This window comes from Manis javanica, chromosome 10, assembly GCF_040802235.1.
Source record: "Manis javanica isolate MJ-LG chromosome 10, MJ_LKY, whole genome shotgun sequence".
Taxonomy (NCBI): domain Eukaryota; kingdom Metazoa; phylum Chordata; class Mammalia; order Pholidota; family Manidae; genus Manis; species Manis javanica.
Window position 1 is genome coordinate 44,810,535 of NC_133165.1, and position 51,757 is coordinate 44,862,291.

Sequence of the window (51,757 nt, forward strand, 5' to 3'; positions counted from 1 at the left end):
TAAAACAATGAAGCAAAACTGAAGGAACAAAACAGCAGCAGGCTCACAGACTCCAAGAAAGACCTGGTGGTTACCAAAGGGAAGGGGTGGGGGAGGGCAGGTGGGGAGGGAGGGAGAAGGGAATTGTGGGGTGTCATGATTGGTGCACATGGTGTGTGTGGGGGTAACAGGGAAGACAGTGTAGCTCAGAGAAGACAAATAGGGATCTGTGGCATCTTACTACACTGATGGACAGTGATTGCAATGGGGTATGGGAAGGGACTCGAATGTAATAAACATTGTTTTTCTTGTGGAACCTTCATAAGAGTGTACATCAATGATACCTTAATAAAAAAGATTTCATGGAAGTGGAAGCATTACAAGAAGAATTAAAAAAAACAGTTTGATGGGTGGACTTGGCCTGAGGGCCATAGTTTGCCAACTCCTAGACTAGAATTAAAGTCACTAAATTATGGCCTATTATAAAAATCAATCTGAAAGCAGAGTAGAAATCAAGTTGGAGGTCCCTGGCTGTACCCAAATCTCCTAAGACACAGCCCTGTGTGGATGGTCCATAGCAAAAAGGGATCAGGCAGCCACATGGCTTCTTCTTGGAGCTGTTTGGGGCTGAGTAGAAATTGGCCTGTCATCCCCTGGACAGGTTCATGTACTCACCTAACCAAGACATTAGACTTTAGTGATCAGAAATTTATGACCGTTTATAGGAAAGGTCAACTATCAAGGGAGCCAACACAATTCCAAAAACAAGATACAAAGCAGACAACCCTCTGTAGAGAACTGTGAGAAATACCAGTCAATCAGAGGACAGGGCCAGAGTTACTGGCAAACCACCATTTCTCCTAATGTCCTGGTTGGCCCAGCTTGAGTCACTTGTCCTGAATCAAGAACTGGCCAGGGAAGTGAGGTTGTGTTTTTCCAAATGGCTAATAGTGTGAGATTGGATAAAGCACCCCCTAGGGGCCTGTTACTTTAGGGCACTGTAGGCCATACTGAGGAGTTTGATTTAATTATAAGAGCCTTGAGCAGCCAGAGAAGATTTTGAAATAAGGTATAACTCTAGGGGGGAAATCCCAGGGCAAAATAACTTTGAAACCAAAATCAGTCAAAGGGAGAAATAAAGTGGGAGAAACCCGTTATCTCTTACAAACAATCATCCACTTCTCTCCTGTGTCTCTCATGACCTGTCTGCAGAAGAGACCACACCCAACCTCTCCGGTCCAGATATACCCTTGCTTGCCCTTGTAATTACTAATTACCTACTGACATGGAGATGGACTACTTCTCTCCACCCTTTGGAAACACCTACTGATACGGAGATGCACTAAGGCCAGGCAAGAGATTCTGGAAATACTGCAATTTTACCCACACAGGGATAATTTTTAAATTTGACTTAATTGCAGCTAAGTCATTATTTCTGTAGATCAGGGGAATAGGTAAGAGGAATGGTTATTGTAAGATGGACAAATAATCCAAAACAGTGGCTATCCAACAGAACTTTCCGTAATGACTAGAAATGTTTCATATCTGTGTTGTCCACTGTAATAACTGCTAGCCACATGTAGTATTGAGCATTTAAAATGTGATTAGTGCAACTAAGGAAATTAATCTTAAATTTTATTTAATTTTAATTCATTTTAATTTTGGTAGCCACATGGGATTAATGACCTCTGAGGCAGACAGTACAAGTCTAGAAGTCCAGCATATGTAGCTCTAATCCCTTGGGAGCTTGTGATATAATGTTATAAGAAGTACATATTTGGTCATTCATATGTGAGTCTGGGGAAAGGAAATCCCGGGGCAAAACACCTCTAAAAACTGAAATCAGTCAAAGGGAGAAATATAGTTTAAAATATGTTTATTGCTTACAAAACTTCAGTCCAGCCCATCACTCTCTCTCCTGCTCCAGCAGCAGCAAAACTGGCCCTCCCCCTCACCTCTCAGATACAAATAAGCCCTCCTTGCCCAAGCAATAACTCACTGATTTGGAGATGAACTTCTCTCCAGTCCTGAGGAATGATACAAATGCACTAAGCTATACTTCTTTCCACCACTGAATGCCTATTGATATGCAGATGTACTAAAGCCAGGCGAGATATTCTGGAAATGTTACAATTTTACCCACACAGGTACATTTGGTCTTCAGTTTCTGAGAACACTACAGTCTTAAATGTGAAACAGGTGTTTTGTCATGTTAATGAGAGACCTTTGGACGCCCCCACCCAAGGGCAGGGCTGGAGGCTGGATCACCCAATGGCCAGCAATGTAGTCAATCATTACTATGTAGTGAAGCCCTCACAAAAACCTCTGAGATCTCTCTCTCTGTCTCTCTCTGTCTCTCTCTTTCTCTCTCTTGTACTCTGCTTTGCTGTACCTGCTTTGCTCAGTTTGATCCTGCTTCTTGGCTGGAGAGCTCTTCTATGCTTGGGGAACCAGAACACCTCCATGTGCCACTGATCCAGGCCCCAAGCTCCATGAGAATAAAAGCTCCTTTATTTGAGACCTTGCCCTACGTCTTCCTTCATCTGGCCATTAACCTGTGTGGTTAAAACTGTAATATTTCCAGAATATCTGACCTGACTTTAGTGCATCTGCATATCAACAGGCATTCCTCAGGGCCAGAGAAACTAGTCCATCTCTATATCAATGTGACCGAGGGCTTATCTGAACCTGAGAGGTTAGGGGAAGAACGGGTTTGCTTCTGCCGGAGCAAGAAAGAGAAATGGCCCTGGACCACAGTTTGTAAGCAATAAACGGGTTTTAAACTTTATATCTCCTTTTGACTGATTTCAGTTTTAGAGGTATTTTGCCCTGGGATTTCCTTTCCTGCAGTTACATATGTATCCTTTATGGTATTCTTTATTAAACTGGTAAACGTAAGTGTAACTCCGAGGGGGAAAACCCCAGGGCAAGATACCTTTGAAATCAAAATCAATCAAAAGGAGAAATAAAGTGGGAGAAACCCGTTTATCTCTTACAAGCAGTCGTACACTCCTGCTCTCCCCTGTGTCTTGCAACCTGGCTGAGGAAGAGGCTCCACCCAACCTCTCAGGTCCAGATAAGCCCTCACTTGCCCTTGTAATTACCTACTGATATGGAGATGGACTACTTCTCTCCACCCCTTGGAAGCACCTATTGATATGGAAATGCACTAAGGCCCGGAGAGAGATTCTGGAAATACTGCAATTTTACCCATAGTGTTTTCCTGAGTTCTGTGAGCCACTCTAGCAAATTAATCAAATTTAAGGGGGAGGTCATGGGAACCTCCAATCTGTAGCCAGTAGGTCAGAAACACAGGGGGCCTGCGGCATCTGGAGTTGGGGGTGGAGGGCAGTCTTGTAGGACAGAACCCTTAACCTGGGAATTGGGTGCTGTCTCCAGGCAGATACCATCAAAATTGAGTTGAGTTCTCCAACACCCTGCTGGTGTTCAAGAATTGCTAGGTCTAAATATGTGTGGGAAGACCCCCTCCCACATATTTATACACATTGGAATCATGTCCAGGTACATGAAGTTACACTACTATTACTGCTGTGTATAATAGTTACTGTTATATGTAGGGAAAAAATACACCATCTCATATGGTGTCAGAGATGTTATAGAGCTCTTGGGTTTCAGTGAGAAACCCTCAATATCCTTACAATAATGTACTTGTTTTTGTTAGGCTGGAGGAAGGAAAAACAAGGACATACAAACAGAACAGAGAGATACCATAAAAGGAGAACAGACCAGACCCCAAGATCCGTGCCTTATATGGAAAGGGGACAGCTCTTCCTGAATTCCATCCTTCTGATGTGCCAACTAAGACCCGGATGTCAGCCTCCTCCCTCTTGGAAGGAAAAAAGTTTCTAGTTGTCTATTATGTCACCTTTAGCCAATCATACCTCTCCATGCCCCCTAGGATAGCTTGCCCACTCCTCCCTCTCCTAACCCCTTAAAAGCCCCCACCTCCCTGACCGGGTGTGACTTCCCCAGCCTGTAATATCCAGACCGGGGAACATCACCTGGTCAAATAAACTGCCTGGCCCTTTGTTGCCTCTCTTCACCTGCTTATTTTGGCTAGAATTTATCTTACAGTTTTTGGTTAAGATAGAATGGGTTTCTGTCACCTACAGCTTCCCTCCTCATACAAACCCTCCTGATAGATGTTTAGGCTTCAGAAAACACAATCTACAATCTACCTGCTATGGCATGTGTAGCTGAGGTCCCAACATGCCCCATGTTTACCAGAGGGGTCCAGAAAGTTTCTTGAGTTCTGGCCTCTGATTCAGGGCCTTATTGCCTCCAGTCACTTCTCAAAAATCTTGACCTCATCCCCATCCTCTCTTGGTCTCCTATTTCACCACAGGGGATAGCCAGGCTCAACCACACCTGTCCAGTTTCTGCAGGAAAGCCCCACAGCTGCTTTCTTCAGAGGCAGAGGGTCTCTCTCCCAAACCCAAACCCAGATTATTCTGTTTCTCAGGAGTCACCCTCCAAATTGCATATAGTGCATCTCACTTAAGGAAGGTACTCTTGAATAAGGGCTGCTCATTTGAGACCAAAGTACTGAGTTTTGGGGCAACTTCTGGCTCCAGTAGGCCTCAGCTTCTCAGGAGCTGTATTGAGGGAAAGGATGGAAAGTGCAGGTGATGGTGACCAGGTACCAGCATGGTCCCTGGAGACCAGGTGATGGAGGCCAGGAGTTGGGGTGCCTGGCTGAGTGAAATGGAAGGTGCAGTTATTCTTTCTGCCACAAGAGAGAGCACTGGGGGTAACTCTGGAACCAACCAGTCAAGGAGGCAACTGGCACAGAGCGGAGGCAGTATGTCTTTCAAGTATCACCATTAGAGGGTCACTACATTGAGCAGTACAGACCCCACCTCAAGTTATTTTGGAACACACACCAGAAAGTCTCATTTTTCCAAGGAGAGGCAACAACACAGTGACTTAGCAAGACAATGTTATCGCCAAGGGAATAAGATTGCCAGATTAAGCAAACAGAAATACAGAACACCCAATTAAATCTGAATTTCATATAAAAACAAAACATCGTTAGTGTAAGTATATCCCAAATATTGCATGGGACATAATTACACAAAAAGTCATTCATTGATTATCTGAAATTCAGATTTAACTGAACATCCTCCATTTTATCTGACAAACTTACAAAGGGTTACATCTGCCTTAACAGTTTTCCAAACTAAAATGCTTGTAGCCTTGCTCTGTAATGGCACCCCTTCTAGTGTACATTAGAGCTGATACCCCAGATTCCTTTCTGGGGGTAGATATATGGCCTTGCCTACAAAATCTTCACAGAGTAGCTGATCAGAAGTGGAGTGGCTTCCAATTTCTGTGCATCCTTTTACAAGGAGATGCAGTACTGCCCAACTTAGCTGATGAAACCTGTAAAACAACCTCCTGCTCCCTCCATTCAGCCCCTTCCAAAAGCTTGGCTGACAGAAACAATGCATTTTTTCCAGTTTTAATGTGGGTTCATGCTCCCGGAGCAGATCTCCGGGGGTGAGTGTTTAGCTGTCTTGGGTTTCTACTCCCTCCCGGCTCCATTTCTCTTCTTCCTGACTGTGAGCTGAGGTGGGGGAAGGGCTTGGGTCCCACCAGATCATGGCTTCGCTACTTTACCCTTTCCTGTCAGGTCTCCTCTTTTCCCCAAATGTAAGCAGTGTGTTCTGCAGTCTCCGGGTTGCTTTCGGGATTAGTTTTATTCACTGTATTTTCTTGTTATATGTGTTTTTGGGAAGAGGTTTCTGCTTACTTCTCATGCTGCCATCTTTTTTCCCCTCCTGTTTTTTCCAGCTTTATTGATAAATATTAGCATACAAAAGAAACTGTTTTTTAAGGATTATCTGAAGAATGTCTTTTTTGCTAGGTCAGTGATAATCAACCTTTTAATGAGAAGTCCAGTTCAGAAAAAAGTAACCTGTTGACCAAATTCTGAAAAAAGAAATTATCTTTTTAATCAGGAATGCAATATCAACAACTGTGTTTAAGTATGCTTTTATTGTTTCTCCAATTGCTAAAGGGTTTCATTATTTTGGCTAAACTTTCAGAAATTATATGACATGCAAGCCCTGGTGTATCTGATGTAATGCTCCACCTTTTATCAAAGTTTGTGGTCTAGGAAAGCATTTTTGGGGCTGGTTCAGTGTTTGTCCTTAGCTGACCTTGCAATTCACTTAATTGAAAAATGTGTTTTGTCTCTTTTTGAGGCATGATGATACAGTAAAGTGCATAAAGTAAACTAATCTTAATGGTATAGCTCAATGAAATTCTATATTTGTATAAACCTTTATAGCCACCACCTTGATATAGAACTTTCCTACACTCCAGCAAGTTCCTCTGTGCTCCTTCCTGGTCAATATTTCTACCAGAGGTAACCATCATTCTGATTTCTATCACCATCAATTAGGTTTGTTTGTCCTTCAGTTATGTATAAGTATGATCCTTCTATTTGTTGAACATAATTTCTATGAGATTCATCCATGTTGTTGTGCATATCAGTAATTCTTTTTTTTATTGCTTCACAGAATTCCACTGTATGAATGTGTCACAATAATAAATTGTGGTACAAATTGTCAATTTTCCTGTTACTGGACATTTAAATTGTTTCTGAATTTTGGCTTTTGTGAATAAAGTTGCTATGGACACTACACTGTGCTCGTGCCTTTGGTACAGTCATTTCTCTTGGGCCATAATGCAGGTATACATTTAGCCTTAGTCAAGATGGCCAAACCATTTTCTGCTTACCCTCCCCACCCCACAGCAGTGTATGAGAAGTTCAGTTGCTCCACATCCTCACCAACTTTGGTGTTGTCAGCCTTTTTAATTTCAGCTATTTTGGTGGTATGCGGTGGTACCTCTTGGTTTAAATTTCCATTTCTTTCAAGTGATGTTATGCAATTTTTCATCTGCATATTGGCACTGTATATTCTCTTTTTGTGAAGAACCTGTGAAAGTCTGTGGTAGCTCATCTCCACAGTTGACCTGCAATAAACCATGCCTGCTAGTATTCATGCCCTTTGTAGACCACTCCTTCACTGAGTCTGGGCAGGGCTGTGACTCACATTAGCCAATGGAATGCTGCACAAGAGGTGCTATGCCAGCTTAAGTCCCAAGCCTTAAGAAGGCATGGCAGCTTCAGCTTTGGGCTTTCAGAAATTCTGAGCCACCCCTACAAAGTCCAGCCACTCTTCTGGAGAGACCATGTAGAATGGCTACATGGGGAGGGGAGACTTGAGATTCCATGGAGGAGGAGACAGGCTGAACCATCCCAGGTGAACACCCTGCAGTTTTTCCAGACCCAACTGCGTCTGACTGCAGCCTCATCAGAGACACCAAGCAAGACCAGCAGAAGTACTGCCCAGTGGAGCCCAGGCACAATACAAAGCCATGAGAGATAATAAGGGATTTTGTTTTAACTCACTAGGTTTTCAGGTAGCTTATTACACAGCAATAGAACACTAAAACAATCTTTGCCCCTTTTTTCAATTGTCTTTTTCTTAGTGTGTTGTAAGGATTTTTTAAAACAAGAGTTTTCCCATTGCAAATAAAATACACAGTCATTGTAATTCACTCATTTTCAAATAATACAGGATTTTCATCAGCTACTTTTCATTTTTTGGTGGCTGCCAGAGCTGTGTTAACTTTCATTCATAAAAATCAATACTCTTTCCCCAAATGTACATTACCTGTTCCATAAGCCACCCTCCTGACTGCAAAATGCCCAAATTGAATATGTATTCACAACCAGCATGTCCAAGAATACTAGTGCAGATCTAGGTCAACATTGGTGCCAATGGAGACTCAATTTTCCCATCTGAATATAAGGGACTTCCTAGAATTTGACCTCAGCACACATGGGAGACAGGTGACATAGTAGTCACCAATTCTCTGGCTGTAGAGGGCAGAATAATGACCCCTAAAGATGTTCATGCCCTAATCCCCAGAAACTGAGATGCCTTCCAAGGTAAAAAGGACTTTGCAGCTCTATTGAAGGTATGGATTTTAAGATGGGGAGATTATCCTGGGTTATCCAGGTGGGCCCAGTCTAATCACATGAATCCTTAAACTCAGAGAACTTTTCTTGGTTTTGGTTGGAGAGGAAAATGTGAAGACAGAAGTTTCAGACAGATGTAACCTTTCTGGCTCAGAAGATGGAGGAAGGAAGCCATGAGACAAGGAATAAGAGCAGCCTATCAAAGCTGAAAAGGCCAGGAAATGGCATCCCCCTTAGACACTCCAAGAAGGAACTCAGCCCTGCTGATACCCAGGGTGATGTGAGCCCAGTTGCAACCAGTGTCAAACTTTTACCTCTCAGAACTTTAAGATAATAAATTTGTGTTGTTTTAAGTCACTAACTCTATGGTAGTTTGTAATTACGTCAGCAATAGAAAACAAATACACTAGCTGACCTGAAATTTACCCTTCCACTAATCAGAGCAGAAAAGAACTGTGTATGTGTATTGCCTTTCTTACTCAGAGGCAACCCCCATATAATTATTTTATTGACTGTGGTTTGATCATGATGTTGTTGGCTGACATTGACCTGCTCATATTGGTTGTTCTGAATCTTAAAGTAAGGGCAATCTCAAGAAAGGGCATCTTGGGGTGCAAGAACTATCAGAATGACCTGGGCAGCTATTACAAACTGTACTTGCACCCCCCAGAAATTTCAATCTGTCTCCCTAAAGGAAAGTGTTCCTGCTTCCTCCCACAAGATTCATTGCTTTGGTGAGCCACTGCTACTTAGAAGAACAAGTCTTCTTCTTCAGGTCTATGGGAAATGGTTAAGAATTATTTTCTTAGAGCAGCAGTTCTAAAACGTGGTCTGGGAACTCCTGGCGTGGTCCCCAGGACCCTACCAGGGGGTCCAAAGGCCAAAGCTATTTTCATGATATCAGGTATACAGTGTAGGTTTCCAAGGGCTACTTGACACATAATATCCCAATAAGCTAGATGCAGAAGATATGAGAATCTAGCCGTATTCTATTAATCTGGACACTAGAAAGGTTTGCAAAAATGTAAAACAGTACTACTCATTGCTTGTCTTGGAAATTAGTGTTTTTTTTTAGTATTTTAAGTATTTCTCAGTTTTAATTTCAAATTCAGTAAATATTGATAGATACAATGCACATAAGCAAAACTCTTTGGATTCCTCAATAATTTAAGAGTGTTGGAGGGACTGAGACCAAAATGTTTGGGAGCTACTGAATTAGAGCAAGCAATTTGTAGGTGAGGGTCATCATGACCTACACATTTTGCTTTAACTACCTGCACACTCTGTCTCCTTTCCTATCTTTGCCTGGCCATTGCCTCATATTTTGAGTGTTTGTTGAACAAATGACTGGTTTTTTATCTTGGAGGGGAAAATGCCTACAAATGAGGAGGCTTAGAAATTCCAGGATTGTGTTAACAAGTCTGAAGTTGTTACCACCAAGTTCACCTTCATTTCTGCCACGGAGTAGCTAAAGTTAACAAGATTAACAATGGAATCCAGGCAACTGTTGAGTCCCTGATTTGTACTTCCTCCCTCCCTGATCACTTCTCATTTTCCTCACTCTTGCTGCCCAGGATTGCACCTCCCAATCAAGCATGTAGGCTTTGTCTAGGCCTCTGTTTTCTAGGGAAACAGGACTAATAGAGTTAAATTATTATTATTAGCTTATATTTTGGTAAGAACATAAACGTACATGTATCCCTGCTTTTTCCAAGTTTTCGTTATGCCACTTCACTTTTACTAAAGATGTTTTTACTCATCTTATATTTGGAGCTGTTTTCACTAAACAAAAGAAATCTGAAGAGGATTTTCACTTTTATGAAAAAAGGCCAGGAAAAAGAACAAGAGTTAAGCATTTGTTTTGCAGCAAACCCTTACAGAGGCATCGCACGCCAAGAGCAGCATGGGTGGCCCCTTCAAATCCCTTTACCCAGGAAACACTCAGTGTCAGGATGCTGCAGCTTGAGCTGTATCTGTGAGCATCTGTGCTTTATTTTGATTTATTTTGTGGATCCATCAGCTAGATTTATCCTAAAGTATTAGAAAAGCCTAAGAGAGGTTATTTTGGGGATCTGGGAATGCTCAAAAACTTTTCTGTGTAAACTAATTGCTTCTTTGCTTTACTCCATTTCAGTTTAGGAAAGGTTTCATAGGAATGCTCTACTTCTGGATGGAGGGGGAAACCTGCATGTGTGGGGGTATCTTTTACCCTAATGTCCACTCTTCCAATCAAGCATGTAGGCTTTGTCTAGGCCTCTGTTTTCTAGGGAAACAGGACTAATAGAGTTAAATTATTATTATTAGCTTATATTTTGGTAAGAACATAAACGTACATGTATCCCTGCTTTTTCCAAGTTTTCGTTATGCCACTTTCTCTGTTATGATCTGTTCCCCCAGAGTGATCTTTATGGGCCACTTAAAGGGCTCCCTTGCAAGCTGGATTTTCGAAGGTTTCAGATAGGGGAAGAGCTGGCAGGTGATCAGAGGGTAGAAGGGTTAGGCAGGAAAATAGATGACCGGGGTGGAAAGAGAAAAAGGCCAGGAAAGTCCACTAAAAAGAGCCAGAGTTGATCAATTAAAACTCAAAAGCCAGGAGTAACTTAGCCTGGAATGTTTTAATATTCTCCAGATAAAGGAGGGTAACCTCAACATAACCCATGTTTTTATAGTGTTAATCATGCAGGCCCATCTTATTGTTCAACTTTATACCTATATGCTGGTTTTTTTCCTTCCCACCCTAATCAAGTAGTTTGAACCTAGGCACCTAATTTAGCATGCAGGCCTAGCTGTAAACAACACAGTAAAAGGCAGGAAGGATTCCACCTTAAAGATTGCATTTTAATACCCAGGAAGTAAAGAAGTAAGATTCTTACTCTTTAGCAAACAGAATAACTCAGCCCACCTTGGGGGCTGGGCAGGTGGTCTGTTTGATATGCTCCCAGACCAAAACACCAGTATCCCAGGGAGAAATCAGAGCAGGAAGTTCCTTGTGTTAAGCTAATTCTAAGTATTCAGAGACCACTTAACAAGTCTGCACCCCCAGACCTTAGTCACATTCTTAAAGAATCCTTAAAAGGGGGAACCCCCAACCTTTTGGGGGTACTCCTCTCTCTGAGGTTGCCCATACTTTCTAAGTGTGTAACCTTTTAACTTTAAACTTTCTCTTTCCAACCTCTCAGGGTGCCTCTCCTCGCTATGGTTGCCTGCTGCACTTTTTCTCTAAGTAACTTTAAATAAAACATTTACTCTGCTTCACTACTGTGTCTCTGCCCTTCAGTTCTTTGTTGCAGTGGGGACAAAGACCGAGGAAAATATTCCCCAACAGAAGGAGAGGGAAATGGGGACTTTTATTTCCCAGCTCCCTCAGGACTGAGCCACACACTGATAAAGGCTCCATCAAAGGTGCTCTCATTGTGAAGGCAAATTCTGGTGTGCTAAGACCCCCCCACCCCTTAAGATCCAATCACCACCAACCAGACGGTTGCCCACCCCTTAAGATCTAATCACCCATGCAGAACACACCCTACCCCTACTCCTTAAAAACATGCTTCCTCACCCACGAGTTGCTGCTTCCTCTCTCTGGGGGCAGCCATCTTCTCTTTCAGATAATAAAGTCTCTTGCGTGGGCCCGTGTCTCCTGAGTCATCCTGGGTAAGGAGGGTCACGGCGAGATACCCTTTCACATTGTCTGGTCTTCTAACACTACAGCTCTCTCAATTTCAGCAGCTGCTCCCTCTCTTCATTCTCTGCCTCTTCAGGCAGGGCTCTCCATTACTGCTAGCCCCAGGGTACATCACCATACAATGTTGTTTTCCCTCAACTCTGCCCACATCTCTATAAATACTTACTTCATTAAACTCTCCTCAGTTCCTCTTTAAGGCCCAGAATGTTTCTTAAGTGAACTCATTGATAATACACTTAAGGGTTGAGTGACTTTCCCAAGGTCATACAAAGAGTAAGTGACAAATCACCTGAGAGTACTCTAACACCTAGAGAGGTGTAGTCTTTTTAGGCCTTGCCAGCGTGCCCAAACCCCTCCCAGAACCCTATGCCTTGCCCAACCTGCTGGAATGTGTGATCCTTTTGTTGGGATGGGATTGAATTCCCTAGGGCTCCAGTCCCAGATCTGGCCAGTAACTCCAGTAACCAGAGCTGTGTGAGAAGAAAAGACCACGCCATTGGGGCAGCCCCACCCCAAACAGAAGTTAGGTCTCAGGTGAGTTACACTGATGAGAGGCTACCTCCTGCATTCCAAGGGCCACTACTCACCTGTAGCCCTGCCTTACCAAGGACTCAGAACATTGGCTTCCCAGCCCCTGGCTGTCCTCTCCTGCTGCCTTTGCCCACAGGGTTCTCCACTCCTCCCTCCCCAACCTGAGAGGTGTCCTGGAGGTAGGACATCTGCCTCCCACCCCCACCCTGGGCCTCCAGAGATGTGAGATGTACACAGGGCTCTGGGTGGGGACTTCAGGCTCCCTACTTCCCCCTTCCAGTCCCAGATCTCAAATTCCCAGAGATGGGCTTGAGCCAGGGAGGGTGGGGCTGCTCTTGGGACCATCAGGAGTCACAGGCTGCCAAGGCAGTGACAGAGCTGTGGCAGGAGCAGAGAACTTCACCCATCTCTGTGTCTCCAGCTGACTCACATGTGCCATGTCCCAGCAACTGCTCCTTGCACTTGTGATCCTCGGTAATGTTGGGGGACAGAGAGGGATGCCAAGGGCCTGGGTCCTGGCATCTGGGGAGCTGGAAAGCAGGACTCCTGGGTTCTGCATGGGGAGCGTGGTGTCAGAGGAGGAAGGGGAGGGGAACGTCAGAAGGAGGGAGTGAGGTGTATGGGAAAGGAGTCCTGGGTGCCATCAGAGAGGGAGTAAGCATAAAGCTTCAGGGGAAGGAGTCAGGGAGGGCACATAGGTCTCCAGTCTCTTCCGCCCTCCCTCCTTCCAGCCATTTGCCCCATCCCAGGAGCCTTCCAGGACTCAGGTGCAGAGGCAGGAAAGATAGAAGGGGTAGCATGGGTGCTGGCAGGAAGGCTGGAAGGGCAGGGAATTGGGAAGAGGGGGAGGGGTGAAACGAAGGAAAATGGGGGCTGAGTAGTGTCTGGGACTAGCAGTCACCAACATCTTCCTCTCTACCCCAACTCCCAGCTCTCAGTCCTAGCCAAGAAGAGCCTGAAGATCTGGGTAAGGATGAGTGGGTGTTCCTCAGATCTTAAAGGAGGTTAATGCTGGCTGGGCCATGAGGGAGGTGGAAGCAACCAGAAACTAAATAGTGTCTAGGTCCTCTTCGTTCTTTGATCAGGGAGGCAAACGGAAGCAGGGTGGGGGTCAGGCTTTGTCCTGAGTTACCTGGGCCTCTGGCTTGGGGGACAGGGGCGGGCTTTGACCTCCACGTACCCCATCGCAGACTGCGGTCGCCCTGAGCCCTCTGACCGCATCACGGGGGGTTCAGATGCGCAGCCTGGCACCTGGCCGTGGCAGGTGAGCCTGCATCATAAGGGTGGGCACGTCTGCGGGGGCTCCCTCATCGCCCCTTCCTGGGTCCTCTCCGCTGCTCACTGTTTCGTGGAGTGAGTACTTGCCCTTATCCAACCCCTCTCCTTCAAAAGGCAAGGCCGCCCCGAAAATAGAGCCCGCATACCCAAGCCTAACTTGGAGCCCAGCTACCCCGCCCTCCACCCTCCCCTCCCCTCCCCCTAAGCTATGTACTCTACCGGCTATCCGGGTTTTCAGTGCGGTGAGGCCGTCTGCAGACTCGTCCCACCACTCCACCAAAGTTCCCAGTAAGAATTTCAATGACCCCAATCAACCACCACCAAATCGCACACACTCCTCCCACTTTTAGGAGACTTAATTCAACCTCGATCTCGCCAGCTCCAAATCTGGATCCGACTCCGCCCTTCCTGGGATCGTGCTCACCCTATCTTCTGTCTCTGAAACCCCACCCCCACAAGGGTCTGCCCCCTCCATAGGACCCACCTAACTCCCTCCCACCTCGGCCTTGGCGCAGAAACGGGACATTGGAGCCCGCGGCCAGGTGGTCGGTACTGCTGGGCGTGCACTCTCAGGAAGGGCCCCTGAACGGCGCGCACATCCGCGCAGTGGCTGCCATCCTGGTGCCGGACAACTACAGCAGAGTGGAACTGGGCGCCGACTTAGCCCTACTGCGCCTGGCCTCACCTGCCAGGCTGAGCGCTGCTGTGCAGCCCGTCTGCCTGCCCCGCGCCTCGCACCGCTTCGCTCCTGGCACTGTCTGCTGGGCCACCGGCTGGGGGGACATCCAGGAGGCGGGTGAGTGAGGTGTGGACTCCCTGGAGGTGTGGTATCGCAGGGTGGAGCCTACTAAGCAGTTCTCAGGGCGGGACCTCGGGGGAGAGTCCTAAAAGCTGGGGGCCTCCGGTGGGCGGGCGCTGGGGCAGGGGCGAACCCCGGGGCCTGGCCGGGAGGACCGGTTTGTGCCAGGTCATGGCTCAGTGCTTACCCTTCTTCATCTATCCTCCTCTCCAAGGGCTCTCAAGCTGAGACTACTGAATCACCCCCCTTTACCTCCTCACCCTCCCTTCCAGTTCTTTCCAGAATTTAGTATTCCGACTAGGGTTCCCATCCCAGCTCTATTGCAAAGCACTTCACCCAGTCCATTTCCTCCTCCTCTGAAAACTGAGGAAAATAGTTCCAGTTAATAGGGCTGTTGGGAGGATTAAATGGGAAAACCCATGTGAAGTTTATACCACAGTGCCCGATATAGCAGTAATTAATGCATTTTAGGTATTTTTGCCTTAGGTAATCCTTGCAATAAAAGCACAGCACCTGGCATATAGTGGGCATTCAGCAAAGATTAGTTTATGCCCTCCTTTCCTCGGGACCCTCTTCCTCCCCCCCTCCCCTCCCCCCACTCTGCTCTCTACTTCCCCACACTCATCTTTTCCCTCCATGGCCTCATTGATTCAGTCCATCTTTCATTATTCAATGAATATTTATTTATTTATTTTTGGTATCATTAATATACAATTACATGAGCAACATTGTGGTTACTAGATTCCCCCCATTATGAAGTCCCCACCACATACTTCAATACACTCACTGTCCATCAGCGGAGTAAGATGCTATCGAATCACTACTTGTCTTCTCTGTGTTGTACTGCCTTCCTCGTGCCCCCCTACGTTATGTGTGCTAATCATAATGCCCCTTTTTCCCTTTATCCCTCCCTTCACACACCTCCACCCCCCAGCCCCTTTCCCTTTGGCAACTGTTAGTCCATTCTTGGGTTCTGTGAGTCTGTTGCTCTTTTGTTCCTTCAGTTTTTGCTTTGTTCTTATACTCCACAGATGAGTGAAATCATTTGGTACTTGTCTTTCTCTGTTTGGCTTATTTCACTGAGCGTAATACCCTCTAGCTCCATCCATGTTGTTGTAAATGGTAGGATTTGTTTTCTTCTTATGGCTGAATAATATTCCATTATGTATATGTACCACATCTTCTTTATCCATTCATCTACTGATGGACACTTAGGTTGCTTCCATTTCTTGGCTATTTTACATAGTGCTACGATAAACATAGGGCTGCATATGTGTTTTTCAAACTGGGCTCCTGCATTCTTAGGGTAAATTCCTAGGAGTGGAATCCCTGGGTCAAAAGGTATTTCTATTTTTAGTTTTTTGAGGAACCTCCATACTGCTTTCCACAACGGTTGAACTAACTTACATTCCCACCAGCAGTGTAGAAGGGTTCCCCTTTCTCCACCTCTTCGCCAACGTTTGTTGTTGTTTGTCTTTTGGATGGTGGCCATCCTAACTGGTGTGAGATGATATCTCATTGTGGTTTTAATTTGCATTTCTGTAATGTTTAGCGATGTGGGGCATCTTGCCATGTGCCTGGTAGGCATCTGAATTTCTTCTTTGGAGAAGTGTCTGTTCAGCTCCTCTGCCCATTTTTTTATTGGCTTATTTGCTCTTTGTTGAGGTGCATGAGCTCTTTGTATATTTTGGATGTCAACCCCTTATTGGATATGTCATATATGAATATATTCTCCCATACTGTAGGATGCCTTTTTGTTCTATTGATGGTGTCCTTTGCTGTACAGAAGCTTTTTAGTTTGATATGGTCCCACCTGTTCATTTTTGCTTTTGTTTCCCTTGCCTGTGGAGATATGTTCATGAAGAAGTTTTTCATGTTTATATTCAAGAGAGTTTTGCCTATATTTTCTTCTAAGAGTTTTATGGTTTCATGACTTACATTCAGGTCTTTGATCCATTTCGAGTTTACTTTTGTGTATGGAGTTAGACAGTAATCCAGTATCATTCTCTTACATGTAGCTGTCCAGTTTTGCCAACACCAGCTGTTGAAGAGGCTGTCATTTCCCCATTGTATACCCATTTAGCAGACATTTCTTGAGCACATCATTGTGCCAGGCACTGTGTCAGATGTAGAGATACACCAACGAGCATAACAAGCAAAATTCCAAACTTTCTCAGACTTAGATTCTAGTGGGTAAACAAACATTAAATTCAATAAATAAGCAAACACTTATGTTGGAAGGTGTGGGGGGAAATAGACTGCTTTTCCATTCCCCATCATTCCCATTATCCAGTGCTACCTTCCCATGTTAGCAAAGCCCCCAAATTATTCGCCATCTGCTATGATCAGACTTGTGCAGTGCCCAGGACTTTGGTGAGGGTGCTTCAGGAGGAGATGCCACAGCCTCTGTGTGCAGGAGTCTCAGAGCAGGAGGTGACAAGAAAGGGTTATTTTGAACACGCAGGAAGCCCTAAGTGAATAGAGCCACTCCATCCTGACAAAGGACACCCATAACAAGAGATTTTGGAAAGAGAGGATATAGGTTGGCATCACAGAAATGTGGGGGAGATGAGGACCCAGGTGAGGCATATTAGATGGAGAAGAACAAGGCTGTCCAGCTGGAGTGGAGGGAACAGAGGCAACTGAGGCTGCAAAAGCAGCTGGGGCTGAGCCATGAAGGCCTCAAGATGAGACTGAGGCTACCATACCCCACCAGCTATAGGGGTCCCTAGGATAATCCCCAAACCTCCCTAGTTGGCCTTCATGTACAGCTTCAGCCATCACCTGACCTCTCAGATTCTAGGTGGGAGGCAAGGAACTCTGTCCAAACTGTCTGCCCATCCCCCACCCCAATTTGTGGATTCTGAGACTTTGTTTCCATCAAAAGCAGAATCACCTCAGGAAAGGGCTGAGGCCTGAGGTTTAGACAGTGGGATCCATTGATTGTTCCTGATAAGCTCAGAGCTGATCTTTAAAAACATTCCTCTGGCCGTGATGAGTGAAATTTGGGTTGGGGATCAGACCAGTGAAGAGGCTGGGCCAGTCGTCCAGGCCCAAGGTTGTGCCTCCTGAACTAGGGCAGTTGCAATGAAAATGCCAAGAAGACACAAATGAGAGGTTTTCAGAACTTGGAAACTGACTGCAGAAGGGAAGTTGAGACATGGGTCAAGTGTGGCATCCAGATACCATGCTTGGCAACTCTGTACATCTATTCTATATGGTATCTTTGTTAAAAGGCATGCCCTCTCAGGACTGGCACAGTTCATGTCAGGGCTGAGAACTGAGTGATTTCAGCCCCCACATGCATCCTCTGTTGGCCAGGCACCTTTGTGAAGTACACAGCCATCCATGGCAGCTCTCACCGGGTGCCTGAGGGGCCACTCCTGAGGTGAGGATGTACTAAGAAGAAGAGAGAGGAGCAGGAGAGGATAATGATTGGTTCAGGTTGTGGTGGGCTGAGATGCCAAGGGGCATCTAGATAGAGATGTCTAGGAGGAGCTGGAGGGTACAAAGCTGAGCCCTGGGGAACCTGCCCGCCTCACAGCATTTGCTCTCTGGTTCTGCCCACAGACCCCCTGCCTCTCCCCTGGGTGCTACAAGAAGTAGAACTAAGGCTGCTGGGAGAGGCCACCTGTCAGTGTCTCTACAGTCAGCCTGGCCCCTTCAACCTCACTTTCCAGCTATTGCCAGGGATGCTGTGTGCTGGCTACCCGGAGGGCCACAGGGACACCTGCCAGGTGAGGGGAGATCCCTGCACCTGCCTGGCCCTCCTAACCAATAGGAAAAAGTGTGAGAAACAGACAAATCCCATTTTTCTCATATCTCTGAGTCTAATTTGCAAGAAGAGGGCAAGAATGCCAATGGATGGGAGGATATGAAGATTATAAATGGAGAGAACTTGGGACTGTCAACACCATGAGCACTGTTATTTATGGCAGTATAGTGCAGTGGTCACTCTGCAGTAAGCCAGCCTGGTGAGAAGCCCAGCACCACCACTTATGAGCAGTGTGACCTTGGCCAAGTTATTTGACCTCCCTGCGTCCATACTTTCTCATCTGGAAAATAGAGATGATACTGTTATCTACCTCATAGGGTGGTTATGATGATTAAATGAATTTGTACATGTTAAAGCACTAGAATAATGTCTGGTCCTTTATAAGGGCTAAAGAGGTATTAGCTATTATTATCCCACATATCAGCCATAGCACAACACCTGTTACTTTGTAGATACTCAAAATAATTATTTTTAAAAATGAATTAATCCTTCACAGAAGGGAATTGTCCAAATAACCTGGTGAAGGTCAAACCATAATATATTTTAACCAATTTTCACAGAAACCTTCCTCAAATGATACACATTTTTTAATTAAGGTATTAATGATATACACTCTTATGACGGTTTCATATGAAAAAACAATGTGGTTGATACATTCACCCACGTTATTGAGTCCCCCCACCATACCTCATTGCAGTCACCATCCATCAGTGTAGTAAGATACCACAGAATCACTATTTGCCTTCTCTGTGCTACACTGTCTTGCCCATGATCTCCCCCACACCATGTGTGCCAATCATAATACCCCTCAATCGCCTTCTCCCTCCCTCCCCACCCGCCCTTCCCCACCCTTTCCCTTTGGTAACCACTAGTCCCTTCTTGGAGTCTGTGAGTCTGCTGCTGTTTTGTTCCTTCAGTTTTGCTTCATTGTTATACTCCACAAATGAGGGAAATCATTTGGTACTTGTCTTTCTCAGCCTGGCTTATTTCACTGAGCATAATATCCTCCAGCTCCATCCATGTTGCTACAAATGGTAGGATTTCTTTCTTTCTTATGGCTGAATAGTATTCCATTGTGTATATATACCACATCATCTTTATCCATTCATCTATTGATGGACATTTAGGTTGCTTCCATATCTTCGCTATTGTAAATAGTACTGCAGTAAGCATAGGGGTGCATATGTCTTTGAATCTGAGAACTTGTATGCTTTGGGTAAATTCCTAGGAGTGGAATTACCAGGTCAAATAGTATTCCTATTTTTAGTTTTTTGAGGAACCTCTATATTGCTTTTGATACACATTTTTTAGAGCACTCAAGCATACATGGCAGTGATGGGGATTCAAATAGATGGTTGTCGGGGTCCCTCCTAATTATGAGGTTCCCAGCCTATAGGCATAATCTCTGCCATCCTGAAGAGATCTGCAAACAATTTGAATTCTTCTAGACCAGTGCAGTCCAATAGAACTTCTTATGATGATGGAAATCTATATCTACGCTGTCCAGTATAGTAGTCATTAGCCACATTGGCTCAATATTGAACATTTAAAATGTGGCTATTGCAACTGAGGAGTTGAATATTTAATTTTAATTAAATACTTAATTTTAATTAAAGTTTAAATAGCCACATGTAGCTAGTGTCTACCATATTGGACAGGACACGTCTAGATGATTTTGAGCCTTCTGTGATCCTCCTCAGGTCACAGAGATGCCTGACCGGGACTACAGAGATGACTTAGGAACAATTCTTCAGCATGAAATGGTCACAGAACCATTTAGTGTCTCATCATTGTAGTTTTTCTTCCTTACTTGCTGTCAAATTATTCCTTCTTGCTGCTTTTCTAACAGCCTCTCCCTCTTAAATGCTGACATCTCTGATTTACTTTAACAATTGAGTGAACTTAGAAACCAAGAACATGGCTCATTTGAACTGTTTATTGAACAAGAATCACTTGGCTTTGAATGAGACCTGTGGGCCCCTCTGGCATAGTCTTGAATGCATTAGCTTGGTCCTCGTGGTTTTGGCTGCTCATCAGCTTCTTTACAAGGCTTTCTTCTGTTTAGAGTTGTAGGGAATACAGCCAAGGCAGGTTCCTAGAAGAAGGTGTCTGTATGTTGGGCCAAAAATAGGAGATATAGAACCTTTATGAGGTGGCCCAGTACAAGCTGGTGGGTCCCTGGGCTGATCCCCTAACACTGAGTCATCTGTCATCAGGGAGATTCTGGGGGGCCCCTGGTCTGTGAGGAAGGTGGCCGATGGTTCCAGGCAGGAATCACCAGCTTTGGCTTTGGCTGTGGAAGGAGGAACCGCCCCGGAGTCTTCACTGCTGTGGCTCCCTATGAGGCATGGATACGGGAACAGGTGATGGGCTCAGCGCCTGGGCCTGCCTTTCCCACCCAGTCCCAGGAGCCCCAGTCAGACTCCTGGGAGCCCACAAATGAGAACTGTACCATCGCCCTGCCAGGTGAGGAGGCAGGACTGCTGGATGTCAGCTGGACATGGGAGATTTGAGTTGGGGTGGAAACTGCTGGGGGTTCAGGATGCCCCCTGACCCTGGCCTCTCACCCCTCAGAGTGCGGTAAGGCCCCACGGCCAGGAACCTGGCCCTGGGAGGCCCAGGTGATGGTCCCAGGATCCAGACCCTGCCATGGGGTGCTGGTGTCTGAAAGCTGGGTCTTGGCACCTGCCAGCTGCTTTCTGGAGTGAGTGAAAACCCTGTCTCAGCCAGATTCTTGTTCTCCACATTGGCCTGAGATACTATCTACTGTCTACCCAGCCCAGCCCTTTCCTTGGGCGGGGAGGGGAAGGGTGTGGGGTTCCATTTAGAAGTGTAGGATCTAGCTCCCAAAGTGGGGTCCTAGTCTGTCTAGGGCGAGTATTAGGGTAGTATAAGTTCGATGGAGGATGCGGGGCAGAGGTCTGATGCGCACGCAGTTCTCAGGCCGGGGACGCAGGATCCTCAGTGGAGTCCAAGCCAAGAGGTTTGGAGCCGAGTGTGCGGGATCCGGCCCACGTCCCCAGTCTCTCCATCCCGCTGCCCCATCAGCTCAGACCGCCTGCCCCGTGACCTGGACAACTGGCGCGTCCTGCTGCCCTCACGCCCGCGCACTGAGCAGGTGGCGCGCCTCGTGCCGCACGAGAATGCCTCATGGGACGACGCGTCGGACCTGGCGCTGCTGGAGCTGCGCGCGCCCGTGAACCTGAGCGTGGCGCCGCGGCCAGTGTGCCTACCCTACTCGGAACACTATTTCCTGCCCGGGAGCCGCTGCCGCCTGGCGCGCTGGGGCCGTGGGGGTGAGCAGGAATGTGACGTGGAGTGGGGCGGAGCCCGGGCGGATTTCACGGCAGCGCGGGTTCCTTCCCATCTCCTCCCAGACCCCGCGCCGGGCCCCAACTCGCTGCTGGAGGCGGAGCTGTTGGACGGCTGGTGGTGCCACTGCCTGTATGGCCGCCAGGGGGCGTCAGTGCCGCCTCCAGGAGACCCGCCACAGTCGCTCTGCACTGCCTACCAGGAAGAGGAGGAGGCGGGCCGCTGCTGGGTGAGCTTTGGGGAAGTGGAGGAGGGGCGGAGCCTGGGGAACCGAGTTAGCAAGGGGCTGGGGGCGGGGCCTGAGGGGAACTAGGAAGGAAGTTTGAGCGCTCTGGGGGTGGAGGCGGGATTAAGGCGGGGCCACAGCACGTTGGGGACGGGGTTTGGTCCTAAGAGACTTAGGGGAGGGACCTGACTACCTCTAGGTTTAAAGTGAAGGGCTGATTTCTCATTAAGGTTAGTATTGGGGCCTCTACTACTTGGAGGAGGTGGGCTTCATTATTAACGAGTATGGGAGAGCGTGGAGTCCAGGAAAGGCCCGGGACCTTTGGTACCCTCTCACCAAATTGCGCACCCACTCTCTTGCAGCAGAACTACTCTCACTGGAGTCTTCTGTGCCGGGAGGAGGGGACCTGGTTCCTGGCTGGAATCAGAGACTTCTCTAGTGACTGCCTACGTCCCAGAGCCTTCCACTCACTGCAGACCCACAGCCCATGGATCAGCCATGTGGCTCGGGGAGCCTACCTGGAAGACCAGCTGGCCTGGGACTGGAGCCCTGAGGGGGAGGAGACTGAGACACAGATTTGTCCCCCCACAACAGAATATGGTGGTGAGGAGCAGGCCTTTAGGGCTTAGGGTCTCCTAGGAGTGCTAAGACTCATGACAGGGACTTCAAGGGTCAGCTGTGGGTCTCCCACTGAGATGGTCACCTTCCCTCCCTAGCCTGTGGCTTGCGGCAAGACCCTGCTCCTTCAGGGGTCCTGTGGCCCTGGCTCGCTGAGGTGCATGTGGCTGGATATCAAGTCTGCGCTGGGATCCTTGTGGCTCCAGGCTGGGTCCTGGCAGCCACTCACTGTGTCCTCAGGTGGGTCTCACCCATCTCCTGGGCAAGAGGGAAAAACTGAGAGATGGGCAAAAGGACTGTTACATAGTGGGATATTCTCCCCTTAGGACTCTTACATCACAGGGAAACTTCTGCAGTGTTGTGGACAGAAGAGACATTTGGAAGGAGTTAGTGGAATGACTCTGGAGGTTCATTCCATGCTTTCCCTTAGGCTGAGAAGGACTTGACCAGCAATGGGGAGAGCAGGAGGTGACATTGGGCCTTATCCCAACAGGCCAGGCTCTACAACAGTGCCTTATACTGAAGTGTACCTGGGCAGGGCAGGGGCCAGCCCCCTTCCACAGGCCCACCAGGTATCCCGTTTGGTCATCAGCATCCACTTGCCCCAGCATCTGGGACCTTGGCCCCCACTGGCCCTCCTGGAGCTGAGCTCCCGGGTAGAGCCCTCCCCATCAGCCTTACCCATCTGCCTTCACCCAGGGGGTATCCCCCTGGGGACCAGCTGCTGGGTGCTGTGCTGGAAGGATCCCCAGGACCGAGGTGAGAGCCCTGGGTCCTGGGGTGAGAGGCAATTGGAGGCCAGAATCTCTGGGACAATCATCTTTCCTCTCTCCAGTCCCTGTGGCTGCTGCTGTCTCCATCTTGACACCAAGACTCTGTCACTGCCTCTATCAGGGCATTCTGCCCCCTGGGACTCTCTGTGTTCTGTATGCAGAGGGGCAGGAGGACAGGTGTGAGGTACAGGGGTCTGGGCACCCTGCTTCAGGGAGGGAAGAGGCAGTGTTGGGCATCTGGACCCTAAGGAGGTCAGGGTTGGAATTCTTGGGTGCTGGGCCCCAAATGGGAAGAAGCAGTACCTCTCTGGCTGGACCTCGGCAAGACCAGGGGCCAGGATGCCTAAGATGGATGGAAACAAGCAGTGCTTCATGCCTTAAACCTAGAAGGTGCAGGGGACCAGGAGGAAGGGTAAGAGACCCTTTTGGCCTTGGCTCTGACACTGCAGGTGACCTCAGCACCTCCACTCTTGTGCCAGACTCAGGGAGGATCCTGGGTTCTCACGGGCATGGCTGTTCGAGGAAGCCGGGAGCTATTTGCCGCTATTGTCCCCGAAGAGGCCTGGATCTCCCAGACAGTGGGGGAGGCCCATTTCCTGCCGCCCAGTGGCTATCCCCAGTGGCCCCTTGAAAGCAGTGACCTCTGCCCCTCAGACATGGCCGGAGCCTCAGGCTCTCCTCTAGTTTCTCTGTATCTGCTGCTCCTGACCCTCCTGATCCAGGGTTGAGGGGGCCTGGGTCCCTGGGTCACCTGTACTCCTCCCCACCCCTCCTGCCTTCCACTTCATGCCCAGCGGGGCTGGAATGTGACCCAACCAGCTCTGCTGCTTTGCCAGAACCTCCAAAATACCCCACCCTCCTGGGTTGCAGCGGCTTCAGATAATTGGGCCTCAGTGCCCAGCTATTCTGGGCCCTGGAATCCTTGGGGGCAGAGCAAGCGGACAATAAAGGTGTAAACACGGACTCATAGCCTTGTGGCATTGCTGCGGGCAGGCTGAGGGGCTGGGGGAAGCCCAAGTAGGGCCCCTCCCTCCTGGGCCTCAGTGAGTCAGGCCTTGGGCTCCCAGGAAATGTATCCCTGATAACGTGGCAGCTGTCCCTCATTCCTGCCCCAGGGCGGGGGAGGGTGGACAGCCAGCTGGGTGTGTGTCACCTCCCCAATGCAATCAGCATCCCTGGCACCTGCTGGACACCTCAGCCCTAGCTTGGTCCCTGCTGCACCCTCTCCACAAAGCAAGAAAGATTGAGGATGAGGGTCCAAAGAAGAGTCCAGGAGATGGATGTCCAGGGTCTGTCTACCATAACCTATACCCACAGGACCCCCCGCATCTACACACTCTGACAAATGATGCCTGAAAGTGTACATTCCAATGTTCCCTTGTACACTGTACCCTTCAAAGGTTCACTACTTTCACATCCTGCCCAGTGCCCCCGGGGTTTGAGCCCCACCATGGGCCCTTGTCCCTTGTATGTACATCCCACTACCTCACCCACCACTCCCTGGTGCACCTCCTGCATTAATTCAGCTACATTCCCTACTAACTACTAAGTCATGGCACAGCTGGGGTCCAATGGATAAGCCCTTGAAGAACTCCCAGTGCAGTAAGGACACATATGGACAGCCCTGGTGGGGTCAGAAAAGGGTCATACAGGAGGTGATGTGTGAGCACAGAAAAAGGGCAAATGGGGACCTGGGGAAGGGGGCTCTTGGAGTGGAAGTCAGCTGAGGAGGGTGCCGAAGGGGCACCTCTGGGGCTGGAGTCACCATCTCTGGGTTGAGTAGGCAGAGGATAGGGAGACACTTAGAAGGAAGTTGGACCATTTTAGGAGATCGAGGAATGGGCAGAGGTTATTAAAGAGCCAGTCTTATCATTAGGTCCCTGACTCCAAAGAGAATATTCCCCTGAATCTCCACAGGGACATACATTTCCACCTGCTCCCCATACCCAGTCAGTGACTCCTCTGCCACTCCCCACAAACATTTAATTTGCACACCCTCAACCCAAACCCACCTACAACATCCAGTGTCTCGCTCCCTCCTTCCCAGCTTATACCCCTTCCAGAGTCAGCCTCCATCCTCTCACCCACTCCAGGAAGTCCCTGCCCCTCCAGTCTGGGCCTTGAAGTCTGGGCTCAAGAGGTCCAGACACCTAGTCTTATGGAAGGTAGGTGGGGAAGTGCAACTCAGCTTATTCTTCTGAAGCTTGAAGCCAACAAGCATTCCCAATTGCTCACAGACTTTTTAAACTCAAAGGACACACTTGACTCCCAGTCTAGTCACATGCACATGGGCCTTTTCTCTCTGAACCCATGCCACCTGCTCCCTCCTCTGAGTACCTCACAGGGACCACCCTTCCCCCATCTTTGCCTGGTTAATACAATTTCCTTACACCTTCAGGTCTCAGTTCTAATGTACTTCCTTGAGGTACCCTCCTTGATGCCAGCCTACATCAAGCTCCTGTGAACTTGTCCCCAGAGGCCCTGTTTTTCTCTCTCCACCACTCATTTTAATTTATTCTGCAATTGCTTGTGTGACTATTTGATTCTCGGCTGTAATCCCACTTTGCTTTGAGCTCCAGGAAGGCAGGGATGAGGACTGTTTTGTCTCTTATGCCTGGAACATAGTAGGTGCTAGTAAATATTTGTGGGATGATTGGTACTGCCAGACACACTCACCACACCTCACCACACACAGGTGAGGCAGCAGGCTGTACAGAAGGGCCTGAAACCCTGAAATGGTAAGGCCAAGGGCAGACCCGGGTGTCCTGAGCTCAGATACCAGAGAGGGGTGGCTGTGGTCCAGGACCACAAAGGCTGGGCCAGGCCCTGGCAGATACAACTGGTCTGGGACCCTGCCTGGGGCTGCTCTAGCCGATTAGATCCTCACACACCCCCACCCTCAGACTGGCTAATTAGCTCCTCGCACTTGCACCCCCAAAGACAGACAGACAGACAGACAGACAGACACACACACACACACACACGCACCAGTGTGTTATTAGCTCCTCGCACTTGCACACACACACACACACCCCACCAGTGTGTTGGGAGGAGGGTGTTGTGCTGGGAGGACGCAGGTCCTTGTCGGCTACAAAAGCGTGAGGAGGGCGGGGCCAGGGGAGGGGCGGGCAGGTAGGTTCTTTTTCCCTAAGGAGCCAGCACTCTGGAACGTCTCTGCATAGCCAGGCCGTGCTGAAGACGTGTCCTCACCGCCAGCTGCTGAGACCCCAGCATCTCTCCTTGTACCAGCTCCCTGCCTTTGAAGCCAACCTTGGTCACCAGGATCCCTTTCCTCTGGGCCTGACACTGGATCTTGCCTTCCAAATCAGTCCTAGGTCCTTTCCTTTGGGTGCCTGGTGTCTCCCCAGGGGCCCCTGGTCCTGGGCCATGGTCCAGAGGGCTGGCTGGGGGCCTAGGCAGCTGGAGACTGTGGCCTTTGTGCTTTCACTTGGATTATTCCGGTCCGGGCTGGGTGAGTATGTGTGGGCAGGGAGGAGTGGAGCACAAGGGCCAACGGTCTAACCCTTTTCTGGGCCACTTCCCTAATCCTGGGCTTAAGAATCTTGGTTCCAGCCTCCCTAGTTCTCAGCCTCTCCTCTCCCTTCAGCTTTGGCCTTCTAGAGGGACCAGCCTTCAAGACAGGTGGCAGGTGCTAAGGGATCTGGGAACTCTGGTCTTCCCTGCTTATCCCTTCCTTCTTTCTCTTTACTTCCAGGAGCTGATGGGGCTGAAGGTGAGGCTTGCTGGGAGAAGTGGGCGAGGGAAAGAGGAGGGGACATGGATTCAGATTCCCCTGGAGTGTCTAATGAGTGCCTGCACTCACAGGTCCTCTCTCTGCAGGGCCGTCTTACCTGCCTATGTTGTCTTCTATGAGTCCCTACCCCCTCAGTAGCTCTGTGAGATAGCAGTTGTAGCCCTCGTTCCAGGGATAAACTGAGGGCACAGACATGGCTTATGCAAGAGCACCCCACTAGTAAGTGACATTGCTGGGATTTAAACCCAAGTCTGACTTCAAAGGTGGGTTGTTCAAGGGAAACAAACCATGAGTGTCCTTCTTAGAAGGCACACCACCCAACTCTGAATCAGGTTTTCAGTCCCAGCTTCACCATGTTCTGGCTGTGTCCTTGGCCGATCCCCTCATCTCTAAAATGAAGTTTATCTCCTGGGGCCTCCAGGGAATCATGTCGATAAAGGAAGTGAAAGCCCCTTCAGGGCCTGCCATTGCTTGACCAGTCACTGAATTGTAGCTATTGTCATTATTATGGAGAGAGGACTAGGAGCCTGGCTGTGCCCTTTGCTCCTGGGAAGGTGACTTTGTCAAGGGCTCTTGGGTCCAGCTGTAGTCAACATCCTAGGTGGGGGTGGCGCTGTTCTGGAATCCAGGCGTTCAGGGCATGGGAGCACAGTTCTTTTCCTTTGTTCAGCATAGAGCCCCGACTCCATCTGGGGTGCCCAGCCCTGTGCTGGGTGTTAGGGACATGGGCATTCACCCTAGTCCCTGCCCTTTGGGAATGCCCAGGTTGGTAAAGTTGAAACAGATGCAGTCATAGACACCAGAACAACAGGTGTGTGACTGAGCAGTAATGGTGGGAAGCCCAGGGGACCTGGGATCTACAAAGCTTTCCCATTGGCCAGCAGGGTCAGGTCAGGCCAAGTAGGGGCTGACGTCTGAATGTCTCCAAAGGTAAACAGAAGTTTGCGGACACAGAAGGGATAAAGAAAGGTATTGTAGGCAGAGTGACCTGGTTAAGCAAGGTTTACAGGCAAACAAGTGATGGCCCTGTGTGTGTGATATGGCTGGAGTAGATGGTAGTGTCATGGAAAGTCTGGAATGTATCTTAAGGGGCAGTGTGGGGCTAGCAAAGGATTTAAGAAGGGGTATGACCTGGCCAGATTTGTAGTTTATAAAGATCTTCAGACTTTTAAAGAGTGGACTGGATAGAAGGCAGAAGTCTGATGAACCCTGAACTAGGTAATGGGTCGAGGATGGCAATGGGGGCAGGACTGCCTGTGTCTGGTAAGCAGTGGGATGGGGAAAAGGTAGGGCTGGCTTCTGTGAACTCACTTCCCAAGCTCCAAACCAGATTGCCTGGGCTGTATCAGGAGTGGCAGGGCTAAGGAACTACTGTGGGGGCCCCAAAAGAGCCTGACACCCTCCCTTTCCTCCCTGGACAGCCTTCTGCGGTATGACCTCCCAAGCACGCATCACAGGTGGTAGCAGTGCAACCCCTGGCCAGTGGCCCTGGCAGGTCAGCATCACCTATGATGGTATCCACGTGTGTGGCGGATCTCTCCTGTCAGAGCAGTGGGTGCTCTCGGCTGCTCACTGCTTCCCAAGGTACCTGCTGGGTGGGGGACAGGGCAGGGAAGTCAAAAGTGGGCTGTTGGTCAAAGTTTAGGGGTCTAGGTCAGAGCTGTGGTTTTGGGGTTGAGTCCAGGGGTATCAATAAATTCTGAGAGGAACAGTTGGAAGGGAAGGCCAGAGGTCACAGGTCACAGGATAAAACTAGGGTGCAGTTCGGAGCCTAAAAGGTCTGTTGCCTGGGATCAGAATCTGGGGTTGGATACCACATGGCAACAGGGATGATAGGTATTTCCTGAGTCTCAGCCTTGGCCTCTCCCCCTGCAGGGAGCACCACAAGGTGGATTACGAGGTAAAGCTGGGGGCCCACCAGCTGGACTCCTACACCCCTGAGGCTGAGGTCCGCACCGTGGCACAGGTCATTTCCCACTCCAGCTACCACCAGGAGGGCTCCCAGGGGGACATTGCTCTCCTCCAACTCAGCAGCCCTGTCACCTTTTCCCGCTACATCCGGCCCATCTGCCTCCCTGCTGCCAATGCCTCCTTCCCCAATGGTCTCCAGTGTACTGTCACTGGATGGGGCCATGTGGCTCCCTCAGGTGAGGTGGGCACTGTGTCTAGTGGCAGGGAGGGGAGAATGACTCAGGGTAGGAGCCCTGGGTAAGCACCTTTCCTCCCACAGTGAGCCTCCAGGCCCCCAGGCAACTGCAGCAACTTGTGGTGCCACTTATCAGCCGTGAGACATGTAACTGCCTGTACAACATTAACGCCAAGCCTGAGGAGCCCCATTCTGTGCAGCAGGACATGGTGTGTGCTGGCTATGTGAACGGGGGCAAGGATGCCTGCCAGGTAAATGCGGGGCACCCAGGGGAAGCGATGAGACAAGTGCATCTTGGGAGGTGAGTGCTGGATGGGGCTGGCATGGATGACTAGAAGCCTGGGGCCTAGTACTAACAGCTGTTGTACGGCTTTTCTTCTCAGGGTGACTCTGGAGGCCCACTCTCCTGCCCTATGGGGGGCCTCTGGTACCTGGCAGGCATTGTGAGCTGGGGCGATGCTTGTGGGGCCCCGAACAGGCCTGGTGTGTACACTCTGACCTCGAGTTATGCCTCCTGGATTCACTACCATGTGGCAGAGCTCCAGCCTCGTGTGGTGCCCCAAATCCAGGAATCCCAGTCTGATGGCAACCTCTGTACCAACCATGAGGCCTTCAATTCTGTACCTGCCCAAGGCTTGTTGGGACTCATTCTTCTGCTTCCACTGGGCCTGACTCTGAGCCTCCTCTACCCTTTGTGTGAGCACTAAGCTACTCATCCAGGGGGTGACCCTGCTTCCAGGATTTTCACACTGCACTTGAAGACCGATGCCTGTTCCCAGGAATAGACCTGACCCCTTCCTAACACTCATTGGATGTGGGGCCTGACTTGAGCCACCCTTTCCTCCTGGACCCTGTGGGAATCCAGGCAGCATTCTAACCTTTGCGTCCACACTACTGGGTTTGTTCTTTGGGACAACCCAGTCAGGAGTTTTACTGCCTGTGGTTCTGGCTGGAGCCTCTGGCTACTTCTACCTGCTGTCCACAAGCCTACTGGTTGGGCTCCTATGGAGCCCTTAGGACCATTACCTATGAAAAATGGGCCCTGTTTGTAGAAGACTAGACAGCTGCCCAGCTAGTTGCTGTTGAAGGGCTAGCCCTGGTGCCCTGCCTGCTCTGCCAGATTAGCCCCATCATTTCACCCTTTTCCTGTCTCCTGGGCTGCAGCTGCCTCTGGGCATCATGTTTTCAAGGACAGAAAAGGCCCGTCTTGCCCCTTTGGTTGCCATGCCCCACTTGAGCCGTGACTCCTGGACTCCGGAGGACTGAGCCCCCACCGGAACTGGGCAAGTGCTTGGATCTGGGGTGGGAGCAGGAGGAGCAAGAAGTAAAATATTTTGTGCATAATTGGCTATATGTGTGATATGAAGTGAATTATCAGTTCCTGGCCTCTCCTTCCCTCCTCCAAGGTCCAGAGTCATCGGCAGAACTTACTTTATTTAAGAAGTGATGAAACAGGTCCTGTACATATTTATAAGCCAGGGGGCAAGAAGGCATGGGTCCAACAGCAGGGGCACAGGCCACTCACTTCTTAGAGAGTTTGACTTGCTTGTGCTTGGGAGGTGCCCACTTAAGACAGACAGAGTCCACTGTGGGAAGAAGAGGCATGAGAGGCAGGGCTGGGCCTCTGGGCCTGGCCTGCTCACAGAGCTGCTCTGCTCTGGGCCCAGGCCAGGTTTCACCTCTAGGTGAGAACAAGGGCAGACTGAGTCCTGGGGAGGGGGCAGGGAAGTTCAGAAATGATTAGCCTGCCCCAGGTTTCAGTCCTGGGAACTGGTCAGACTGGTTTGGGATCATGTGACAGCAAAAAGGAGGCCTTCATCCCTAGGAATCCTTATGCCTACCCCCACCACATGCACCACGGGTGCACGCGCACACACACACACACAGGGCACCCCCCACCCACCTGTTATGGGTGGTTTCTTATACTGGGCACTTTTGAGGTGCTCCTCTACCAGCTTGGGTGTGACACAGATCACATGCTGGCCTTTCCAGTACTTGACCATGTTGAGGGACTGTAGGGTGCTGATGATGTCGTTCTGAGTGATGCTGGTCATCTGGCTGCAGAAAGGGATTAGAGCAGATGCTGGAGAGAGTTCCCTTGTGGTGTCTGGCTGGGTTGATAAAGGGGAACAACAAGACAGGATCATGGCCAATCTTCCTTCCCTCTTTTGAGGGTTCCAGGAAGCCTCCATCACGAGGTCCTTGATGGACAGCATGCCCCGGACAGGGCTGGGGACCAGGGCTCTCACCTAAGGTCCTTGATGGACAGCGTGCCCCGGAAGTCTCGCAGGATCTCCAGCAGGACCCAAGACCAGTAGCTGCGGTAGCTGAGCTTGCCCAGGTCAGACAGTGGCTTCTCAGGGGAGCCTACTGTGCTCTCTAGCTTGGAGAGCTCATAACCTGGTGGTAGAAAAGAGGATCCTGAGGACCCAGCCCTGGCCTGGCACCCACACTACAGCTACCCCTTCCCTGGACAGGCCAGGAGCCACTCACTGAAAGCAATGAGGAACTTTCCATAGCCACGGCGCTGGTAGGGGGGCAGGGTCAGGATGCAAGCAACATTGTTCCCATCTGGAGACTCTTTCTCCTGCAGGGATGGGTGGTCAGACTGCGTAGAGACTCAGCCCCTACTCTGATACATATTTCCCATCCTCCCCTCAACCTGGGCTTCCCAACCCAGCACCTTAGAGAAGTAGCCGACGATGTGGGCCCCCTGCCTGTCCACCTCAGTTAAGATGTAAAAGACGAAGGGCTCCACATCAAAGTATAATGTCTTGTGGTCCAGGAAAAGCTTGGCCAGCAGACACAGGTTCTGACAGTAAATCTGAGGGTAGGGAAGGTGGAAGCAGGTTCAGGAAACAGGTACAAGTCTCCAACCCAGCCCCATTGAGGCCTGGGTAAGAGCTGCCACCCTGCTCGCAAGGGCTGGGCCAGTGCCGGGATGGTGAAAAGCTCGCTCTGCCCTACACAGCTGCTTTTGGAACTGAAAGGAGTCTCAGAGTCATTTTCTGGATAGGGAAACTAAAAACCAGAGAGCCAGTAGTACTTGAGGAAGTAATGGCAGAGCTTGACTAATCATGGCTACTACTTTTGAGTGCTAAATGTGAGTTCAATCTTCATGAACATTCAGTGTTACATTTCCAGTCAAGAAACTGAGGCTCAGAGGAGGCAGTGGTTTGCCCAGGGTCCATGGCAGGTTTCAAACTGGTATGTGAGTTCTGACTTGTTCACAGCTGTGTACCCAAACACCCAGCACAGGGCTAAGCATGAAGCTGGGTGCTAAGTATTTGCTGAATGGATGAGCCTCAAGCCTGACTGAAGCCTGAGCTGTCTGCCTGCCTGGATGCACTCTGCTGTGGGCCTCGTCAGCCTCCTTGCTGCAGGCTCAGATACCACCCAGGCCAGAAACAAACATCAGGAAGGAATGGGACCTCATGGCACAGACCAATGGACCCTCTGGTTTAGGATATCTTTAACATCTACTCTCATTTGATTCAACAATTTCAGGTGAGCCCAGTATTTTTACTTTGGAGGAAACTGAGGCTCTGGAAAGGAAGTCTTCCCTAAGGCCTCAAAGCTGGAGAAGCATAGAACTGTAAAGAGCACCCACATCCACCAATAATAGGTCCATGTTTACTAAGCACCTTGATGCCAGGCACTTGTGCTAAGTACTAGACATTCCTGTCTCATTTATTCCACTAACAACCCTAATTAGGTAAATATCATGACTTCTAACTTATAGATGAGGAAACAGGAACAATGTTAAATAACTTGTCCAAGGCCAGCTAGGCAGTGATGTGGCAATTTGAAGTCGGAGTCACTCAAAAGCCTGCTCCCCTTGTCCTCCCCTCTACTGCCCTTCCATAGGAAATGAGGACCCTTGGTGAGACCTACCCAGAGGCCAGGTTCTCAATGACAAACAATGTAGGCCCCAAAGGCCCCACCCTGCCCCATTAAGGTCTTTCTGCAGGAACAAGGAACTCACTCTTCAGAGCCACAGAGCTCTGAGGCAGGAATTCTCCTCACACCAAGTAGTTTCCTCCCAGAAAAAACAAACTTCTCCTTCAGGCAGAAAAAGAATGCACTTCTAGAAGAACCTCAGGCATGACAATCTACGGTCTGGGTTCCAGAACAGCCCAAACCTAATCTACCACATGAGGCGAAAAGTCCTCCAGGACAGAATGGAAACCCACTCCCCAAGGCTGGCACCACAGGATCATGTGTTTACTATGCATCAACCACAGGCCAAGTAGCAGGCTAAGCATGATCCCACAGGCCTTTTCCTGGTGGAGGCTCAGCCTAAAGTTGGCCCCTGCATTCTGGTGATGGTGAGGACTGTCCAAGAGGTGCCCAGTGCTTCCCCTGCCACCCACAGCACCTCAGCCACCTTGCTCACCTTGTGGTCTTTGCCGTCCACCTCGTACACGGAGATGTTGCTCTTGCGATAGATTTCCTTCCCTGGGGGCTGCCGCCACTGACACTGGCCCTGGAGTGGGGATGGGGGTGCACAGGCTTGAGGCCCTGAGATTCTCTGCCTGCGGACCCCCCAACCCACCCATGTGTCTTGCAGCAGGTCTCTGCTTCTCTCAACTTCCCCAACTGTGGGCCTTCGGCTCACACTCCAACTACATGAGTAAACCTCCCAGCCACCAGAGGAGATGGAGCCTCTATTACAGATGAAGAAACTGAGGCACAAACAGGCTAAGTAATGGGCTTAAACACCACACAGCAAGATTGTTTCAAGTCCAGGTCAGCCTGGCTCTAGAGAACTCTGAAGGGCTCTCGTCCAAGACAATGGCATCTCCTAAACCATACACATTTGTCTCAGGTCCCACCCTTTGGGGAGCAGCCCACTGCACTAGTGATAAAAGCCCCCACCCCAGCAGCTCCCATGTACCAACGCTTCCCATCTGTCAGCACCTTATAGTCCCAAGGGTGGGGGCTCTGCCTGCTTCCTCTTTTGCACTGATGAACCTGGCACTAGGCTGACCTTGATAAACATGTGGCATTTGGGTTGACCAGAGCAGGGAGTAAGGACAGGGATTACTGTCCCTGTTTCACAGAAAAAGAAACTGAGGTCAGGAGGGGAAGAGGCTGCAAGTTGGCCAAAGTCTCTCCAGTAAACTCAGCAGTAGGCCTAAAATCCAGGTTTATTGACCCAGGGGCAGCTCTTCCTTGTCCTTGACTCCCCTGGACCTGTCTCTTCTCTACTGCTGCTCCCTCAGTCATTCTTGATCTCAATGCCCACCTCTCTCACCAGCCCCAGCCTGGCCCAGCCTCACCAAGTGGAAGCGGTAGCTCTTCTCATATTTCATGTACTTTAGGCAGTACTCGCAGAGCCACAGCTTGGGCTGTTTCCCGTAGTCTTCAGGGAATGGTGAGAAGTACCAGGCATCGATTTCGTAGTTTCCAATGTGGATCTTATCCACATACTTCACCTTGGTGATCTGTGGACAAGGTGGAAGTGGAAAGCTGTGCATAGCTCAGTCAGGGCAAGGAAAGCAGTGGGGAGTGAGTGCCCAGTCAGGAGCCCTGCTCCCCACTTACTGCTTCATGTTCCTTCTCCAAGGCTGCTGTTGTGGGGTCCATCTCTGCATAGGTCTGGGCAAGGAAAGAGCAGTGGACAGGTGAATAGAAGGGGTGGTCAGGCCATCTTCCCCCGTCCCAGAACCCACAGCTTCCCTCCTGTCTGCCAGAGTTCATCCCCTGAATGACATAACCATATAAACAACTAATTTATTTTAACCTGGTTTTGAAGCTGGCTTGTCCAAGCTCCTCTCCTATCTGCCCACCCACCCATACATCCCAGATGAATGCCCAGTTTGGACCTTGTGCCAGATGAACAGAGCTAGGGTCAGGAGGCCTGATTCCAGTCCTTGGGTTGATTAGAGCTTCAGCTGTATGAGGTGAACCCAATTGTCAGTCATCATGAGACATATGAAATAATGGATCCTATCTTCCATGCCCATAGCTGGAACTGCTGCCAACTCCCCACTATCCCTGAACCTCTTTCCTGAGCCCCAGCCCTGAAGAGCTGCCTGCTGATAAGCACTGCTCCCAGAGGTTCCTCTCACAGATGCATCAGGCTACAGGTGTCCAGTAAGGAACTCAGCTTTTTCTCCGAGCAAACCTGTCAGTTCTCCTGGTCTCCCCATCTCACTGGCAGCATCACCCTCAGTCCAACTGCCCAAAATCAATAACAAGACTCTCCCTCAGCCTGGCATTCAGTTAAGGGTCAGTTCATGTCAACTCTACCTGACTCCTCCAGAACTGGTTCCTCTCTGGAATTCTGTCCTACTGTAAAGTCACCATCTCAGGTCTGGAAAACTGACTAGGCCTCCTCAGGTTTGCAGCCTTTGTTCAGTCTCAGCCCTTCCAATCTCCACTGCTAGAAATACCCTTTTCCAGCCTTCATGCCTTCGCACATGCAGTTCCACCTTGAATGCCTTTCCCTCTCCCATTACCTCCAGAAAACGTTTACTCAACCTAGTACAGAGTATGAGCCAAGTGAGTGTGTGATGAGACAGAGCTTTGTCAGCTGTCATGTGCAATTGTTTTTACTGTGCTCTTTCCTGTCCTTGAAGGCCCAGCACCATTCCCACTCACTCCAGGTCTGACTGGATTCTTCCCATGCATACACCTTCTTCCCAAGTCAGGAATGCAGTGGCTAATACACTCCAACTGACCCCACTTGGTTTTCCCCTCCTTTCCTAGTCTGTAGAAAGCAAGCACTAAGTCATACATACTGCTTCTAGGCCAAACTGTAGGAGGACAATGGAGGGGGTACCCAAAGCCTATGACATACCAGAGCAGATGGATGGCAGCCTTGCCCTGTAGTTGAGGAGAAAAGGTGCCAGCATTTTGTCCAGAATCCCTTCCACAAAGCACTTTGCCTGTATGGCCTCACTTAATCCTCTATGCAACCCCAAGATACAGCCTTATTTCTATTTGACAGAGGAGTAAACAGGAGGACGAAGTGAGGTCACATGCCCTTGGGGACCAGCTAGCTGCCATTTATTCTAAGTGCCAAGCAGTCCACAGGTATTATTTCATTTAGTCATCACAATGAGCCTGGGACAAGAGTGCTCATTACCTGCACAGCAAAAAAGAGGAAACTGAGATACAAAGAGGTGAGGTCACAGAACTGGTACTCAGCACAGCTGGGCCCCTATAGTCTGTCCAAATCCATGCCTAATCCATGCAAAGCTGAGGGGAATTTTGCTCCTCAGATGCCTTATTAAGACACATATCTCAATTCTCACTAAACAGAATCCTCTTCTGCAAATTCATTTAAGAACTACAAAAACATTACTTTTCTTAAACGTTGCAATTTATTTAAGATTAAACAGTAGCTCTGAAAAACCCTGATTGCTAACTCAATGATTATCCATCCTTTGATTTTACCACCACTGGCCCACTGTCATCCAACCCACTGACATCTACCAGTGCCACCTGGATGGGGAACTAAGAGAACCTTAGACCTGTGCTGTCCAGTGGAGTAGCCACTAGCCACATGTGGTTATGTAAATTCATTAAGTTTAAACAAAATTCAGTTGTTTTAGTTGAACACATTTCAAATGCTCAATAGCCACATCTGGCTAGTGGCTACTCTACTGGACTGTGCAAATACAGCACATCTCCATTTACTGCAAGAAGCTCAGTTGGACAGTGCTGCCTTAAGACCTTCAGAGGTCTAATATGGGTTATTTCAAAAAACTTTATCGTAAGCCATTGTATGAAGTGCAGTTTGTACTGTAAACTGGTTGTAATGTTTATGTACATAAACGTGTATTTGTATATGAAATAAAAGCTTCTCAAAACTATACTTACCTTTAATAAAGTGCAATGTGCTCTGATGTTTTCAATCTTATCGTACTTTTTTCTTCTATTTAAAAAATAGATCCTGGTCATAACTACAAATAAATTTGGCAATCTAATGGCTGTGGCCCACAGTTTGAAAAACACTGCCACAAAGCACACAAATGAGCACTCAGAAGAATGAAAAAATATCGCACTGGTTAAAACTAATGAATGAATGAGTGCCTTCAGAGTTCAATGAATCCTGTTCTCCTTTGCACTCCCCATTTACAAACCAAGAAACTTAGGTTCAGAGCAGGAGGAAGTAAGGGAAAAGCTGTTAGGACAAATGGCCAGAGTTCTTAGGATGTGTCAAAGTTGTGGTTAAGGGCTTGAGCCCTGAAGTATGATAATCTAGTTGGCAAATCTAATTCCTGACTGGGTTCCTAAACCTATGTGTTCTCCCCCTGTAAACTGGGGATAATAATGATTACCTCACAGGTGTGCAATTGGGCATTCACAGGGTCGCTGTGAAACTTCAGTGAGATCATGTATTAAAATAGTCTAAAATATTGGCTCAAAAGCTAATAAATTTTGTCATTATTATCCTGGTACCAGCCCACCCTTTTACTAGCTGTGTGACCCTGGGTATGTTGCCTACCTCTCTGAGCCTGCTTCCTCAACTACAAAAAGAAGTAACTATCCCTGTGGTGTTGAACTGTTTATGAGATCTGAACTTATACATGCATAGCATTCAGCATGGGGCTTGGCAACAGCAAGTGTTCAATATTATACATTCTCTTCTTCCCCTTTGGATTTCAAGTGTTTTTCTAAGGTGGAAAAGCCACTAGGAGACAAAAGAGGTTACCTGAGCAAGAGGCCCAAGTTCCAGTCCCCACTGTGCCATTTCCTTGCCGTGAGACTTTAGCTAAGCCCTTGCCCTTTCTGAGCCTGTTCTCTTATATGTCAAGGGTACATGAGAAGAGATAGGTAGTCCTTGACGCAGTGTAGGAACCTGACAAGTAGGAGCTGCTGTGGTTTTGGCACTGGGGACACAAGGGATTTAGCAAAGGCAGCTGAGCTTCCTGGGGCACCAAGAAAGAGAAGGGGCCCGGACCTTCTGCACATGGTTGATCTCATCATGCTTGCGCTTTTGGTTGCGAGTGATCTTGCGCTCGGGCTGCTCAGCCAGCTCGCTCAGGTACTTCTCTGAGTTCTTTTGCACGGCATCCTTCACTGTCTTGGTCAGCGCCAGCCGGTTTTTGTCTACCCATTCATCCAGTCGCCGATTAACTGTGAGGAGGGTCCATGAGGGTGCTGCTCTTCCACTCCTCTCCCCACACCCAGGCCCAGATACCCCAAATCACTCACAGCCCACGTAGTGTACATAGAATTCCTCTCGGCCCTCTTGATCATTCACTCGAGACTGGATCACTTCAGCAGAATCTGTGATGGAAAAAGGCTAGAATCATCAGGAAGGAAGGCAGGACTGAAACAAAAGGGATCCTTCACACTGAGGGGCAGTTTCTAGGTTACAGGGCCACACATAAGCTAACCTCACCTGTCCACATCTGCCATTCCGTTCAGTCACTGCCTGTGAGGTGGGCCAGCTTGCGGCTGTTGTTTTAAGTTTACAGTAGAGAATACAGGCTTACCCAGGCCCACAGATTGAAAAGTATTAAGAGTTTTCACCTAGGTCCATCTCCAAGCTTGTTTTACTATATTTAGTCCTTCATTTGTTTGAGACTTGGGAACCATATATTGGCCACACATCATCTGACGCTGCATGAGGACAAGGTGGGAATATCTGCCTGAGACCTACCTGGGAATGTCAAGAGGGGCAGAGGGGACTGAGCCAGAGTCCCTCTTGGCCTGAGGACAGGGCTGAGGGCCTGGGGAGAGGTTTGGGGCTGCTTCGGCAGTCCAGCGCTTGCAAGCATTTGGTGGCCAAGGTGTGGGTGGAGAGGCTTCTCAGTCCTGACCTTCTTTGGGACTGGCCTCCATGAGGACTGGCTCTGGATTCAAACAGCATGGATTTATATACAATTCTAGCTTCGACTTTACAGCTCTATTTTACTGGGCAAGTTATTTTGGTTGAGCCTAAGTTTTTTCATCTGCTACATGGGGATAATAGTGCCCACCTCAGAAGATCAGTTAACACCTCTAAAGCTTTTAGTACAGCACCTGACAACTGGCATACCATTCAATAAATGAGTAAGACAATCACCGCGTGTCTGGCCCTACCCTGTGGGTAGAGAGGACACAGCAGTGAATCACACAAGGTCATACCCCCAGAAGTTCCCACTTTGATGGGGGAAGACATAGATTGGCAATTACAACCTAATGCTACATACACCTTAAGTAGCTAGCATTAAGTGGCTTAAGTATAAAGAAAATGTGGGGACATACAGAAGCATTAAGTGGCTTAAGTATAAAGAAAATGTGGGGACATACAGAAGGGAATGACTCACTTTGCCTGAAGGGAGTCAGGAATGGCATCACAAGGGATATGTTGCTGAAATGATGAATAGAAGCTAACCAGATGAACATGAAGAAAAGGAAGAAAGAGCATTCCAAGGGGAGGGCACAAGTGGTATGGTCTTTGGAAGGCATGGCATGGCATGGTCTGGTCTGGCAATGGCTTTTGCTAAGGGTGGTTAGAAGCCAGAGAGATCACAAAAATGAATACTATTCTAAGGAGTTTGGGGTTTACTTTTAAAATGATGCAAGGAAAGGAAAGAGGAAGCTTGTTTTCGTGTTCCGGGAGGTCGTCTCCGCGGACTGCTGTAAGGGACGGATGGAAGGAGTCGCCGCAGAGACAAGAGGAAGCACGGTTAACAAGAAAAGGGGCTGAAGCAGAACACTGGGCAAGGAAGTGGAACGGAGGCTCTATACACCATTAGAAGAACTTGGCGAAGGCCCGGCTGCTGGGGTTTGCAAGCGTCGTGGTGATAAAGCGAAACCCCCCGTTCTCTTCGCTCGAGCCCCACCCCCACGCCCCTCAGAGAACGCACCCCTAATCTTCGTCCCGCCTTTGCATCCCGCCCCGGCCCCGGGCCCCGCCCTCACGCCAGGTGCTATCCGGCCGCCGGCACAGGTACGTTTCTCCAATCTCAACGGTGACTTCCGGTTCGCTGCGCGCCGGGGTGGGCGGGGAGACGCGGCCCGGGGACGGGGCGGTCCCCTCTACCGCCGCATTCTCCCCGGGGCCGGATTCGCCCACCCCCGCAACACCTGAAGTCGCTGCTGCAACAACCGCAGCTTTTCCCTGTGCCGCCATCGCTGTGGCGGAAGTGACGCAAGAACCCGGCACCACGCAGCGCTTTCCGCTCCGGGTCAGCGACGCGCGGCTTAGGTAGCTCGGGCTGGAGGTGGGTCTGTGATGTCTCGCGAGTTCATTGGTGAGTGAGGCCGTCTCTAGGAGCCGAGACAGCTTGGCTTTTGCTGTGCCAGTTGATTTGGCGTTCCTTTTTTTCCGTGTGGCAATGTGGCTGCACAGTGGAGTTGAAAAGAGAAAGACTTTACTGATGTTATGACCCAGTTAGATCTTTTTTAAAAGTCCCTAGTGCCTGAAGAAACCAAGACGTGCTAACACGGTGGGAGCCGCCCCCACTTTACCCGGGCGGAGCGCGTTCAGCCTCCCTGCCTGGCAGTGTACCGCCCACCTCCTCCAGCCTAATGCCGGTCAACGCCTTTTTGATTTTAGAACCTGCCTGCCTTGTTCGGAGTGGGAAGAGTGTTGGGGTGAGGAAGCAGGACAGGTGTACCCAGGGACAGCCAATAAATCACTGTCACGGGATGAAGCCTTTCTAAAGGACCAGGACCCCAAAACCAGATTTCTTTGAATAGAAACTAGCCGAAGGCAATGGACATAAAAGAAAAGCGTTTTAGCCTTAACGAATGAGAATCTTGGGCTCTGACCCTAATCTGGGTAAGTTGTACAAGTGTGGGTACATTAGAGCGTCCTTGGAGGTTAAACTGTATATAAGCCATATAACTATATAAAGGTTAAACCACGTATTAACCTATGTCATGCATATAAAACAAGTGTACTGCAGTGCCAGACAGGGTAAGTGCTCAAAAAACATTCCCTTAGGCTATTTTGAAATTTTTTTACTTATAATTTGGTTTTGGGCTTATCAGTTCTAAGAGGGTGGAATGCCCAAGGCCTGTTGATGAGGCTCAGAGATTAGAGGTCAAGAAATCTGAGTTAGGTATTTGGAGGGCCATGGCAGTGGAAAGCACTAGTTACTTGGCTTTTGAGAAATGAAGGAGTTTTGGGGGGCAAGCAGTAAATGACAGGTGTCTGGCAGCATAACAGAAGAAATAAAAATCAAGAAAAAATTGAAATTGTAATGCTTTTTTCAACTCCCATCCCCCATCTTCAAGATTGTTATTCTAGCCATACCCAGGGTTCTGATGCCTCACTTTAACTTCACCCAACATCTTCAGTTACAGACGCTGTCCTTTCTAGGTGAGGATTCACCTAGGCCTTAAACATCCCTGATCAGGGTCACTGCATCAACCTCATTATTCTCCCTCCAATCCACATCTACCAGTGATTCCTCTAATGTGAACTGTACCTCCTACAACTATGTAGATGCTTCACCCAGATCCCGTGGAATCACTTCTTCGTTGAGTCTGTGTGCCACATTATCTTTGGTGTGCTTTTAAAAGCCAGCACCAGAGGTGGTTCTTTGGTGAACTACCCTTCGGGCTAACACTTGTTTGCCTGAAAAAGCTGAAAATGGGAAGTTTACAGCCTGGGAGTTTTAAGTACCTCCCCACCCCCACTTTCCAGCACAGGCATTAACCAATGATTGTCAGGTGGAGGAGTTCATCAGTGACTGTGGGGCTTAGCTCTCTTGCCTCTAACTCTGAGGCCTCCTGCCCTTCCCTTTTCTGCTTCCCCCACTCCCTACAAGTGCCATTTTCAAAACAAGTCACTTGGACACAAACCCTTCTCTCAGGGTCAGTTCTAAGGAATCCAAACTGAAACATCCCTTCCTAGCTTAAAACCCACCCCTGGATCCTTGCTACCTTCAAAATAAAGCTTATGATTTGTGGCTGTACATTAAAGGCCCTTTACCCTGACGGCCGCCTTCCTCTCCAGCCTCAGCCCCTGCACGGAAGCAAGCAAAATTTTCAACCTGGCAAGTTACTCTGGACTCCCAACGCTTGGTATGACCTCCAGATACAATTCCTGTCTCCCCTCAACACCCCCCACCCACCAGCCTTCACCAGTCCCACCAAGCAGGCATTCAGGCCTTTCTTCTCATTCCCTGGTAACATGGGCAGGGAGTCCACCTCCTCTCCAGAGACCTTTTGTCCTCCTATCTAGAGCCCTATTGTCCTCTGGTGCCTGCCAGGGCACAGTCTTGTGTGTTCTCCTTGGTAGTAGCAGGCACAGCTGGCAGGCAGTATTTTTAACGTTACTCAGGCTCAGGAATCAGGTGGCTCAGGAGGTTGCCCAGGCTGGTGACCTTCACCCCCAGAACCTGTGACTGCCAGGAAGGGAAGAGTCTGAACTGAAGCCTAAAGCCAGGCCAACGTGGGTCTTCAGTATTACTTGGGATCCAGAAACATCTGTTAAGTGAAGTGAATGAAAGGATTGCACAATTGCCAGTCACCCCCAAACAAAATGCACAAGACTTGGGGTCAGTTCTACTCCTGTTTTCCCAGGCTGTCAGGACAGTCAGAGACTCGGACATGAACTGATAAAACCTAAGGACCCAGGGAACCTGAGGAGGGGCAGAAGCAAAAGCTCAACTGCCCTCCCCATATGTGGGGCCCAAGAGGGCATTTAAAATGTGAACTTTAATAACAAACAGCAGATCAAAGAGGGGTCCCCCAGGAACAGGAATGATGGAGCTGGTGCTGAAGGTCTCAAACGTTCCCACTTCCCCTCCTCCAAAGCCTGGAGGCAGGAAAGCAATGGACCCTGTCGAGGAGGGGCAGCACCTGGCTCCATGTAAGTCCATCTGTTTGGGGTCCTAAGACCCAAGATGCAGCAGCATGTGGAGCAGGACAGTACCATGCCTGACCCAGAATTATCCTGGCAGGGTGTGTGGCCAAGGCTGGGCAGGCAAGCAGACCAAGGGCTATGGAGTCAAATGCGGAAACTTTCCTCCCGGCCATCAATGTGACGGAGTCGTAGATAGACATCTGTGCCAATGCCCTGCAGGGACTGCAGCTGAAGGGAACCACCAAGGTACTCCGCGTAGGCCCGTGATGTGGGCAGCCCGAAGCCAAAGCTGGGGGTATGCAGGGCAACAGACAGGCTTTAAAGGCTTGAATCTCCAGGGGCTCCCCACCCCTCCATCCTGGCCAGGTGGGGCCTCACCCGTGCATGGGTCCTGACTGGCCACCACTGTGCATGTCCAGGTGGCCAAAGAGAGGGCTGATGCGGGGATCCTGGGTGCTGGCCTCAGCTGTAGTGAAGTGGTAGTCCATAACCCGGTCCAGGTCTTTGTGAGCAATTCCCCCGCCCCGGTCTGAAATCCTGGCAGGATGTCGATAACATGGGCTTAGCTCAGTTTTTGTTGAGGGCTCACTATCTCCCAAGCAGATAGTGCTAAGTCTGCCCTCCTGTCCCTTCCACCTGAAGACAGAATGTTGGTCCACTTCATTGTTTTTTATAAGTTACACATTTCTCTGTCCTGCCTGGGCCAGAAACTGCTTATGCATTCACAGGATTTGACATTTATTCTCAGCCTAATATCACAGACTGGTTACTCTTGACTCTTTCCCCACTTTAGACACCTCAGTTGCTGATAAGGACAGGGTCCTTGATCCTGCAGGTCCCAGATCCATTCATATCCAGCTCATGGCAATCTTAGGACCAGAGAATACCTTGTCTGACCAGAGACCAAGTCTCCGAGTGGGCAGGTACTGGCTCAAGGTCATACAGCAAGTCAGAAACAGTGCCTGGAACCTCCATCCACCCCAATCCAACTCCCACTCAGGGCAAACCTGACGATGAGATCGATATCATTGTTGGCAATGGTGATGACCACATCTGGGACGTTGTAGGGAGTGTCTAGGTGACTCTCCATCGTGGCTCTATCCAGGGGGGAAAGACCAGTAGGTGGTGGTACCCCAGCCTCACCCCAGTTCCTGTCTGCTTCCTTCTAACATACCCAGCCAGCCTACCTCATGGCATTCTTGAGCAGCTCAGGCAGTATATAGTCCAGTGGCATAGGGATGAAGGGGAAACGGGCAGCCACATGTCCATTGATGCGGACACGGGGGGCATTGCCATACTTGTGCTCACAAAGGCGTCTATGGATAGAGCAAGGGTTAAGACCTAGACTGATGTTCTCAACTGAAGGCGATTCTGCCCCAACCCCCTCCAGAAAAATTTTGCCATTTCTAGAGACCTTTTTTCTTGTCACAACTGGGGAGCACAACTAGCATCAAATAAGTAGAGTTAGCCCCTTAAGCATCCTAACAAGCACAGGACAGCCCCTCACAAAGAAGAATAAATAATCTGGCCCAAAATGTTAATAGTGCCACAGTTGAGAAAACCTGCCCTAGACCAAGCCCTTTGCAAGGGCTCAGACCCAAGCCTTCTCTCCCTGAAGACACCCACCCTCTTAGCCATTCTAGCCTCACCTGGCAAAGTCCACCCACTTTTCAATAATCTTCTTTGGCGAGAGGCGAGTGCAGATGATGCCAACAAAATCGGGCTGGTAAGAGAAAGAAGGTCAGGTCTAGGAAGCCCCTCCACCCACACCTCGGCCACCAAATGCTTGCAAGTGCTGGACTGCAGAAGCAGCCCCAAACCTCTCCCCAGGCCCTCAGCCCTGTCCTCAGCCCAAGGAGACCCCTGGCTCAGTCCCCTCTGCCCCTCTTGACTTTCCCAGATGGATATAAGGCAGATATTACACCTTGTCCTCATGCAGTGCCAGATGATGTGTGGCCAACATGCGGATACCAAGCCTTGAAGTCAGAGTCTTGTCTAAGAAGTAGCGGACAAGCTTCTCATCCTGTAAAGAGGGGGGGCCTCAGAAACACTGTGCCCTTCCCAGGTTCCCCAACAACACTGGGTCCCCACTGTGCTGCCCCTGACCTCTATGTGCTTCCGGCTCTCCCGCAGGCCCTCAGCTAAGAGTGTCACCACATCCTTGTGGTCGTCCAGCAGCTGTCGCACAAGCTGGCAGTACTGGGCCTCATCTGCCTGGTCCTTGATCTGGAGGCCACAGAGTCATGAGCATGGATGGTCCAGTCCTGACCTCTTAGCCCCTCACCCTGCCCTGGCCCAGCCCTCACCAGAGGGAAGTCTGTCAGCTTCTGGAAGGCACGGATGTACAGCTCGTGCTGCAAGGAAAAGGTGTGGGAATTCACAGAGATGCTGTGGGCCCTGGGTAGAGGACAGCCACCATGCCAACCCATGGGGACTCTCATCCATCCCAGTTCACTTGGTTCAAACCCCCACATGGCCTGTCAGGTCTCCATGAATTTACAACCTTGACTGACCTCTGAAGGCCTGGGTGTGAGTCCTCCACGGCCCTGAAACCTTTTGGCAGCCAAGTCCCTGCCACTCTGGTCCCATCTCCCCACTTGCCCCTTGGGCAGTAGGCACACTGACCTAAGGTCCCCTCTACTATGGAAAGCCATGTCCTCTTGAGGCCACCTTACCACGTGCAGTATGGTGGGGTTGCAACCAATGATGAATGGAAGGCTGCGGAAGCCCTTGATGCGGTGAGCAATCCTCACTGGCAACTCTTGCTGTAAGTACCGGGCACTTTTCTAGAAGAAAAAGAGAGAAGGCAGGGCCAGGGCCTGAATAGCTGGGCCAGAGCTCCAAGAACCAAGAGAAAAACAAGGGGCAGGAATCTTACCAGAAGGTGGCTGCCATCCTGAGAGCGTCCTGAATAGAGCATCATGGTAGGAGTGAGGCGGACTGAAGGCTGAAGGGGCATATGTGCTTTGAGCACTGAATCTCCAGCACCCTACCCCTGCCACATTAGCTCCACCCCTTCCCTGGACACCCACTCTGGCTAGGGACCCCATCCTCACTGCCCCGGCTGCACACCTTCTCCGCTGCGACATCTATGGCTGACTGGTTGTAAAAGGAGGTGACCGTCTTGGAGCGCTCCCGTGCCATCTCCACGTGATGCGTGTCGGTAGCTGATGTGGAGCGGGTCCGGAGCAAGAGTGCAGGCCCCAGGAAGGGCAGGAGCAGAGGTCCGCTCCTAGGACCACTCCTCAGCACCGACGCCAATATCATTGTCCTGCTTCTTTGTTGAATAAGCGTCCACTAGGGCTGAGGACCCAATAGATGGAGGCAACCCCAAAACAGGGTAGACGTGGGTGTGAGTGGGCACAATGGGGCTCTTCTCTGACTTCAGGGGCGAGGGCTGGTCGAGAATGCTGGCAAGCTCAGCCCCCAAGGAACAGCTCCCATCTACCCGGGCGGGGAAAGGGTGAGTTGTAAGGATCCGAATCCAGATGACCTGTACCATCTCTCCACGTGGGCACGGTTATCCTCAGACCTGGGCACTCTCTGCCCATCCCTTCAGCCACCTCCCCACCCAGGCCAAGCCTGTACACCATACTTTCCGAAACTCCTATTCTTCACTCTGAGGCTCTATCTGTCGCCTGGAGGTGAGGGGATCCTCAGACCTATCCAGGCCTAAAACCTCACCCTGGCTCATTAGGTGCTGGGCACCGTAGTCCAGGGGGCGGGGCTGACCCCTACCCAGCGCCTTCAGACCCAGCCCCCGAGCTTAGCCTGCGTACGTGAGGCACACCACAACGCGCGCGGAAAGGCCGGCTGCAGGGATGCAGCGGCCTGGAATCCCTGTCTGGGTCCCCCTCCGCAGAGTCATTTGGTTCGATCCGGATTTCCCCCATATGGTAGATGCCAGCCCCGGGCCACGCGCACTCCCGCTCAATGGCTGAGACCGCAAGACATGCGAGGCCTCGGTGGGCAGGATGTGCTCTACTTACCGCGGGGCCAGGGCCAGGGCCGGGGTCCGAGGGCATAGGCCCAATAGTCGACCGGCTGGGATAGCCGAGCCGTCTGCGCCTTCTGCCGCCGTGACGTCACGTGGTCTCTGGGCGCCCGATGCCTCCTGGGAGCTGTAGTTTGAAGCCGAAGACTCATAACCCCGGGGCCTGCCCATTTCAGCTCTGCCCCGGTTCCCGGATCCCCACATAAATACCACCGCTTCCTCCACGGAGGTCCCTACCTGTGCTTTCTTTGGGTCTCTTGTCTCCTTCTCTAAAATAGGCTGTCTGGGAGGAAAACGAGAGAGGGCGAGGAGACCCGTAGATGTCCAGCGCACAGACCAAACCCTAACTGGATACCTTCCCTGAGGTCTCCGTCCTTCTTATTCTAGTTCTTGACTCATTTGTGAGAAACCAGATTGCCTGGTTCAAACCCCAGCTTAGCCACTTGCTATCTGGGACAAGTTACTTAAACTGCTCAACGCTTTAATTTCTGTATTGGTAAAATGCAGATGTGTCAGTTGCATTTTTTTTTTTGCGGTTGTGTGAATTTGTATAGGTAGTATCTAGAACGGTGCCAGGTATGGACGTCGCACTGTATAAGTGTTAGGTATTATTATTGTTCATTCATGCCAGCAACAAACACTGACCGCGTGACTTTTCTGTGCCTGGGGAGGAGACTGAGTGCTGAATCAAATAAATAGACCCTGCCCTTTCCTGCTCCAAAAAGGAAGTGGTGTTATCAGCTGTAATGAGGACCTCAACGGAAGCTATAAGAACATTAGAAAGTGACAGACGTTGGTACAGGTACAGAGTGAATAGGACTTGGCCAGACACAGGAGCTGGACTGGCAAGGGAATGGCAGGATAGGAATAGCCTGGATAATCTGAGGATATGGATGCAGCCCTGTGGGGTCTAGAGAGGAGCTGAATTGGGTAACCAGAGCCAGATCATGAGGGATAAGGAGTCTGTATTTGTCCCAAGTAAGAAGCCATTGAAGGGTTTTAACTCAACAGATCCACGTCTTAGAACCCTCTGGCTGGTAGTGATTGGAAGGGTGAGGGTCCATGAGAACAAATGTAGAAAGACTGGTGAAAAGACAATTACTTTTTCCAAGCTGGAGATGATGGGAGAGACTTTTCAGTGTGTCTCTATGTTTGTGTACTTGTACTTGTAGTGATTGGATTTTTCTTTACTGTAGTTATGTATTTTCTAAATATTTTTTTAAATTTTATTCAAGTATAGTTGACATACAATATTATGCTAATTTCAGGTGTACAACATAGTGACTCCACAATTACATACATTAAGAAATTCTCACCACAGCAAGTAGAGATACCATCTGTTACTATACAAAGTTATTATACTAATATTGACTATATTCCCTATATTATTGACTATATTGATTATACTGTACTTTAATCCCCATGACTTATTTATTTTATAAGTAAAAATCTGCACCTCTTAAATTCCTTCACCTATTTTGCCCAACCCCCATCCCCTCCACTCTGGCAACCACCATTTGTTTTCTGTACTTACGAGTCTATTTCTTTGTTTGCTTCATTTTTTAGATTCCATGCATAAGCAAAATCATATGGTATTTGCCTTTCTCTGTCTGATTTCTTTCACTTAGCATAGTAGGTTCATCCATATTGTCACAACTGGCAAGATAGTGATGGGCTCTTAAGTTGCTTCCATATCTTGGCTATTGTAAAAAATAAATTTTAAATTAAAAAAGGGTTATGTGAAGCAGGGAACATCTTTGGAGCCCAACATCTGTCTTTAAACTTAAGCAGTGTTGGGACCAGCCAAGCAGTATCCTGGAGTGAAGCCAGAAGGCCATACAGCTCTGAAGGTAGGCATTGCTTGAGCCCCAGAAAGAAAGGAGAGGGAAGTGTGCTCAAGTTGAGTGGGAAGACAGCCTTGCAGGGAAGCAAAGGGTTCAGAGTGCTTATAGTGTGCCAGAACTCAGCACTCAAGTGGCTCTATCATGGACCAGAGTGCCAGTCAGTGGCTGCAGCTGACACTAACGCAGGGCTGCCTGAGAAGGGCCTCACCCTGTTTGACCCGCCGCACTTCACCAGCACTCTGCGTGGACTAGCTGCTGACCTCAAGCGGCAGTTAGGACGGGCCACCCCCATGAGTGTTCAGAGTTCTCTCAAGAGCCTCAAGAGTTCTCAAAGTTGATAAATCATTCTTCTAAGAGCTTTTTTTCATTTTTTTTTGTTATCATTAATCTACAATTACATGAAGAACATTATGTTTACTAGGCTCCCCCCTTCACCAAGTCCCCTCCACACACCCCATCACAGTCACTGTCCATCAGCATAGTAACATACTGTAGAATCGCTACTTGTCTTCACTGTGTTGCACAGTCCTCCCCATACCCCCCCTACATGCTAATTATACATGCTAATCTTAATACCCCCTTTCTTTTTCCCCACTCTTATCCCTCCCTTCTCACCCATCCTTCCTAGTCCCTTTCCCTTTGGTATCTGTTAGTCCATTCTTGGGTTCTGTGATTCTGCTGCTGTTTGGTTCCTTCAGTTTTTCTTTATTCTTATACTCCACATATGAGTGAAGTCATTTGATACTTGTCTTTCTCTGCCTGGCTTATTTCACTGAGCATAATACCCTCTAGCTCCATCCATGTTGTTGCAAATGGTAGGATTTGTTTTCTTCTTATGGCTGAATAATATTCCATTGTGTATATGTACCACATCTTCTTTATCCATTCATCTACTGATGGACACTTAGGTTGCTTACATTTCTTGGCTATTGTAAATAATGCTGTGATAAACATAGGGGTGCATCTGTCTTTTTTCAGACTGGGCTCCTCCATTATTAGGGTAAATTTCTAGAAGAGGAATTCCTGGGTCAAATGGTATGTCTATTTTGAGCTTTTTGAGGAACCTCCATACTGTTTTCCACAACGGTTGAACTAATTTACATTCCCACGAGCAGTGTAGGAGGGTTCCCCTTTCTCCACAACCTCGCCAACATCTGTTGTTGTTGTTTGTCTTTTGGATGGTGGTGATCCTTACCCGTGTGAGGTGGTATCTCATTGTGGTTTTAATTTGCATTTCTCTGATGATGAGCAATGTGGAGCCTCTTTTCATGTCTCTGTTGGCCATCTGAACTTCTTCTTTGGAGAACTATCTGCTCAGCTCCTCTGCCCGTTTTTTAATTGGATTATTTGCTTTTTGTTTATTGAGGTGTGTGAGCTCTTTATATATTTTGTATGTCAACCGTTTATCGGATCTGTCATTTATGAATATATTCTCCCATACTGTATGGTACCTTTTTGTTTATTGATGGTGTCCTTTGCTGTACAGAAGCTTTTCAACTTGATATAGTCCCACTTGTTCATTTTTGCTTTTGTTTCCCTTGCCTAGAGAGATATGTTCATGAAGAAGTCGCTCTTGTTAATGTCCAAGAGATTTTTGCCTACGTTTTTTCCTAAGAGTTTCATGGTTTCATGACTTACATTCAGGTCTTTGATTCATTTAGAATTTACTTTTGTGTGTGGGGTTAGACAGTGATCCAGTTTCATTCTTTTACATGTAGCTGTCCAGTTTTGCCAGCACCATCTGTTGAAGAGACTGTCATTTCCCTATTGTATGTCCATGGCTCCTTTATCATATATTAATTGACCATATATGTTTGGGTTAATATCTGGGGTCTCTATTCTGTTCCACTGGTCTATGGCTCTGTTTTCGTGCCAGTACCAAACTGTCTTGATTACTGTGGCTTTGTAGTAGAGCTTGAAGTTGGGGAGCAAGATCCCCCCACCCCCACTTTATTCTTCCTTCTCAGGATTGCTTTGGCTATTCGGGGTCTTTGGTGTTTCCATATGAATTTTTGAACTATTTGTTCCAATTTGTTGAAGAATGCTGTTGGTAATTTGATAGGGATTGCATCAAATCTGTATATTTCTTTGGGCAGGATGGCCATTTTGACTATACTAATTCTTCCTAGCCAAGCGCATGGGATGAGTTTCCATTTGTTAGTGTCCTCTTTAATTTCTCTTGAGTGTCTTATAGTTTTCAGGGTATAGGTGTTTCACTTCCTTGGTAAGGTTTATTCCTATGTATTTTATTCTTTTTGATGCAATTTTGTGGATGGAATTGTTTTCCTGATTTCTCTTTCTATTAGTTCATTGTTAGTGTATAGGAAAGCCACAGATTTCTGTGTTAATTTCGTATCCTGCAACTTTGCTGTATTCCGATATCAGGTCTAGTAGTTTTGGAGTGGAGTCTTTAGGGTTTTTGAGGTACAATATCATGTCATCTGCAAATAGTGAAAGTTTAACTTCTTCTTTACCAATATGGATTCCTTGTATTTCTTTGTTTTGTCTAATTGCCGTGGCTAGGACCTACCCTCTATACCCATTTTGTTGAGAGTTTTTATCATGAATGGATGTTGAATTTTGTCAAATGCTTTTTCAGCATCTATGGAGATGATCATGTGGTTTTTGTCCTTCTTTTTGTTTATGTGGTGGATGATGTTGATGGATTTTCAAATATTGTACCATCCTCGCATCCCTGGGATGAATCCCACTTGGTCATGGTGTATGATCCTCTTGATGTATTTTTGAATTCGGTTTGCTAATATTTTGTTGTGTATTTTTGCATCTACGTTCATCAGGGATTATTGGTCTGTAATTTTTTTTTTTTGGTGGGGTCTTTGCCTGGTTTTGGTATTAGGGTGATGTTGGCTTCATAGAATGAGTTTGGGAGTATTCCCTCCTCTTCTATTTTTTGGAAAACTTTAAGGAGCATGGGTATTATGTCTTCTCTGTATGTCTGATAAAATTCTGAGGTAAATCCATCTGGCCTGGGGGTTTTGTTCTTGGGTAGTTTTTTGATTACCACTTCAATTTCTTTACTGGTAATTGGTTTGTTTAGATTTTGTATTTCTTCCTTTGTCAGTCTTGGAAGGTTGTATTTTTCTAAGAAGTTGTCCATTTATTCTAGGTTTTCCAGCTTCTTAGCATATAGGTTTTCATAGTAGTCTCTAATAATTCTTTGTATTTCTATGGGATCCGTCATGATTTTTCCTTTCTTGTTTCTGATTCTGTTGATGTGTGTTGATTCTCTTTTTCTCTTAATAAGTCTGA

The 51,757-nt window shown here is 48.8% G+C and overlaps 4 protein-coding genes across 34 annotated transcripts; 2 read left to right on the forward strand and 2 right to left on the reverse strand.

The window, feature by feature from the left end:
* Window positions 1–12,573: 12,573 nt before the first annotated feature.
* Window positions 12,574–23,950, forward strand: PRSS36 (serine protease 36). Of its 17 annotated transcripts, XM_073215284.1 has the most exons (14): window positions 12,576–12,680; window positions 13,138–13,173; window positions 13,397–13,559; window positions 14,000–14,280; window positions 17,854–18,020; window positions 20,275–20,524; window positions 20,633–20,762; window positions 21,002–21,354; window positions 21,436–21,599; window positions 21,962–22,199; window positions 22,313–22,454; window positions 22,708–22,973; window positions 23,050–23,171; window positions 23,437–23,950. In XM_073215284.1, the coding sequence occupies exons 1-14, from the start codon at window positions 12,644–12,646 to the stop codon at window positions 23,713–23,715; spliced, it is 2,628 nt and encodes an 875-aa protein (XP_073071385.1). In that variant the 5' UTR covers window positions 12,576–12,643; the 3' UTR covers window positions 23,716–23,950. The 17 variants fall into 17 exon arrangements, with proteins under 17 accessions (XP_073071388.1, XP_073071389.1, XP_073071393.1 ...); XM_073215287.1 differs by having other exon boundaries at window positions 12,574–12,680; window positions 21,002–21,599; window positions 21,959–22,199; window positions 23,050–23,164; window positions 23,437–23,572; XM_073215280.1 differs by having other exon boundaries at window positions 12,575–12,680; window positions 23,050–23,950.
* Window positions 23,951–25,760: 1,810 nt separating this feature from the next.
* On the forward strand, window positions 25,761–30,236 carry PRSS8 (serine protease 8). Of its 3 annotated transcripts, XM_017643112.3 has the most exons (7): window positions 25,761–26,459; window positions 26,703–26,720; window positions 28,163–28,325; window positions 28,617–28,888; window positions 28,972–29,138; window positions 29,271–29,583; window positions 30,052–30,236. In XM_017643112.3, the coding sequence occupies exons 1-7, from the start codon at window positions 26,375–26,377 to the stop codon at window positions 30,129–30,131; spliced, it is 1,098 nt and encodes a 365-aa protein (XP_017498601.1). In that variant the 5' UTR covers window positions 25,761–26,374; the 3' UTR covers window positions 30,132–30,236. The 3 variants fall into 3 exon arrangements, with proteins under 3 accessions (XP_017498601.1, XP_017498616.1, XP_017498609.1); XM_017643127.3 differs by having other exon boundaries at window positions 25,763–26,459; window positions 29,271–30,236; XM_017643120.3 differs by lacking the exon at window positions 26,703–26,720 and having other exon boundaries at window positions 25,764–26,459.
* Window positions 27,874–40,182, reverse strand: KAT8 (lysine acetyltransferase 8). 7 transcript variants are annotated; one of them, XR_001850335.3, is made up of 12 exons: window positions 39,754–40,177; window positions 38,056–38,130; window positions 37,802–37,977; window positions 34,435–34,488; window positions 34,170–34,334; window positions 33,284–33,373; window positions 31,571–31,711; window positions 31,381–31,474; window positions 31,137–31,287; window positions 30,791–30,945; window positions 30,319–30,473; window positions 27,874–28,332 (listed from the first exon to the last, which is right to left on the reverse strand). XR_001850335.3 is itself a non-coding variant. In XM_017643059.3 (11 exons), exons 1-10 carry the CDS (start codon window positions 39,962–39,964, stop codon window positions 30,808–30,810), a joined length of 1,344 nt encoding a protein of 447 aa, XP_017498548.2. In that variant the 5' UTR covers window positions 39,965–40,182; the 3' UTR covers window positions 30,302–30,473; window positions 30,791–30,807. The 7 variants fall into 7 exon arrangements, 6 of the variants coding, with proteins under 6 accessions (XP_017498548.2, XP_017498563.2, XP_073071396.1 ...); XM_017643059.3 differs by lacking the exon at window positions 27,874–28,332 and having other exon boundaries at window positions 30,302–30,473; window positions 30,791–30,994; window positions 39,754–40,182; XM_017643074.3 differs by lacking the exon at window positions 27,874–28,332 and having other exon boundaries at window positions 30,302–30,473.
* Window positions 40,183–42,482: 2,300 nt separating this feature from the next.
* BCKDK (branched chain keto acid dehydrogenase kinase) lies at window positions 42,483–46,768 on the reverse strand. 7 transcript variants are annotated; one of them, XM_017643094.3, is made up of 12 exons: window positions 46,639–46,768; window positions 45,722–46,093; window positions 45,528–45,596; window positions 45,325–45,435; window positions 44,956–45,003; window positions 44,756–44,875; window positions 44,574–44,672; window positions 44,299–44,372; window positions 43,837–43,965; window positions 43,657–43,746; window positions 43,028–43,186; window positions 42,483–42,938 (listed from the first exon to the last, which is right to left on the reverse strand). In XM_017643094.3, the coding sequence occupies exons 2-12, from the start codon at window positions 45,914–45,916 to the stop codon at window positions 42,794–42,796; spliced, it is 1,239 nt and encodes a 412-aa protein (XP_017498583.1). In that variant the 5' UTR covers window positions 45,917–46,093; window positions 46,639–46,768; the 3' UTR covers window positions 42,483–42,793. The 7 variants fall into 7 exon arrangements, with proteins under 7 accessions (XP_017498583.1, XP_073071397.1, XP_073071398.1 ...); XM_073215296.1 differs by having other exon boundaries at window positions 45,722–45,952; window positions 46,639–46,758; XM_073215297.1 differs by lacking the exon at window positions 45,528–45,596.
* Between the last annotated feature and the right edge of the window lie 4,989 nt (window positions 46,769–51,757).

Bases quoted from the DNA above. Each gene is read 5' to 3' on its own strand.
- PRSS8 (XM_017643112.3), top strand. From the start codon at position 26,375: ATGGTCCAGAGGGCTGGCTGGGGGCCTAGGCAGCTGGAGACTGTGGCC. The intron at 28,326-28,616 runs GTACCTGCTGGG...CTCCCCCTGCAG, and splicing joins GCTGCTCACTGCTTCCCAAG to GGAGCACCACAAGGTGGATT. The intron at 29,139-29,270 runs GTAAATGCGGGG...TTTTCTTCTCAG, and splicing joins GGGGCAAGGATGCCTGCCAG to GGTGACTCTGGAGGCCCACT.
- BCKDK (XM_017643094.3), bottom strand. From the start codon at position 45,916: ATGATATTGGCGTCGGTGCTGAGGAGTGGTCCTAGGAGCGGACCTCTG. The intron at 45,436-45,527 runs GTAAGATTCCTG...TTTTTCTTCTAG, and splicing joins AGGATGGCAGCCACCTTCTG to AAAAGTGCCCGGTACTTACA. The intron at 44,673-44,755 runs GTCAGGGGCAGC...CCCTCTTTACAG, and splicing joins AGAGCCGGAAGCACATAGAG to GATGAGAAGCTTGTCCGCTA.
- KAT8 (XM_017643074.3), bottom strand. From the start codon at position 39,964: ATGGCGGCACAGGGAAAAGCTGCGGTTGTTGCAGCAGCGACTTCAGGT. The intron at 31,712-33,283 runs GTGAGCAAGGTG...CCCTACCCTCAG, and splicing joins TGGACGGCAAAGACCACAAG to ATTTACTGTCAGAACCTGTG. The intron at 30,474-30,790 runs GTGGGTGGGGGG...TTCTTCCCACAG, and splicing joins TAAGAAACCACCCATAACAG to TGGACTCTGTCTGTCTTAAG.
- PRSS36 (XM_073215276.1), top strand. From the start codon at position 12,644: ATGTCCCAGCAACTGCTCCTTGCACTTGTGATCCTCG. The intron at 13,560-13,999 runs GTGAGTACTTGC...GCCTTGGCGCAG, and splicing joins GCTGCTCACTGTTTCGTGGA to AAACGGGACATTGGAGCCCG. The intron at 22,200-22,312 runs GTGAGGAGCAGG...TTCCCTCCCTAG, and splicing joins CCCCACAACAGAATATGGTG to CCTGTGGCTTGCGGCAAGAC.